The sequence below is a fragment of the Lissotriton vulgaris genome, chromosome 9 (genome assembly GCF_964263255.1).
Source record: "Lissotriton vulgaris chromosome 9, aLisVul1.2, whole genome shotgun sequence".
Lineage (NCBI taxonomy): Eukaryota > Metazoa > Chordata > Amphibia > Caudata > Salamandridae > Lissotriton > Lissotriton vulgaris.
Genome location: NC_141697.1, coordinates 778551502 through 778623590, shown reverse-complemented (window position 1 = coordinate 778623590; position 72089 = coordinate 778551502). Strand labels below are relative to the sequence as shown.

Here is a 72089-nt window from a genome sequence, read left to right as displayed (position 1 = left end):
TGTGTTCCAAAATAAAGAATGTCGTCATCAGCGTAAAGGGTAAGTAATAGAGGACCAGTATTAAATTGAATACCCCTGTGGGAATGTTTGTCTAAAAGGTGTCGGACGAGCGGGTCCATCAAAAGTATAAAAAGGAGAGGGAAAAGGGGACAGCCCTGCCTAGTTCCTCTTGAGAGCTTGAAGAAGGAAGAGTGTGTGCCATTTAACCGTATTCTGGCCGTTGGACATGTGTATAATAATGAAATCACTGAGCTAAACCTTGGTGGAATACAGAGTCGCACCAGGGTGGCTCTAAGAAAAGGCACCACCAGCGAGTCAAAGGCTTTCTCGGCGTCCAGTAAGACTGCCGCAGCTGGAAGAGAAGGATTGATGAGATGGAGAGTGGCGAACAGAGTACACAAATTCAAGGCAGTGGACCGGCACAGGATAAAACCCGCTTGTGAGGGCAAGATCAGGGAGAGCCTGTTAGCTAGTATTTTCGCAAGAATTTTGTAATCAAAATTTAGCATTAAGAGAGGCTTGTAGGATTCACACTGCTGCGGATCTTTACCAGCTTTGGGAAGGACGGTGACAACCGCTTCGCAAAGTGTGGGAGGTAGTTCACCTCGCTCAATGGCCTCTTGAAACAAATCAATGAGGTGCGGGGAAAGGGTCTTTTTGAAGACTTTATAAAAACAACCAGAGAACCCGTCAAGACCAAGCGCTTTTGAGCCATCCATATCTTCGATGGCTTGGAGCACTTTGTCTGACGTGAAGGGTTCAGCTAGGAAGACTGTGTGTGCCTGATCCAGCCAAACCATGGCGATCTCATCAAGGTAAGTGTTACTAACCACCAGGTCAGTGTCAACTCTGGTCTTGTAAAGGTCCTGATAATAAGAGAACGCCCTGTTGGTAACGCCTGTACAGTCAGTGATCAGTTTGCCCTGTAATGCCTGTACAGTCAGTGATCAGTTTGCCCTGAGGGCCGCACAGAGTACAGAAGTTGTGGGTTCATCTGAAACTATTATGCATTTTATTTTCTTTTACTATGTGTACTTCTTACGTGGAAGATAATGGCTGCTTCTGATGTTTATTACACTCAACGTCAAAAGAGTGTTCTCTGGATCTCCTGGACTACACACAATCAGTTTGTTTAGTTTGTGGTTTCCGAATATGCATTCATAGCTTGGCCTAGGTGAATGCTTAGATTAAATTAAAATCCAATGGCAAAGAGTGATTCGTTTAACAACAGAAGACTACTTTAACATTTTGAAATACCATGTGTCTAATCGAACATGTTGTTTACTTGAGTAGCTATACATGATTTCTCTATTAAGGCAGAGAAAAGAGGACCCAAGACCTCCTACAGTGGGTACAAGAGTATATTTAAAGCCATATTTCATTTTGACATCATAATCAGGGTAAAATTAGAATGACGAGTGGTTCGAATATTAAAAGAGAAAAATATCCAAACAAGGTGTTTTTAATTATACACTGAAGTTTGTATCTGATACAAGTATCTTTTTAGTTTATTAGAAATAAGTCAATAGTGGTTTGTCCTTGGTCAATTACATGACCTTGGAGATCCTACACCACTGATCATAACACATCAAGGACCTCCCCAGATCTAAGTTCAACTTCAGTGCCAGGATCACTCAATATGCATACACTATGGTCCCACTCAAGACAACCGGACTACAAACATGTTGGTGCACAGAAGAGCTCAAACTCATAAAGCGCCTCTAAAAGTTGCTAAGGAGCGGACAAAGTCAGTGTGACACCGACAAGAGCAAGTACAGATCAGCCCACCAAGAAATCAGTCGCCAAACACTGCACCCCCACCCAGTGCATCAAATGTAACATCAAAGCACAAAGAAAAACTTTGCCATTGTGAAAGATTTTGTCTCTCTGGCAGCAAGCTCCATTAGTGTCACTCCCTTTTCATCCAGCTGTCCATCTTCTTTAGCATCAAGATCACTAGCATCTATGATTACTTTGAGCCAGACTGGCCCACTCCACCCATGCAGCCACCCTAGCCATCATGTCCAATGCCCAGAGGACAACCCTGTCCACCTGGCCCACCATTACTGTACAAGAGACCACAGTAACCATGTACTCCATAAACGCCGGAGCACCATTGGACCCCTGACCTTTTCAGGTATCCACCAAAGGACTGGACCCCATCAGCTCACCTGGCAGCTCAAATCCCAATAGTCAATATAGCCACCTTCTTGGATACCTTCAAACACAAGACAGTACTCCCTCTTCAAAAGAAACAGACAGCGAATCCTAAAACTCTAATAAGCCACTAGTCCATCTCCCTGCTTCCTTTTCTGGCAAAACTAATGAATAAGATCAAATAGAAACATCTAGCCGCTCACCTCACCAAACAAAAACGTCCTCAAGGCCACACAATCTGGCTTCGGACCTAATTACTACACTGAAACCACCTTTATCGCCGCCATGTACAACATCTGAATGTGCATGAACAGAAGAAACACCGTGATTCCCTCATCCTTGGAATCCTCTGCTTTCAAAACATCTTCCACCCTATCCTAATTCAAAGCCTACACAAAGGCTGCTCTGTATATTATGGTAAGGAGGATGAGGCTGTTTTGCCAACCCTACCACAGGAGAAGGCAATGGCAGGAGACTATTTTCAGAGTCAAGGTGATTTTATTTCACCTTACTGAGGAGGAGAATTACAGCAAGTATAGACTTAGCAGCAGTGCTATTTTAGATGTAATTGCTGAGCCAGACCCTGTGTTGTGTAGGGACCCATACATTCAGGCACTTTGAGGCCTGCAACTTTTAGTCTCAGGAAGCTATCAAGAGGTTGTTGCCACAGCCAGAGGGTTGTTTTGCATTTTTTTGGGCATCACACAGTCATTGTGCCACTGGAACCAGATCGTACCTGGCTGATGAGCCCTAATAAAGGTGAAACAAGTCCTGGGTTGCCTGTGTTCTGGTTCAGGGATGACCTGGTTTGGGGATTTGGGCTGGCTTGTTCTCATTACAGCAGGATCAAAACTAATTTGCATATGGCTGGGTCCAAACTGAGGTGGTGTGATGGCAAAAAAAGTATGGATTGGGATGTGCCCCCTATGATTGCCAGTGGCTGGGATTAATTCAAGCATTTCATCCATCAACTTGTTTTTGCTTCTCAAACTGTAACAGGTATGCCCAGACGTGGGTCCCATGCTCACTCTATCACTGGAACCAAGCTATACCTGGCTGATGAACCCTATTAAGGGGGAACAGGTCCAGATTGCTTGTGTTCTGGTTCAGAGAGGACCTTCGCTTGCAGTTTTGTCTGGACTGTCCTCAATGGAGAATGGCCAAGACTGATGTGCTTATGGCTGGGTCCAAACTGAGGTAGCATGGTGGGTAAAAAAGATGGATTGGGATGTGGCCTGAACGAATATCGGCAACTGAGATAAATTCAAGTACTTCATCCATCACCTTGTTTTTTATGCCATTTTGCGTTTCTTTAGCAATACGTTTAGATGCAGTGCTGCCTATCATTCATATATATGTTTTTTCCCAGCTCACATCATTTTATGCATCGAACCACATTTCATTTGTTGTTGTATGGCACGTTCCCACAGGTCAAAGGCTGTGTTGTTGAGACACATGCCTTAAATCGCCTTCCTAGTGCTATAGAGTTTTTGAACAGGAATCATAAGAGCCAGCCCTCCTTAAACAGTCAAATGCTTTGTGGCTAAATTTCCAGAATCCACCCTTGACTCCTATATTTGGCCCAGTACCCTACAGAACCGTCTTTCAAGAGGAGACTTGGGGAATATTATCTTTTAGGTATTTCCACATTTCACAATTATATATAATAATTCCATACTATATAAGAGTTGATTGAATTGTATTTTTAATTTGTGTTAGGTGACAGTGCTTATGCACTGCACACATGGATTTTGTCCCCATCATCAATTCAAGTACAATTATTAAACACAGTTAATATATTTCCCACAAACGGACAGGGGCAGTTATCGAGTGTACTTTTGGGCTGCTCAAGTCAAGGTTTCACTGCCTTCATGAGAGTGAGGGAAGCTCTTCAGTAGTCATGTTCAGGGGCATACAAGATTGTGCCATTGTGTGCTATGCTGAACAATATAGCATTATGTAAGGGACTTCCAATGCAGCTTGAAAAGAACAGGTCTGATGAAGAGAAAGGCTCCCTCCTCCCACAAAACACTCCCCAAGATGCCAGCAGCTGATGGAAGGGAGGGACACAGTTACATTACCAACAAATTATTTCTAAGGTATGTGTAGTTTATGTAATTGCAATGTATAATGAGTTAGTCACAGTCTGAATGTAAAAAAGAAATTTTTATCTCCATCTTTCTTCACAGGATATATTGAGAATAACAACAAGGACCGGGTTAATCTTTTGTTTTTCACAAAATGTTTTAATGCGCATTACTGTAACAAATTAAATATCTATTTTCAATTTTACCAAACACACATTCAAAGCCTCTTTATTTGTTTTCTGGGAGTGGGTCTCCCTTACTCAGTTGCTAACATATCCACTTCTAAATCAGCTGCCTGACTGTGTGCACTTCTAGGTCTTACAGTATTACAGATAGAGATACTACTGCAGCTAAAAACCTCCTCACTCTCTATGGCGTGGGTAGTTGTACCACTAGAACCTGTTTGGGTAGTTTGTAAAAATTAAAGACAACATGTAATCTGCCCTAAACTTTTAGCTATATCTTTGCAACAGTAAGACATTTTTTGCTGGATATGTATGGTGCAGTGACTGAGTATCCTTGTGGCAGTTTCCAATTTTTCCACACTTTTTCCAAAATGATGCACCTTAAATACAATGTGACAATGTCTTTCTTCTATTTTGTTGCTTTGTCTGATAAACAATACAGCCCCTTAGTGACATCATTTTTTCATTTAACTGTCAATACTATTAATTATTGCAGATCACATCCTACCTTCACACCAGAACTAATGTGCCCCATACCCCATCTTTCTGGTCCAAATCGTACTTTACAAAAGCAGGGGTCCCTCAAGGATCTATTATCTCACCCATGTTTTTAAACATCTACTTAAAGCCATTACCAGCACTGATCAATCAATTTCACCTCATGTGCTATAACTATGCAGATGACATACAAATACTCCTTCAACTGGAATGCCCTAAATACATTAGAAACTCACACATTTTCAGTTGTCTCAGAGCAGTGGATCAATGGATGACATGAAGCCATCTCAAATTAAATGCTTCCAAAACGGAGTGGTGATTGAAAAAATGATCGGCCACTTGCCACATGGCCCGATGATCTGGGAACACATCCCAAAGTATCAAAGGAAGTAAGAAACCTACGACGCCCCAGTGGACAAACTAGCAAGATCAAGCTTTGTTACTATAAAAACACTGGGATGCATTTCCCCACACCTGGGATTTCCACACAAGATCCAGGCTACTATCTCTCTCGTTCTGTTCACACTTGATTACGCCAATAGCCTCTACCAAGGATCACATTTAATAACTATGAAAAGGCTACAACGGATTACGAACTCTACTGCCAGACTACTCTTACATATAAAGTAGAAAGCCCACGTCTCCTCTGCTTTGAAAGCCTATTTCAGAAAACACCGGATTTATCGAGCCGGAAGGAAGACGCTTTGCGATATTTGGGCCCAAATGGAAAGATGTATGGTTGTTTCAAGGCATCTTTGGCTTGATTTTATAAACTAGACAGGTGTTTTCTGAAATAGGGGGAGAGGTTGATTCCCAATAATAATGCATTTGTGTAATTTTTGTTGGTTTAGATATATGGTGATCTTTTGAAGAATCTGGGAACTTAGAAATATTACGATTCAGGCTTATGGCATGAGAAGTGTAAACTGGCATATGAAAGAGGTGAGCATGGAGGTATCCTAATATATATATTTCTTTGTATATATAGAGAAATAAGGGCTTTTATAGTGATGACCATTATTCTTTTGGTTTCCAGCTGAATTTAGAAATATGCCGAGGAGTGTGAGCAGGATGTTGAGCTCACAAGGAATTTGAGCATCTGGGATATGGTGTTTATTTCGGATTTTGAATAAGACTTGACTAAAAGATGAGCTGATGGGGAATAGAGCTGTATATATTTTGATTCTTATACCAATAGAGAAACAAAGGTTTTCAATATAGTGATAATTACTCCTCTTGCATGCAGTTGGATTATCGCATATGTTGAAGATAGACGGCAGAATTTGGTGCTAAGAGGGAATTTGTTCATCTGGGATATGGTAAAAAAACTTTAGGAAAGTGAATAAATAGGGACTAAAAGGTGAGCTAAGGGTTATTCAGGTATATATGTTTGTAATGGGGTCTAAGTAATAGAGCTATGCATATTTATAGCTCTGTAAGCTAATTGGGGACATATGATATTTTTATTGTTTTAACAGATAAATTACTTTTTGTACTGAGCAGTTGCAGTTGAATAAGGTGCAAGATTAGATAATCGACCAAGTGGATTCAAATTGGTTGAAGGTGAGACTTCTTAGCTTTTGGTTCTGGCAGAGCGTCCTTTCACACAGGGTAATGCCTTCTTCATATACACTTATAATGATGAGGTATTGAAATCTGTTCACTTAATATAGGGGAGTGGATAGCTAGAGATACACTAAGACAGAGATCGAATGTTTGGAACCTACCATCCGCTAAAATGAAGGATTTTCGCTATGTGCTTTTTCTATTGTACAAATGTACCTGTGTTAAGTTGTCTAGATCAACGAAATTTTTGGAGATTGTTATATAGGTAGAGTAGAAATTCAATGCTTTAGTTGGAACCATCCGCACTTGTTCAATCATATGTTTGTTATCTGTAATGTATAGTTTGGATGTTTATGGTCGGACTTTGATTTTGTATTCTTTACTTTACAGCCCTGATGATGTCCCGGATGGGGACGAAACGCGTTGGCTGTTAAAAGTATTAACTGTTTTTCAAGTTGGCTGACATTGAAGATTTTACTGAATAAAGAAAAGAACTTGATTTCATACATCTGGAAGATCTTCTTTTGGACTTTTTATATTGAAATGTGATTGCAATTTGTTGTAACACTAAACTCTCCTTCTGGATTAGAGTGATTGTAGTGATTAGTGGTTGGTGACGGTGAACCACAATAAGTTGAGCGTATTCATGGTAAATGAATAGGTTGCAGATAATAAATAAATAGCTTCCCAGTGCACACAGGGTTGGACCCTCATTGTCTTGCTTAGTTTTGAATGTTCCCCAATGTGACCATCATCTTTTTATGTAATGTTGTCTTCTATCTCTGAATATAAAATGTTTTATTAGTGTGATTAATATGCGTGTAATTTTGAATGACTTTAACAGCCTATGTTGCACCGTCAGCCTCTACAGTCTATGATGCACTATTTTGTATTATTTTTAGAAGCCTGATATGTGTTTTATGTTACTGTATTTAGTTACGTAAATATGTAGCTAAATGGTAACACAATATTTAAATTTGTATTCTTTTAAACTGCTAATACCTCTAAGATTCTCATTGAAGTGCAAATTACAGAATGCAATTCATTGAACATGAGGTATGTTAATGGACTGAGCACTTACATGAGCGCAAAACAAATGTTAACATTTTTCATATATTGTAATTACCGATATAATCACTAAATTCAAGGTCCACCATTTGTATTGTGTTAATTAAAAAAAAAGGCAATGTGCCACTGAGAAGGTTCTGAGGTATTAGAATTCAGGGGATTTGATTATGGGGGGTGGGGAGTTTGGTGTGTTATACCCCTAATAATGATGTGATGTGTCTGTCGGATTTCACCATGTATATTGACATACACACAGACAAAATTGAAAGTCTTAAAAAGTGTTGGATAGTTTAAAAAATATGTGGTTCCTCTCACTAAGTACACCTACCAATATGCATTCCTCGCCCTTTCCACTGCCCCTTGAGCCCCCCTCATACGCCCTGCATGTCGTAGAATGCATTTTAACATTACATGCATGTCTGATTGTTGGAAAACCTGAAACGTAACCCCCCCCATGTTACTGACCAAGCAACGGCCCTGTCAATATTAGTGATTCCAGATACAGCCTCCTTAGTGAGGGTGCTTTCGAAGGCTGCTTCTATTGCTGTTGGTGGTGGTTGACTATAAGGTCACCTTCAGTGCCTGCAGCTTCCTGTCTTCTACTGGCCAGTTTCTTCTTTGTTTATGAGTGAATTTCGCTCCACCGCATACAAATTTCAGAAATACTAGGAGTTGTGATGCCCACACTCCAAGCCGGCTCTTTTTTCGGCTTCAGGCTCAGTTAGAGAGGGTTTTTCCAAATAGAAGACTTACAAATCATGGCTTGTGGCATCAGGGTTAAGATGCCTGACTCTCACTGTGAAGGTTGGGTGTTCATAGTCAGGTGTTTCCTTGGCTTATATTAGCAGCAAAAAAATGTGTGTAGGGCCCTTTAAGGGCTGAACGTGGCTTGGGGACTGCAATATTAGCAGGTTAGGTGTGCAAGTCCAGGGGTTCCCATACATAAGCCGCAATAACTGCTGTGGGCCCTTTGGGGGCTGAACGTGGCCAGGGGACGGTTACATTAATCCCCATGAAGCTAGAGATCTGGGCATCTCAGCAAGGACATTGAACACATGTGACGCTGGGCAAAGTATTTAATCTCCCGCGCGACTATGAAGGGTTCCTCATGTAAAGCAACTGGTGTTATGCTAAGCGCTCTCATTTGAAAGCTGTAGTTAAATGTTCCTCAGGTAATGCAACTGGGGTTATGCTAAAGCGCTATCATTTGAAAGCTGTAGTTAAATGTTCCTCAGGTAATGCAACTGGGGTTATGCTAAAGCGCTATCATTTGAAAGCTGTAGTTAAATGTTCCTCAGGTAATGCAACTGGGGTTATGCTAAAGCGCTATCATTTGAAAGCTGTAGTTAAATGTTCCTCAGGTAATGCAACTGGGGTTATGCTAAAGCGCTATCATTTGAAAGTCTGATTTCAATGTTCCCCATGTAATGCAACTGGTGCTATGCTAGGCGCTCTCATTGAAAGTATAAGTTCAAGGTTCCTCATGTAAGGCAACTGGTGCTATGCTAGACTCTCGGAATGGAAAGTCTGATTTCAATGTTCCTTATGTAATGCAACAGGTGCTATGCTAGGCTCTCACAATTGAAAGCCAGATTTCAATGTTCCCCATGTAATGCAACTGGTGCTATGCTAGACTCTCACAATTGAAAGTCAGATTTCAATGTTCCCCATGTAATGCAACTGGTGCTATGCTAGACTCTCACAATTGAAAGTCAGATTTCAATGTTCCCCATGTAATGCAACTGGTGCTATGCTAGGCTCTCACGATTGAAAGTCAGATTTCAATGTTCCCCATGTAATGCAACTGGTGCTATGCTAGACTCTCACAATTGAAAGTCAGATTTCAATGTTCACCATGTAATGCAACTGGTGCTATGCTAGGCTCTCACAATTGAAAGTCAGATTTCAATGTTCTCCATGTAATGCAACTGGTGCTATGCTAGGCTCTCACATTTGAAAGTCTGATTTCAATGTAAGTTTTAAAAGCCCAGTTTCGGGTCAGGCAGCCATCGCAGGCTGAGGACCATTCATGCTTAAAGTGACCTTGGGCTGGTTTACAAGAAACACAAGGTATATATTTGGCATATTACCTGTTACTCTTATTGTTGCTGCACGAACAAATCCTTGCTGAAGCGAACATACCCTTGCTTGCTAAAGATCTATGATAGCCGGGTTAGCTCGCTCTAATTCTCATTCCACATTTTGTGGTCTTACTTACTCGGGGGAGTTACGCTTAGCGTGACAATGTGTCTGGTTAATCAGAGTGCGAAGAACTCAATGTTACACACCCATGGTGGGTTTTAATGTTCACATTTGTAAATGTGCCAGCCTGCCGCCTTTAGTACGAAATGTTTGGCTGTGGCATTTGAAGCCACTGGAATGGGCAAACCATTGATGTTTTTTCAGGTTGAAACATGACTGCCCTACTGTTGACGTCATGAATTACTCTGTTGGCCTCTCATCAAGACATTCCAAGCCGTTATGTCACATTAATATATTCAAAGTCTTTGATTCCAGTCTTGCGAGGCGCTTGCCTCAGTGATGTCACTTAGGTACATTATCAGCACTTATGATTTCACATCAATACGTCCCAGTCCTTTTGGCCACACCTTCGAGAGTACCTATGCATGCTTGTGCTGTAAAAACATATGAATGAGTGGTCTGGGTCAAATAGCATCTATGCACCCATCACAGGTACACATGTGCATTAGAAGCTTGTTATGTCACAAAGGGCCTCTGCGCTTGTGCGTTAGTACACATATTCATTATATGCCTGTGGTTTGTCACACGGTACATATGCACCCTTGTACTCGTACATTTATGCATAATTTTAATGTATTGTGTCACACTGTACCTATGCACCCTTGTGCTTATACAATCAAGCATTATATGCCTGTGGTTTGTCAGGCAGTACCTCTGCATCCTTGTGCCTCAACACTTATACATTTAGATGTCCATGTTGTGTCACACAGTACCTAGGCACTCTTGGGCCTGTACAATTAAGCATTCTATTCCTGCATTGTGTCACACTGTGGGCTTGGGCACAGTTATGCATTAGATGCCTAGGTTGTGTCATACAGTACCTGTGCACCCTGGGCTGTGGGCGTGGGTGGTAAGGGAGTGTACAGTCTCATGATGTAGTCAATAGGGCTGACATGTTAACTGTATCTCTTATCCAAAGGCTAAGAGCACTAATCTTTTGTGTTTTATTTTCTTTATGTATGGCTGGATCCATGACTGTGATACCTGGGAAGTGATCCACACCGCAATGACGGCGAGATACCAGGGAGGTGATCCGCACCGCAATGATGGCATGATGTGGACAAGAAATGAGACCGGAAGATCCGGAACTGGTGTGGCAAGCGGCAGCATCAAGTGTGATGAGCAATCAAGAGAAGGGCTCAGAGGTGCCAGCCTGCATGGGTGAGATGCTGCGGCCCATGCACTGTGGTGGTTGGGTATATGTACAGACAAACACAATTTGCCACCAGCGGGTGTATCTTAGCAGTCCGCTGCGTTACAAAGGTATATGTACACCTTAACACCCCTGTCTTGGAATAGTATCCTGCCTTTAAGTAACAACTTACAGTGCTTGTACACGCAGGTGCCATCTTAGTGGACGCTGCGCAATGCTGGGATGCTCCATAGTAGGGGGAATTTTTCCCACTGAAGGGTCCTGGAAACAAGGAGGCAAGCAAATGGTTAGTAGGGGGAGAGGCTTATTCAGAGCCTATCCCAGAACCTAGTGGCCAGGTATATCTTGTTCGCACATTCCTTGGCTATGTTTATGGGCGATCTTGGGGCCTGTGGGGCACTCCCTGTGTAGTCTTCTGAATTGTTTTACAGTTTCCGGTGTCAGTCGACTATTCCAATATGGCACCAACCATGTTGAGATGGGTGCAGTTACACTAGCAATAAGTCTCATTGTCTGGTGCAACATGTCTATAGGGCGCGTTGTGCTTCTATCATTTGAGTGCACTTAGTGGCTCCCAGATGGTATGTTAATCTCCTCTTAGTGAGCCCAAGTTTAGGGGGATGGGTGCACAGCTGGTACAGAAGTACCTTAACCCCTTCAGCGCGGCGCGGATTTTCGCTCTGTGCTGAAGGTTCTAATGAGCCTATCGGCTCATGACGGAACGGTTCCGTCATGAGCACAGCTCAACCGACGCTCATGACGGAACCGTTCCGTCATGAGCATGGAAGGGGTTAAGGTAGCCTGCCCTGCCAGGAACCTGGCAGTATGCCTGTCACTAGTATTCATTAGAGGCACCCTGAGCAGGTCCTGGAACATGTTTGTTATGGGAGTATCTGCCACCGTGGATAGGGGACGAGAAGAGAGTGGTTTTGGGTTACAAATGTTTTGCAGCACCGGGAATGGTGGTTGGGTTAGGTTTATGCCAAACAAATTTGAGCAAGCCCACCTGCCAGCGATGAAGAGGACTAGTTCTGCATACAGCGAGCCAGCAAAATAAGTGCATAGTTTAAGGCTCACTGGGCCTGGCATCATAAGTAAGGATAGGGTCTAAGGTCCTGCATGGTTTTACCATGGACAGGATCAGGTATGTACACTGCTCTTGCCTGGGTAAGGCAGTATTTCTGAACAACTTTGGAGCAAGGAGCCTAGCATGACCTTCCTAGAAGTAGGAAGGGGGAGGCCAGATAGTCTGTCAACTACACTAGCCTGTGGCGGTAAGGTCATGATTGGTGAGCATAGTTTACGGTCCTTAACCTGGCATAACCATGGTCAAAATAGGGACGCCTGAGGGGGAGACAGAGGGTCTTTCATGGAACTCCAGGGGCAGTTACAGCCGGAAGGCTGGAAGGGGGCGGGGGTAGGGAGGTCACGCTTCCAGTAGGCTGGTTGGCCACCCCACACTCACATGTGCTCAAGGGCGCAAAAACGCATAACTGCAGCAGCCCCTTTTTTGGAGTTGAATCTTTAAGGGCATAGGAGGGCCCGGTGGAGGTATCCATCCGGTAAGCTGGACCCCCTGCGCAAGGTCACCCCGGTCACTCTGGTTGGAGGTTGGGACCTAGCTTGAACTTGACTTTGACCTAGGGCCGCCAGTCATTGACCTTGCCGTAGTCTCTAACAGGGATACACAGAAAGAGAATAAACCCCTAATCCAAAGCAGTGGCAAGTACCAGGCCATATTACCTTTGGCTTGAAAGATGTCGCAGGGCAGGTAAAAAGGAGGAAGTAAGGGAGTGAGGACCAAAAATATAGGGCACGGCCGGAGAACTGTTGGCGCACCCACACAGTGATGCCAGGCTCTGACCACGATTGGTTCATGGGCACAGCAGCAGCGCAAAAAAGACCCTCATTGGAAGAAATTTCAAGAATATCAGAAGCTGGTGTTTTGTGTTTTAATGTAGGCAGGCACCCCCCTAGAATCAGGAAGAGGGCGAGGCAACCCTCTCCTGGAACACGGCAGTGCAGCAAAATGTGCTAGTATTTTCCTGTTTCTAAATATGAATACAGACCAAGGAAAACTTGTTTTCTGTCTGTATTTATAAGTAAAAATCTATTTAACCAGAAGACCAGGAACCCTAAACATAGTACATTTTGTGCAGGGCGACCTCACAATGAGTTTTGCAGTTTAGAACGTGGGAAGGTCACACTCAGTGCTGGCCACATAATGTGGGCAAGCTTTGTAAGTCGCTGTTGCTGAACCTTTGTCCCTGATTAAAGAATAAAATCTTCTGTAATATTTAAAGTCCATTAGATGTGGCTCTAGCTCTACATCAAATATTGCTTGTTGTGCTGTCTTATTTTCTAGCTCAATGAAGCAACAAAACCTACACAAATTCAAATGGCTCTTTGCGGGATCACCCACCTCTGAATCAAGATCTTCTATGGATTCATGATTTTTAAGTCTTTTTGTATTCCTCCAAAGATAATACTATCATTTGAAATTGGGAGATATATCCCAAAATAATAAGCGTCTAATTTAAATTACAATGACATTTATAATTAAGTGATTACATTTTAATTTATTTAACGAAATATACAGCAGTGTATCTAAAAATCTCTTGTAATGTACTGAGTTTTTTTATTGGAACTGTGGGGTTAAAGAAGTAAGAAGGGAACTGCACTGTATATTCATCCAACAGATAAAATAAGCTCACATATATATATATATATACTAGCAGCCCGTCCCGACGTTGTCCGGGTATGAATTGCTGACGGCCAGTAGTATATTGTTTTGTAGGATTTTGTTTTGATAGCATTTCTTATCTGTGACAGGCCTGTGAAACGCTCGGATTCACAGTGCACTGCTGATGCACTTAAGAGTGCGCGTTCAGTAGTGTGTGAACTCGAGTTTCCCTACATTATTTTTCCTTGCAATATTATATAGCATGAACTCGACAACATGGCATGAGCACAATTTACAATACAGAAGAACACATTAATTTGTGGTAGGAACGGGGAGACAATGCGATTTGCCTGGAATCACAGGATGTTGAGCTGAAGCAGAGATTCAAACGTAGCTCCCCAGCTCTAAAGTTCGTAAATCTAGAACTTGTGGCGGGAGGTGTGTCTAAAAGTGTATGTCGGTGCTGGCCATCAATGAGAGAGACCTGTGCATTTTTCAAATGGGTGGCGAAAAAATATGAGTATGTTGCTGGAGATGTGGGCCGCCGTGCCACCAATGTACTTACCGGGGGAGGGTAAACACTCATTATTCCGCAAATTTCTTTCCGCATACCATCACTCCGCATACTTTCATTACGAAAGTACGATGACTCCGCAATGCCTTTCTAACGCAGGGCATTACATTTTATATGCCTTTACCACGCATACATTTACAACGAAATCGTTGTAAATGCATGAATGGTAAAAGCATGTTTTTTTAAAAATGTTTGGATAAGGTAAGTATGGGTATAGGGGTATATGTTTTGGGGTACTGAGGTACATGTTTTGGGGTGTTTGAGTATTTTAAGGGTTCAGATATAGTTTTGGGTTATGGGGTACAGGGTAGTTTTAAGGTTTAGGGATAGGTATGGGTTTTGGGGTACAGGGGTATTTTTAGGGTTCAGGGCTAGGTTTGGGTTTTGGGGTATAGGGGTATTTTTACAGTTATGGGGTAGGTTTGGGTTTTGGGGTACAGGGGTATTTTTAGGGTTCAGGGCTAAGTTTGGGTTTTGGAGTACAGGGGTATTTTAGGGTTCAGGGGTAGGTTTGGGTTTTGATGTACAGGGTTATTTTTAGGGTTCATGGCTAGCTTTGGGTTTCGGGGTACAGGGGTATTTTTAGGGTTATGGGGTAGGTTTGGGTTTTGGGGTACAGTGGTATTTTTAGGGTTCAGGGCTAGGTTTGGGTTTTGGGATACAGGGGTATTTTTAGGGTTCACGGGTTGGTTTGGGTTTTGAGGTACAGGGGTATTTATAGGGTTCAGGGCTAGGTTTGGGTTTAGGAGTACAGGGGTATTTTTAGGGTTTAGGGATAGGTTTGGGTTTTGGGGTACAGGGTATATATATAGGGTTAAGATGGGTTAGGGTTTAAGGGTGTTGGGGTATTTTAAGGAGTAAGGGTGGGTTATGATTATGGGGTGCAGGGGTATTTAAAGGGAGCAGGGTGGGATTAGCACATGATATGAAACATGGCATGAAGGGGAGAACGTACCACACGCCCCCAGCGTTTGTCACGCCCCCAGCACACACCCACAGGACAACGCAGACACGCCCACAAGGGACTACTTTGCTGGCACGGTTCTTTTACCTTTTAAATGTATATGGTGGGCGTCTGCATAGCCTATGTCCTTCTGCTGCAACTGCCCTTTCCAACGCTGTATTGGGTGTTGTGATTGGTGCTGTGGTTCCTGAGATTACCCGCCTCAAATGTTTGGGCTCTCTCTTTATTAAATTAAGTATAGATATACAAACATAAATTTAATTTCAAAAACGAAATGAGCGATGTGGCACTCCAGTGGATAGCACAATGGTTTATTGTGCAAGCAAACAACGCGTTTCGACTAAAAGCCTTTGTCAAGTGGTACAATGTACTCTACTGCTTGAAGAAATGGTTGGTTGGTTGATTGCTTTATTTCGATATGCATATATCATAAAAGCGATACAAAAGATTAAAACAGCATGTCGAAAAAAGTATGACTGTACAATAAGTAGAAAACATTAAAACACATTAGAACATCATAAATTAGTTAAAAGGAGATTAAATTGATATGGACAGTCTTCTAAGTCTAATCAACCAGGCCCATTTTTAAAAACTTGGCAACGGCACAAACAATCGGGGGGGGCTGTGTTAGTTAATAGAATCCGAAGGGCGACAGAGTGCTGGCGAGTACCCAATTCTCTGCAGATAGGACCAAGCCAACGTGATCTTGGTCGGCCGTAATCAGGGCATTCAAAAAGAAAATGTGGCACAGTCTCTGGTTTGTCGGGACAGAGAGCACAGTATCGTGAAGAAGGCTGGGATTTATTCCACCTGGAACAAAGGTCAGCCAAGGGTAGCAACCCCAGCCGGAATTTAATGTACAGGGACCGGTCCATGGCAATTGTTATTAGGTCCATGTATGGCTCGTAGGCAACGACATCTTTTATCAGCAGAAAAGCTGCGGTGGTTTTGCAGTGCTGCTGATTACTGATGCGCTTCACGCGGACCCATTCCCAGAACAGTTTTTTTAGGGTCACCTTCGGGGGGGCGGAGTGACTATGCCAACAAGAGTCCAGGCCTAGGTCCCCTAGAAGGTGTTTGATGTTCTTCAGCCATTTGATACTGTGCCAACCGTCGGAGTGCATCACCTCAGCAAGGCCGTCAGCGTAGGGTTTTAGCTCCGGTACCCTCCACAGACGGGCCCAGAGCAAGAGGGGTCGCAGACGAGCCTGGTCCCCTATTGCTTTGCAGCCAGCATCCATGAGTACTGGGATAGTCGGGCTACTCGATGGTATGGCAAGGAGATCTTTAATGAATTTATTTTCCGCCTTGCACAGTAGATCCACTTTGTCCAGACCCCACAATTCAGCTCCATACAGTGACCCAGGGACCGCACGAGCTTTATATATATCAAGTAGGGGGGCAACACAGTGTTTAGTTGAGTTGTTAAACTCTTTGAGGAGAGCCCCCCCCACCCTTTTGTGGGTCATTACCATTTTGTTGATATGGGCGGTCCAGTTCATCGCGTCGTTGAGTCGGATTCCCAAGTAGTCGAATTCTGCCACTCTTTCTAGGGGTATAGAATTCAAAATAGGGGGGCGGCCAAGTTTGCGGGGCGGGTGCAAAACTAGGTACTTGGTCTTTTCCACATTGATGACAAGGCCCCTGGAGGTGCAAAAGTCCTGGAAGCGATTTAGTAATGTCTGGAGACCTTGGGGGGTTTTAGAGATGAGGAGGGTGTCGTCGGCGAACAGCAAGGTTGGAATTTTTACGCCTCCCAGGGTGGGAGCGTCTGCTGGTTCGCCGAGTAGATGGTCTACCACCCCATTGATATAGAGGGAAAATAAGGTGGGGGCCAGAACACAGCCCTGCCTTACTCCCCTCTCGACCCTGATCTTATCGGTCTTTTCCCCGTTCAACCCCCATCTAACCTGGGCATAGGTGTTTTTGTGCAGTTTGATGAGGAGGTTTAGTAAATACGGGGGCATCCCTAGATCGTGTAGCACCCTCCAGAGTTCCTCCCTGGGAACCAGGTCAAAGGCAGTCTTTAGGTCAATAAAGGCCAAATAGAGACTGCCTTTGCCTAGCTCCACCACCTTGAAGAAATACACTTCTAAGTTCGTAGGCACTGACAAAATACTAACCAATTTTGGTAATCATGAAAAATTACCATTTGTACAGCAACCACAAGATTCCATAAAGATCGATTGATGGCATTTCTCTGAATGTAAATACATTCCCTCACAATAAGTCATTTAATTATGATAGAATTAATTGCGTTTGTGAAAACGATCCATTGACAATCAATAACGTTTTTAATGTTCAAAATCAACAGCATTATTTATATTTCTAAATTGAATCGGCAGCAACATATGAACGGAAGTCATTAATGTTACCACATTAGTGCAATTTAATGCTATAGAGAAATAGGGAAAAATAGTGAAGGAATTGCATAATACCCACAATCAACTGTATTAGTCAAAAGTCACTCAATAATTCATTTGAGTCGACTGATGCGAGCTTGCCAAGTCGTACTGTCTTGTATCTATAAATAATGTGTAAGATAGGTAGACAAGCTCCACAGACAATAAAATACTTGTAATTAGATATTGATATTTGCAAGAATCCTCTGAGTTGGAGTAAAAACCTCATATTGGGCCAATGCCCTGGTAAACTGCAAGAGCATTTCTAATAATAAGCATCTATATGGCTGATATCGAGCAAGAGCTCATGATAATGGTCGACAAGCTCTACAGGCAAAAAAAAAAGGTGTGATGTTTGCAGATAAATATCAATATTTGCAAGAGGCCTCTAAATTAGAATGGACCATCATTTTGGGCAAGTGTCTGCATGATAAACTTCTAAAACATTCCTAATAATAAGCATCCATACAGCTGATAGCGAGCAAATGCTCATGGTAACGGAGAATAGGAACCCCTTTCTGTTACTTCTAAATATTAGTACCTCAGGATAATGTGATTCCTTCATATTAAAAGTGCTACTGCATGAACTAAAATAATGTGAAAAATGATAATGTAAAACATGTGCCTATAAGAAAAGGGGTGCGTGAATGGGAAACAGTTTGAACTGAATCAATGTATGGTCCATCAAGACCCAGTGAGTGTAGCTAATTCCTCTCCACTGTTCATGCCATTGGGGATCCTAGTATTTAGATCAATTATGTGTCTTGATTTAGTGTGAAAAGTTGTTTCTCTCTGCCACCACCCCTAGATTTTCCATGATTCTATCAATGGCAAAGAATGGTATCAAATTTCAATTGCTGGTATGTTTGTCATAAATGTGTCTGGCCACAGAATACCTAAAAACCTAGTTAGTTATCAATCGGAAATGTTAAAGCACTCTCGTTTTTAATAGTAGCTTAGTGCTACCTACGCATCTTAAGCCACAAGGACATTCCAAGATTTATACAACATAATCTGTGGTACATGTAATGAATTTGCAAATTTGTTTAGTCTTTCCATTGTAAGCGACATAGCTATTGCGACTTCTGCTGTTTTTACATGCCTTTACAAGAATTGCATTTTAAAAAACCCTTTTGCACTCATAGCCAGGAAGTGGTAGTGGGCTTTTCTTGATAGCTATGGGCTAAACAAATTAGAAAATTCATTTTATGTACCACAGATTTTGTTGTATCACAATAGCAGTAAGGTAAGCATATATTTACTATTCATAACAACACATCTGCGTACCTTGACAATATACAACTAGATCTAGAATTTAAGAATAGTAAACCTATACTTACCAATATACCTGCCTTCATGATATTGTGGTTGACAATATTTTGGATACAGTATTATTACAGCAATAGTCTTTGTCCCTTGATAATGTGACATCCATCCAAAATTCCTGCTCTTTTTTTTTCACGGCCCAGTGGCCAGACTTATTCATGAAAAATACTAAATTGTCATGGAAAATTCTAAATTATCAAATACAAAATGGAAGCTATGGTAGAGAATAATTTATTTCACATATTTAAAATAGTGCAATTTGCAACACACGGACGGTGCCATCGAAGTAGAAAAGCAATCAAATAAAGTGCTACAGATAAATAAATACTGCATGATAATCTATATACAATGCTATGAAACCTTTTTTCCATTTTCTCCTCAATCTTGTATTCTGCATCCTCTAAATTAAGAATCAGTTAGGAAAAAAACAAAGGAAAGGGACATTTTTTACAGTTCATCTCAGAGTTTAGGGTCATCCACAGCAAATGGTAAAGCTTTCCTGACAGATGTCTCAGCTTCAAGTGTAGTGGACACACCTCCTCCATATCTGCCGATATTTGTGGAAAGCATAACCAGTGTTTCTCCCCCAGGAAAGAGTCCTCTTTGATGCAGTAGCTACCTTTGAGGAAATGTGTGGGGACAATTCCCTCAAAGCCAGGTTGAATTACTTAGACCTCAAATGGATCATGACCATACACCTACAAAATGGGGGTACATTTCCAATCTTAAGTGTCGTAAAAACAGTTTTATCTCAGCACATGGGACACACTTGTATGCTGATCCTCGCCAGGGTGCGATTGATGGACTTGAATGGAGTAGGTGTCATCGAATATGGTTTCTGATTAATAAGAGTACGTTTTTTTGGGACTGGGATTAGTCCTTAGTAAGTCAATTAAGAGGCTGGTCTTGAGCAGCTTTCCATGCTGTAGTTGGTTGCCTCCTCCTTTGATTCCAAGCTAGAGTTTGCAGTTGAGTCTTGGAGCTGCTGGAGATGCACCCATTGTTAGTTTTCAGTGGGTTGTTGTGAGCAGGTGCACATCTTAGTTACTGGCTTGAGGAGGCAAGAGTGAGTTTGCCACTTCCATAGAGCAGTTTCTAAGCAGGCAGGTCTTTGCAGTTCATGTATGGGAGTTTGAGCAAAGTTTTGGGATAGTGCTGCTTGGGTAGCAGGGTAAGAATATGCCTGGAACTTTTGTTTTTTAACTAAACACCATTACTGTGTGGAGTTTTGAAGAAAGTCCAAAATAGATTAGAACATGAAACCTATTAGCAGACCCAAAAGGACTGAAAGGAGCAGGCTGTGCTGTAGATTTAGACTGACATTGGGAATTGCTAGATTAGTGCTGGTGCGGACAGTTGATGCAGTATTGGTGCTACTCGCTGTAGCTGAGGTTACTTTATTGCTGGTGACTGTGCTGCTAGCTGTAGATACAGTTGCATTATGGCTGCTGGCGGCGTTGATAGCTGTTGATAACGTTATATCATGGCCAGTGACAGTGCTGCTAGCTGCAGATACAGTTTTGATGTTGCTGATGGCTGTGCTGCTAGCTGTTGATAACACTATATTTTGGCTGGTGAATGTGTTGACAGATGTAGATAGGGTTGCATTTAAGTGGGTGTCCACGCTACCAGCTGTTGATGCTGTTCTGTTGTGGCTGGTATCTACACTGCTAGAAGTAAATGAGGTCTCATTGTGATTGGGGACTGCTGTAAATAAGGATACATTATGGTGGGTGACAGTGTTGCTAGATGTAGGTGAAGGAACACTAGGGGGCATGCCAGGGCTTCTATCTGTAGATAAAGTTGCATTTAGGTAGGTTCCAGTGTTGCTGGCTATAGATAAGGTTATATTAGGGTTGACAAGAGTGCTGCTTGCTGCAGCTAAAGTAACATTAGGGGGGAGGGGAGTGCTGCTAGCTGTAGTGAGAGTTATGTTAGGGTTGTTGACAGTACTGCTAGCTGTAGTTTTAGTTACGTTAGGGTTGTTGACAGTACTGCTAGCTGTAGTTTTAGTTACGTTAGGGTTGTTGACAGTGCTACTAGTTATAGATAGAGTTATGTTAGGGTTGGTGAAAGTGCTGCTTGCTGTCGTTAGAGTTAAGTTCAGATTGCTGACAGAGCTGCTAGCTGTAGTTTTAGTTACGTTAGGGTTGTTAATAGTACTGCTAGAAGTACTCAGAGTTACGTTAGGGTTGTTGACAGCGGTACTAGCTGTAGTTCGAGCTATGCCAGGGTTGTTGACAGTGCTGCTAGCTGTAGTTAGAGTCATGTTGGGGTTGTTGACAGTATTGTTAGATGATGTTAAAGTTATGTCAGTGTTGGGATTGGTGACAGTACTGGCAGCTGTAGATGAGTTTGCATTAGCGTTGGTGACGGTGATGCTAGCTGTAGCTGAAGTTAAATTTGGGTAATTGACAATGTTGCTAGCTGTAGTTAGAGTAACGTTAGTGTTGTTGACAGTGCTGCTTGCTATAGTTTTAGTTATGTTATGGTTGTTGACAGTACTGCTAGCAGTACTCAGAGTTACGTTAGGGTTGTTGACAGAGCTGCTAGCTGTAGTTAGAGTTATGTTAGGGTTATTGATAGAACTGCTAGCTGTAGTTCGAGTTATGTTAGAGTTGTTGACAGAGCTGCTAGCTGTAGTTTTAGTTACGTTAGGGTTGTTGGTAGTACTGCTAGCAGAACTCAGAGTTACATTAGGGTTGTTGACAGCACTGCTAGCTGTAGTTAGAGTTATGTTAGTGTTGTTGATAGAGGTGCTAGCTGTAGTTAGAGTTATGTTTGAGTTGTTGACAGTGCTGCTACCTGTAGTTTTAGTTATGTTAGGGTTGTTGACAGTACTGCTAGTAGTACTCACAGTTACATTAGGAGTGTTGACAGTGCTACTGGCTGTAGTTAGAGTTATGTTAGGGTTATTGACAGAGCTGCTAGCTGTAGTTAGAGTTATGTTAGAGTTGTTGACAGTGCTGTTAGCTGTAGTTTTAGTTACATTAGGGTTGTTGATAGTACTGCTAGCAGTACTCACAGTTACGTTAGGGTTGCTGACAGTGCTTCTAGCTGTAGTCAGAGTTACATTGGGGTTGTTGACAGTATTGTTAGATGATGTTAAAGTTATGTTAGGGTTGGAATTGGTGACAGTACTGCCAGCTGTAGAGGAGGTTTCATTAGTGTTGGTGATGGTGATGCTAGCATTAGCTGAAGTTAAATGTGGGTTATTGACAGTGTTTCTAGCTGTAGTTAGAGTAACGTTAGGGTTGTTGGCAGGGCTGCTTGCTGTAGTTTTAGTTATGTTAAGGTTGTTGGCAGTACTGCTGGCAGTACTCAGAGTTATGTTAGGGTTGTTGACAGCACTGCTGGTTGTAGTTAGAGTTATGTTAGGGTTGTTGACAGAGCTGCTAGCTGTAGTTAGAGTTATGTTAGAGTTGTTGACAGTGCTGTTAGCTGTAGTTTTAGTTACATTAAGGTTGTTGACAGTACTGCTAGCAGTACTCACAGTTACGTTAGGGTTGCTGACAGTGCTTCTAGCTGTAGTCAGAGTTACATTAGGGTTGTTGACAACATTGTTAGATGATGTTAAAGTTATGTTAGGGTTGGAATTGGTGACAGTACTGCCAGCTGTAGAGGAGGTTTCATTAGTGTTGGTGATGGTGATGCTAGCATTAGCTGAAGTTAAATTTGGGTTGTTGACAGTGTTGCTAGCTGTAGTTAGAGTAACGTTAGGGTTGTGTGCAGGGCTGCTTGCTGTAGTTTTAGTTATGTTAAGGTTGTTGACAGTACTGCTAGCAGTACTCAGAGTTACGTTAGGGTTGTTGATATAGCTGCTAGCAGTAGTTTGAGTTATGTTAGGGTTGTTGACAGAGCTGCTAGCTGTAGTTCGGGTTATGTTAGAGTTGTTGACAGAGCTGCTAGCTGTACTTTTAGTTATGTTGGGGTTGTTGACAGTACTGCTAGCAGTACTCAGAGTTATGTTAGGGTTGCTGACAGCACTGCTGGCTGTAGTTAGAATTATGTTAGGGTTGTTGACAGAGCTGCTAGCTGTAGTTAGAGTTATGTTAGAGTTGTTGACGGTGCTGTTAGCTGTAGTTTTAGTTACATTAAGGCTGTTGACAGTACTGCTAGCAGTACTCACAGTTACATTAGGATTGCTGACAGTGCTTCTAGCTGTAGTCAGAGTTACATTGGGGTTGTTGACAGTATTGTTAGATGATATTAAAGTTATGTTAGGGTTGGGATTGGTGACAGTACTGCCAGCTGTAGATGTGGTTGTTTTATTGTTGGTGGCGGTGATGCTAGCTGTAGCTGAAGTTAAATTTGGGTTATTGACAGTGTTGCTAGCTGTAGTTAAAGTAACGTTAGTGTTGTTGACAGCGCTGCTTGCTGCTGTAGTTTTAGTTATGTTAAGGTTGTTGACAGTACTGCTAGCTGTACTCAGAGTTATGTTAGGTTTGTTGATAGAGCTGCTAGCAGTAGTTAGAGTTATGTTAGGGTTGTTGACAGAGCTGCTAGCTGTGGTTCGAGTTATGTTAGAGTTGTTGACAGAGCTGCTAGCTGTACTTTTAGTTATGTTAGGGTTGTTGACTGTACTGCTAGCAGTACTCAGAGTTATGTTAGGGCTGTTGATAGAGCTGCTAGCAGTAGTTAAATTTATGTTAGGGTTGTTGACAGAGCTGCTAGCTGTAGTTCGAGTTATGTTAGAGTTGTTGACAGAGCTGCTAGCTGTACTTTTAGTTACGTTAGGGTTGTTGACAGTACTGCTAGCAGTACTCAGAGTTATGTTAGGGTGGTTGACAGCACTGCTGGCTGTAGGTACAATTATGCTAGGGTTGTTTACAGAGCTGCTAGCTGTAGTTAGAGTTATGTTAGAGTTGTTGGCAGTGCTGTTAGCTGTAGTTTTAGTTACATTAACGTTGTTGACAGTACTTCTAGCAGTACTCACAGTTACGTTAGGGTTGCTGACAGTGCTTCTAGCTATAGTCAGAGTTACAGTGGGGCTGTTGACAGTATTGTTAGATGATGTTAAAGTTATGTTAGGGTTTGAATTGGTGACAGTACTGCCAGCTGGAGATGTGGTTGCGTTATTGTTGGTGGCGGTGATGCTAGCTGTAGATGAAGTAAAGTTTGGGTTATTGAGAGTGTTGCTAACTGTAGTTAAGGTAATGTTAGGGTTATTGACAGCGCTGCTTCCTGTTGTAGTTTTAGTTATGTTAAGGTTGTTGATAGTACTTGTAGCAGTACTCAGAGTTACATTAGGGTTATTGACAGAGCTGCTAGGAGTAGTTAGAGTTATGTTGAGGTTGTTGACAGAGGTGCTAGCTGTACTCAGAGTTATGTTAGGGTTGTTGACAGTGCTGCTAGCTGTAGTTAAAGGTACACTGGGTTTGTTGACAGTGTTGTTAGATGATGTTATAGTTATGTTAGTGTTGGAATTGGTGACAGTACTGCTAGATGTAGATGAGGTTGCATTAGCGTTGGTGCTAAGGCTGCCAGCTGTAGGAATGGTAGCATTGGGGTTGTTGGGTGTGCTGCTAGCTGTACTTAAGGTCATGTTAGGGCTGCTGCTGGGTCTGCTAGTTGTAGATAGTGTTGCATTAGAATTTCTAGGAGTGCTGACAGAGGATGAGACGCCAGGGCTACTAGCAGTAGATATGATTACAGTGGGGTTGGTGGTAGATATAGACATTGATACGTAAGCACTTGTAGCACTGGTGGGCACAGCTGTGGATACTGGCGGCTTTGGGATGCCACTGCTGCACTGAAACCTGTTCACTTTTACAGAAGCATCTGGGTAAAGCGCCTCGACTCCAGCTCTGCAGGTACTCTGAGTGGCACATCCTCTGAAAGCGGTCTGGAAAGACCCAGAATCTGCACAAAAGGAGAAATTGAGAAAACCTAGATTTAAATATTTTCAGAGCAGAGTTTTTACCACATCACCTTTGGCCTTGAGAATAATAGTGAGGTCTCACAACCCTTACATCTCCTAAAGACATTCTAAGGCTCGTCAGTGAGCTAGGAGTGTGTGGATCACACACAGATATACCCTGCACCAGTTCTATCTGCAAAATAATAGGAAGACACACCAAACCTCAAGGGGCTCAAGTGATTCCCATGGATTAACTGGTGCAATTTGAGGTTCCCAGCTTGACGCACGGGACCATCTAAATATATCTTTGCTGACACCACTTAGCCTGGAAGCATCTGCCCACCCCAAACCAGACATGAGCCAAGAGCATTACCGCTGATTGATTGCTTGCACATTCACACTGAGCGTCCCTATGTCTTTTGTACTACTATAGTTTACTAACACATGCACATTCACACATTTATACTACATTGCAAATGCCACATTCTGTTGTATGATCACAGTACAGTTAAACTGGCATGAGAAAAACGTAGTTGCTGACTGACCGTGTATATGGACTTTACACGGGGAAAACAACTCTCTTACTAGTCACACAGGCAATTCACTGTAAATTTACCTTACCGTATAAATGTTCACTGTGATTTTACTTTACTGTAAAAATGTAACTATTTACATTCTGGTTTGGCTTCAATAACTTTTTTAAAGTGATATATATATGGAAAAATGCCTTGAGAGTTATGGTTTTATGATGATGTCAGCGATCTAATGTTACATCATTCATCGGATGGCTCCTTAAATCCCCAGCATAGCTGCATGAGATACCCTTGGGCATCCATTTTGTGTAGCATACCACATTGGAAAATGGCCACAACGAGTTTGTCAATTGTTCAATAATCCCTCTAGCAAGTGTTCACGCCACCTATTATCTTTATGGCATCAATCTGAAGCAATTACCTGTTTTTACAATCCCAGCAAAGCGAATACATCTGTTCTCTCCTCCTCTGCAGTCGACGGTTGTGTTGGCCTTGCACGAGGCTGCCTTACGCGCATAGCAGGAAGGGCACTGGAAGCCGTTGACGGTGGTGTTCGTGGGAGGCACTGCAAATCAGTCAGAACACAGAAGGTCAAGTAATGATTTTAACCTACATCTCAGAGTGGATGGAGTCCATTAGTGAAGCACCTTGCTTTTTGGACAGTAATGGGTATAGCTTAGCGCCATTTTGTTTTTGAAAGAACATAACTGGAAGAATGTTGGCTATTTGCTTAATTAGTGCAGTGTTCATTTGAGTCCTGTTGTTTCCTGGCATCAAGGGGCAAGGAATTAGGTCACTAAACAAAATGTAATATTGGGAAGTTCTTACATTTTAAAGTAATATCAAGGGCATGTCTTTTTTTTGCAACCCTTCTTAGCCTTGAACCCTTTCTCCTAAGGAATCTTCAGAGTTCTCCACAAGAGATGGGTACCATAATGGAGGTCAAAACTGAGCAGCAAGTTGCTGCTGCACCTACCTTGATTACTGTCAATCAATTCGGAATAAGACCAAGTTGGATTGTCAACTTAGCATGGATTTGGAAAAATGTATGGTCTCATCAGCCACGCCTATAATTTTACAGACAGCTGAGAAACACCTATCCATAGCTGTTGGGTGTAATACTACAATGAACACATCTTTTCTTCATCCTATGGTACTGAAACTTTTTAGCATTTGATTACAGGAGCTGATGTTACACTGGACAACTTCACAGGTTGACCACTTAGACAGGGTACGCAAACATAAAACACGCCTTCTAGATAGGTGGCTGTTGCTTAAGGTACTTACAGTTTAAGGAGCCGGTATTGCACACGTTTTGCCTGCAGCACTTAGAGTAGCTCGTCACACTGAAGTTCCCGGCGGTCACGCTGTATAGTGTATTGCATGTACCAGGCCCTTTAAAACACGTCCTCACAAAAGATGGTGTGCTCACCTTGTCTGTGGTGAGAAAAAAACAGTCAAAGGTGAGAAGATGTCTCCTTTTCCTACCATAATCAAAGAGACGCCGCTATGGCTTCATACAGGATCAAGTAGATTCAGCAAACAGCATGTGCCACAAAGCACTTTATTCGATGAGAATCATATTCTGGGCCACTGGAATTTCGCGAAAAAGAAGCGCCACCTGATGCAGCAGGGTTGACTAAATTATGCAGCAAGAAAAGGCAAATTATGCAGCATATTCCGTGGCAGTAATGTTTCATTGTTCTGTCACTTTAGCACAAATTAATACATTATGAGCAAAAGTGTCACCTCATTGGTACCAAATTAACAACTGAATACTGCAATCGGTAATTAAAAGGGGATCATATTACCTTGCAAAGGGTCTCTCACTGTGATGTGATTCACCACATGGAACACCTTTTGCAAGTAACTTTCAATCAATTTGAGTTAGATGCAAATGTTTTTTGTTGAAATCTGCAAGTTTTGCAGCAGATAATATTATTAATAATTATAATAATAATAATTCCTATTTGTGAAGCGCAAACATATCACCCCTTAAGGGTTTCAAGGCTCTGGGAGCCGTCAGTGAGATTAAGTGAGCTATTGTCCAGAGTCACATGATGCTGGGCTGAGCTGCCCTTGGCAGTAGCACCGTGAGCCCCGCACTCCGGAGTCAGGCGCCCTCGCCGCTGCGCCACACCTCTCCCTCAATGCAGATGACAAGTAAGGATATCCTGAAATGATGCCGAAATTGATGCGGCCGGATATCTGCCATTTTTTCTGCCTCCCTTTCACTAGCCCATACTCCCCGCATCTACGGGAGCAGAAGTGGAGGATGCTCCTTCACACACATTACAGCAAAGACCTGGAGCAGCCTCCCAACGCACCTCCGGACCATCACCATCACCTCAATTCTGGAATTCCGAATGGTCCTCAAGATCTGGATTTTGATTAAGCCTCCGGGATCTGCAGGCGCCTGGATATCCTATTGGGTGATTAGCCGCGCTTTATAGAGCCTGATTGATTCATTGATTTATTTACATAATTCCAGCAGCTCTAACCAATGTTGGACCAGAGCTTTGGGCAATCTAGCACTGCCAGTTGGGCCAGCTTGAAAGGGCCAGTGTGTAGACCATTTATTTCAGTCCTGTTGGTTGTGATAGGATAAAAACAAACCACCTCATGCCCTTGTCTCTCAAAACCGACTCATCTAATCAACTTGAACAATGACTGGCTGAAAGCATACAAATAAGGATAAGCCTTTAAGAGTAAACTATAGGAGTGGTGAAAGTGTGTCAAGTGATAACACGTAATCTACCCAGTGTTCTCACATCATACATGCATGAGCTACGGCTTCTATAACATGCCCTGTTAAATCAGACAGAGAACTGATAAAACATTAATGTGCTCACTGGGGTAATTTTACCAAATTCTTGAAGTAGCAAGAGTGAGATCACACAATCTTTGACACCAAGATGTCAGGAAACAGAGGAAGCACCATTTTCTGACCTTTGACCTTTAATACATTCCAAGAATTGAAGTTTGAGCAGCCTTAATCCTCAAGAAAAGAAAGGAAACCGATGCAAAAATCCTGGAGTCATTGTAAACTAGTTCGTAATAATCACAATTTTCACAGAAGAAGATGATGGCAGGGAGGAAGACATAATGAGGGTAGAGGAGTCACAGTAGTAAGCCCTTGTCCTCTCTAAAGGCCTTCAGTGCCTGCTGGCATGGTCATCACTTCCTGACAGAGACCAAGATGTGCAAACAAAAGACCCCTTGGCGTCGTCCTTGTGATGCTCAGGTTTCACCAGCTGCATTAAAACGTTTGAAACCTTGGGAGTAGAGTCATTTTCTGGTAGGTAGGGGGTGCATCCAGCCATATGCTTAGCCTTGAAAGCCCCACGTTTCCCTTCTGCTTGACTCTGTGAGATTTTAGAGTAGTTAACTTACTATGTTTATTAAATTTCTTTAGTGTCGCAACATTTATTTATGTCATGCAATTGCTAGGATGCGGGGGCATGGGGCCTGTGAATGTTGTCAGTGAGAAAGTGCTGGTAATTCTCTTTCTGTAGTTGTTTGATACTCAGCTTTCAGGGGCGAGGGTGATCTGACAGTTTCTGGAGCACATGGGTTGCCCAATGATGTCCACACTGTGTGTACCCACAGACGACCTCTTATAGGGCCAGATGTAGGTAGGCTAATACCGGTCGGTAACGGCCGAAATCGTCCGTTACCGACCGGTAATAGACTTTTCCTATGTAGGGGGAACATTTACCGATTCAGTAAATAACAAATCGGTATTTACCGATTCGGTATTTACCGAATCATCATTTGCCGATTCGGTATTTACTGAATCATCATTTGCCGATTCGGTATTTACCGAATCATCATTTACCGGATCGGTAAATGAAATGTAGGTAGCACTTCAAACAGTGCTTCTGGGCTAAAAGGATTCGTTATTTACCACCAACTATTAGTTGGTGGTAAATAACAAATTCCTCTGTAAATGCAAATATGTGCATTTACACCTGTGCCATATGACAGACATACATGCCCTTAGGGCATGTGTGTGTGCCACAATGTGCACACCACCACTAATCAGGGGTGCAACAGGGTGTCAAAGTGACACTCTGCCACCCTTGACTTTTTCCCTATTTTACCAAATCGGTATTTACCGATTCGGTAATTGACATTCATTCCTATGGGCCTCCAGGCCCATAGGAATGAATGGCAATTACCGAATCTGTAAATACCGATTCGGTAATTACCGAATCTTAACGATTCGGTCATTTTTACCGAATTTTTATCTACATTGCAATTACAGTTTCGAAAATACCGAATCGATAAAATTTGGTATTTTCAAATCGGTAATTTACAATTACCTACATCTAGCCCAAAGTTCGGTGTAGATGCTCTTGTAAAATCGTGCTGCCTATTGTGACATTGCTAATGCCCTGATTAAGACACTGGGAGTAAATTCTGATTCATCTGCAAAGATCAGAAATCTGAATTCTGTGTCAGGCAATAAAGCCCACCGGCAGTAGTTACCAGGCGCTGTAATTCCTCAAGCCCTGCAATTTTCCTCTGACAAATTCTGTCTGGTCAAACCTACTAAAATGTATTAGCTACAAATGCCTGGAAAAGAGCCTAAACTTGCATGATTTTGGCCAAAACTCAGAACAGGAGACCCCAACTGACTCTATAAATGTATCGCCCTGCGATATTGGTATTTATGGGGTATGGTACACCTTACTCTAACAGGGCCCAACCTGTTTACTTTCACGATACTGTATGTGCACAATCTGGATACACAGAAAGGCAACTGCAGTTCCATGTTTCCAGGCTGTGCTGTCTGTTACACTCGCTCCCACCCATAGCAGAATTGATTTATACTGGTCTACAGTATCCCAGGTACGGATGTTAGCTTTTCGGTTGCACTAGCTTACTATATTTATGCTTAAATTAATTCTCACCATTATTTATTTATTTTGTGCAGGTCTGATTTTTTGATGGTCTTCGTGCCCACACCTGGACTCATCAGATGGGTGTTCCTTTTGAAAAATGTACAACTTGTTGAAATCTTACATGCTTCCCCTGTGCAAGAGCGCAAACTGACCTACACAGTTTGCCTATCTGAAATGTGTTTACACCAGTGAATGAATTTTGACACATTTCTGAATTTTCGCAGGTGCGACCTTTTCCCAAGGCAGGCTGGTCCGTGAGGGAAATGCCTTACAGGAGATATTTCCTTCTGGAACCAGTCTCCAGAAACTATTTTGGGTATGCTCTTGAAAGCAGTTCCACACAAGATGCTGACAAGTGAGTTTTGCAAAATGTCTGCATAATTTTTACAAAGTGTCACTAAAAATGTGTTTCCACCTCTTATCTATGCCTCCTATGCCTACTATAAAGTAGGAGAACTCTACATAAGTTGTGTAGGTGCATAGAGAAGTTGAGGAGGGATGGATTTACTGATAGGGATCGCAAAGAACACGAAGCTGTTGTTAATTGATGTATTCAGGTGTTAAGCTGGTATATGCATGGAGAAGTGCTTGCTCCGACAGTGTTGATGTGTTAAGATTGTACAACACCATAACAGTACTGCCACTGAATATGCAGCATTATAGAGAAAGTTAAAATGAACTTTTATGTTGCTGCATAATTCAGTCAGCCCTGATGTATAATTTAGTCCTTTATTACAGAAAAATGCTATCATGATTTTCTATATGGCTCGCCATTCAGTCTATGGGCATAAACATCCTTGCATTACAAAGGGATGCATTCTGACATCCCTTTGTCTTTTAGAAGCTGTCCTTATGCATTATTTCTCGTCACCCCCAGCTGTAATTAGTTTCACTCTGGAGGCTGTGGCATCTTCACTCCTGAAGAGAGTGGGAACTCTTCCACGCACTCTACATTCATTCTCTGCCAGCCTTTCAAAGAGCTCTGAACACTTGGCTCTTAAGCAGGGCTTAATTAAAAAACAAAAGTGCGGTAGCCCACAGTTTTTCTTAGAAGCCCGCTGCTGGGGCTTCCGAATGCTGGGGCTTTGGACTAACGAGGCGGCTTGATCTTCATTCCATCTCATGCCTCTCTTTTTCACCACCCTCCACTTCTCGTCTCTTTATCTCACTCTTGCAGGTTAGAGTTGATTCCTGCTGGCTTCCTTCATCACTGCCTTTTTTAATGTTTCTCTTCATCCTTCTTTCTTGTCTGTCTCAAAGTCTGATGATGCAAAATAGGTCTTGGTCGCCCTGATTGAGTGCGGGTGCCCACCACCGGTGCAAACTGAGCTCTCCTTTTTGGAGGCAACTGTTACTCGTCTTTCTTGATTTACGCCTAAGTCTGCGTCAAAACCCTGTCTGTGGATGCTCGCTCAAACAAAAAGCTGATTAACATAAATTGACGTAGCATTAGTTTACGATGAGCCAAATAGTTTGTTCAGCGAGTGGTATCCACCATTGAAAGTCAGACGTGTTTAGAAAAAGACGTGGAAGGACTGCTGACGTCAACGCAGAAGAAGGGCTTCCTGTGGTCAACTTCCCCTGTCCAGGACCCGTGTACGTCGGATGCATTGATTGGCTGTGTTCTGTGTGCATGTACGTATGTACGTATATATGGCATTTCTATAGTGCAAACCTAGCCAAAAGGCAGCAGGTCCTCGTACAAGGTCAGACATAAGTCATCAAGTGAGAGAACCTGGAGCTAGGCTGAGGATAGTTAATGCTTTTCTCCTCAGGGTTCTGAGAGGTATTACAGCGGCGGCAGGTGCAGGTAAGCGTGACAGGGCAGAGGAAGTCGACAGATGACGCAATAGGGAAAATTACAGTGGCGGCCCGTGGAGGGAGTGCTGTGGGGAGGCTGGGCGGGGGAGGAGCAGGGTGGGGGGTAGTAAACTATGGAATACGGCCCAACAGAGGTAAGTAAACAAATAAATAAATAAAACGAAGTTCATTGCTCGTGCTGCATTGCGAAATCCTATTCCGTCGTCTGTTGATTTCCCCCCGCCCGCTTACCTGCATGGGCCACGACAGTGTTATTAATGAGAACTCAAGCTTCGCTCTCAATGTCTAGTTGATGTCCTTCAGAACTCTTCCGTGTAGACGGCCCCTCACACACCGGGCTCATATGCCACCAAACCTACACACTATGCCCCTGCTTGGAGCCTGTCTTTACTGAAACATAGTCACTAAACACCTCCTCACACTGTGACCCAGCTCTTGACACTGAACCCGTGAACTGTCCCTGTTTTTACTTTTCTGATTTTTCAGACCACTACTTGTATTCATTCTACAATATTTCACTCTCTAATTGTCCATTTTATAATATTCTATTGAATGTTTATTAACTGCTAACTTTTATGGTTTCCTTATTTTTTAAAATTACAATCTGACTTATTTTCTTTTTAACTGTTTTAAATCTTTGTTGTAACCTTTTATGATCCATAGTGATCGAAATAAAGATTGTAAATGAAAAATGAACAATATTTCAATCATTTTAATTAATAATGCTGCAGGGACAAAGCTGTGCTAAAAGGTTCCACGGCCCATCCTACTGAGGAATGGAGAAAATTATTTATATGAACTGTCTCTTATTGAAGAAAATAGATATTAAACATGAAGCAATGAAAAGTATGCTCCTTTAGTTGATTAAAAAAAAATACATGAAGACGTTATTGGCGAATACTAACTTTACTATAACAGTATTAACATGTTTTACATAACACTTATGCAGTTTGTAAATGTTTGAAAACAACATCTATTAATATGACTCATTTTAATGGTTCTCAGTTTATCCACCTCATTGGAATGTAAGTCTGAGTTTGCCACAGTAGCGTTTAACCCCTTCGATGCTGATGACGAGCTCAGCTTGTCATCAGCCACGGGGGGCGTGTGCGGATGATGAGCTGAGCTCGTCATCTAACGCGGCTTTTAGAAAAAAGCTGCGTAGCGTGAAAATAACCGCCGCAGCGATGCGGTTAAACTCGTGGCGTGCAAATCACAGTAGGCGTCAGTATCGACGTTTCACTCACTGAGTCATCTTGTTTTCTCCTTTTCAATTTGTGGAGGCAACGTCATGATAAATTTAATATATTGATTAACAATTATTAGTGAATCGTCATTGAGTGATCTTTCGCCTTGGTAATCTCTTTTTAGACTCTCACCGAAACAGTCGTGAGAAAGCTTGCTTTTCGTTTAGGGATTAAGATTTAAAAATATTCGCCTATCGAGAATGATCCATGTTGGCATGTTTTTAGAGTTGAATGCCCCCTTATAATGCTGGGAGGATAAAGGATGCTTCGGTAACCGGGGCAACCAGGCCATGTTGGAGCCTGGAGAATGGGCGGTTTGGAAAAGTGTTTGTTATACGAAAACTATAGATGCTGAGCTAAAAGGTTCAGCAGTGCAAATTTCGGAGAAAAAAAAAATCAAACAAATAAACAAAAAAACACATCCCAAAAAATGAAATTAATTTCTCATTAATGTGGAAGAGACTAGGCAGAAGTAAGTTTTAATTTGTTTTTAAATATAAATCAGTAAATCACTATTATTTTCAAGCTTTATATGTTAGTCTTAAAATATTGTGAATGCAGGCTGAGGCAAAATTGCTACATTAAAAAGAAATTCAGATGGCTTTACTGAAATGATTATTCAGACGCCAACTGTGAGCACCTGCAGAATCTCAAAACATGAACAAATGTCTGCTATTTTCAGCTGGAAAGGTGGCTGCTCAAAAAGGGAGAGGAAGCAGGCATGAATGCCCACCCCAAACAGGCCGGGTTTTTATTCTGTGAGTTTTAAGTACCACTGCTTCATTTGGAGGTTGCAGTGCTGGGCTCCAATACACATTTTTGGGAAACAGGGTTTATTTCTGTTCATTATAATATGAGCCAAAACAAGAGTGAAAGGCTGAAATGGACATAGAAAGAGGAAATGTCAGTGTGGATAACAGTGCCAAAGGGAGAAAGTGGAGATGAAAAACAATCTGCAAGTACGAGATTTGGGGCCCGATGTAGGTGGCCAATACCGGTCGGGAACGGCCGAATTCGGCCGTTTCCGACCGGTATTTGGCCTTTTGAGATGTAGGGGACCTTTTTTTGTACGATTCGGTATTTTACCAATTCGGTAAAATTACCGAATTTGAAAAATACCGAATCGGTAAGTTTACCGAGTTTTAAAATTCGGGATGTAGGTGGGACTACTTTCAGTCCAACAGGCCCTTCAGATTCGGTATTTTAACACCCAATCCAATTGGGTGTTAAAATACCGAATCCAGGTGTGCATGCACATGTGTGCATGCACACCTATGCCATGTGACAGACAGACATGCCCTTAGGGCATGTCTGTGTGCCACATGGCACACAAGCCAGTATTGGGGGTGCTAGAGGGTGTCAAAGTGACACCCCCTGCACCCTTGCAGAAATCGGTAATTACCGAATCGGTAAATACCGATTCGGTAATGCACATTGATTCCTATGGGCTTCAAGGCCCATAGGAATCAATGGGGGATACCGATTCGGTATTTACAGAATCGGTAAATACCGAATCTTACAGATTCGGTATTTACCGATTCTGAAATACCCACATCCCCCCCCCCCCTCCAATTTACCACTTCTTAAATACCGAATCGGTATGATTCGGTATTTAAGAAGTGGTAAATTGGAGTTTACCTACATCGGGCCCAAAGAGACAAGAAGTGTAGATGGTGGAAGAAAGAGGCATAAAGATGAAACAAGACCATGCAGCGTCAGAATTTGGCAACCCAGACATTTGGCAGTGTTGGGATCACTAGAAAAAGTTTAGACTCCCGCCTTTATCTTTTTATTTCTTAACACACTAAGCAAAGTTAATTACCTTCTTTAAAAGAGTTGGAACTCTCTAATTAGATGTAGACTCTCCAACGGTCGAGTTCTGGAGCAATCTGTCTGGGCCCAAGGAGCGACCCAGGGCTGGATTGAGCAAAGCAGCAAACGCCTGCAACTGGAAAGCATAGCTGCCAACTTACATGGTGCCACCGTGTGACACACGATATCGGCTCCCTTCAAACGGTCTCCCGATGAAGAGCCAATATCACACGGTAGAAGGGAAAATGAGCTAAAAACCACTGCAAACTGTTTTTCCAGCTCGTGTTCCGATGCTTTGAACTGCCGACGTCCGTTAAAGGGTGTGAAAACAACCCACATCATCGGCACCAGCCTCAGCAAGCTTTTTTATTTTTTGTAGGAGGGTGCTTGGGGGCAGGTGGGGTTCAGAATCCCTCCTAGGTACTTATCAGATCGAGACCCCGCCCCTCTACAAGGCCTCACCTCCTTCTCTCACTGATGAGACTGTTCTTCAAGTCGGCAGGTATGGGAAAGACATTCACCTTTACAAAAACAGCCCTCAGAGCTTTAAGTGGAATAAAAAAACTAAGGGGTCTCTCAAAGGGGCATGGTGATGTAATTAAGGGTGGGGTTTAAAAATATACAAGGAAAAAATCTGTGCTTAGCATAGCGTGATGCCTGACTGTAGCCACGGCCGGCAGTGGGAGTACCTGCTGGGCGGTGACGTGGGGAGGGGGAGGGGCAGGGTGGGGGGTAGTAATGTATGGATTACAGAGTTTTACAGGTAAGTACCGGCCCAGAGGGGATCAGGTCACTTGGTTATGGAACTCCCCCCCCCCGAACTTTTAGGGCAACCCTCACTTGCTCTGTTTCGCAAAGCATTAAAAACCTGGCTCTTCTCTAAAGTATACCTGTAATAGCATACACCAGTGGATTACATATTGGACGACCTGCTTGGCACCTTGATGCCCTCGAGCTAAGTTGCGCGGTAAAAGACTCCCTTCATTCATTCATTCGAGTAAACATTTAAATAAATAAAACAAATTTCATTGCACGCACTGCATCGCATTTGGGGATGCAGTGCACTCAACGAAATTCGTTTTATTTATTTAAATGTTTACTAACCTGGAGAGCTCCGTAATCCATACATTACTACCCCTCACCCTGCCCCTCCCCACGTCACCGCCCTGCAGGTACTCCCACTGCCGGCCGCGGCTGCCTGACTGGTATTTTGCTGCTTCTGTCATTGCATAGAGATATACACTGAAACAAGTAACAATACATCCGCAACAAGTCAGGGCTATTGGCTTTGCCAATGGTTGGTGGTTGTGTAAGATAAATAAGCAACAACTATGGCTTCGTTGTATAGAATATTGAAAATTCTTCAGTTCTGAAATGAATTGACTGTGAATGAAATATGACGAGTCTCTTTCACATTACCTCAAAGGCAGTGAATGGTGATCCTGTTGCAGAGTTAAGGTTTTTTTTTCATCCTGAGGATGAGGGCAAAAATGGAGAGCCCGATAGAGACCAGTCTCAGCACCTGCTTTTTAGAACTGCCGGTGATGAGCACCGGCAAGACCCGACCCACTTAAAGCCCTAAAAATGAGGGCTCCCAGCCACGCTTCTCGGTAAGATATTTTCTGACTTCATGGATTTTCCCACTTGTGCGTGCCTTTACTACTGAATAAACATATTAACTCCCACCTAAACTCGTGTGTACTCACAAATCAAGGTATCATCACCCCAAAGGTGAAGGTGTCGATTGCACCGTTTAATTAAAAGACGAGGGCGAGGCTAAGTTCAGGAAATAAGAAAAACACCTCATCTCCACACCCTCCAAACAAAAAAGAAAAGACTGTAAATGAACGAGAAAAAATATGGTATAAAAGCAGCAACAGCTGCACTGCATAACCACATTCAGACTGTGACACCCAAAAAATATAAAATGTGATGGAAAGCATGTTTAACTAACCCGCCCAAACAGAAACAAACACTCATAAAGCGATTCACAGTGAAAAGGGGAGTAGAGACACAGAAACGAGCGAATAACAGTATTTACTCGAGCCAAACAAGCACGAAAAATACAAGGGACTCGGGAATATTGCCAACGAATGACCGCCCAAATCAAAGAGCAGTGCACGGTTAAATGAAAACCTCCTGGAACATTACTTCCATTGCTATTGAAGCAACATGTTGATGTACACCTGCACACGAACTGCATAAAAGCACAGATGCCAGCCATCGTCACCAACCCACGCCCTGAGGCTTGCACGAAGGAGAGAGCTGTGCATAGGTCCAGGGCAGACAACCTGCCAAGACAGCTCAACCTCACTGACAAACAACTGAAACTGCACACAGAAGACATCAGGAAGAGAAGGGGCGAAGACACAGGGGGGGGGGGGGGGCTCATTTAAAGGTCAACAGTGTGACTGCATGACCATGAGGGTCCACAGAGGTTACAAAGGGGTTTGCGAAATTCACCTTAATTTCATGTGACAAATTTACACCAAACAGCGCAAAATTATGCAAAACTGGCATTTTGTGCTATATTTTAGTGCAACATTTATCCTTGGGTCCCTTTTAGACGCAAGAATGCGTATTGAGCTCAAAAGAAGTGAAAAAAAGTGATGTGCACAGCAACCTCTCGAATTTGCTTATTCGAATTTGTTCATTCGCCTTTTCCCCATGATCCATAAATAGGATGTTACAAGGCCTCGGGAGAAATTTCCGTTAGGCTGGCGCAATCCGGTGTAATTTCTGCCATTTCATGTTCTTGTTTCTCAAAATTCAGGAAATTAAACCATTATGCCACATTGCGTAATTTCAAGTCAGTTCGATTCGAGCCAGTAGCTTAGCTAAACCTTTTGTTGCCCGTGGCAGTCCCTGTGCTTGCCACCCCGCGGCAGGTCCCGTGCTTGCCACCCCGCGGCAGCTCCATGTAAGAGAGCCACAGGTAAGAGCTGGAGGGGAGGCCGCCGCCCCCACAACTCGTGCCGCCCACCCCCCCTTGCTATGCCACTAGTTTCAGCCCCTTTATCTCACTCTTGCAGATTTCTGCTTTCTCCCATGTGATGATTTGAAGTCTTTCTCCTCCACCATCTTTCCGGTTGCTGCGTTTTTCTTCCTCTTGCACTAGGTAAATATCTGATGCGAATAAATAAGTGCCAGCCCCCAAAAATATGTGCTAGGGGTCCCCACTGTCAGTGACCAGCTCAAATTAAGCAATTGCTCAGTGGCGTAGCAGGGAGAAGGGGGGCAGGAGCCAAACGCAGGAACAGTATTACTGTTCTAAGTTAATTCTTTCTGTGTTTTTTTTACCTTTGCATTTCTGACTGTTTTCTGCTTTTCTTTGCTATGTTCCTTTTGCTTCTTCTTGTTTTTTATTCCTTTTGTTTTGTTATTATAATAAGGGAGATGTGTTGTATCTTCTCCTTTAATGGTGTACATTCCTTGCTAAGAATGCAACTAGGTCGTTGGGTTGGAATGTGATGTGGGGGAGTTGGATGAGTTGTAACTTGGTCATGGACTGAACGACTTGCCTCCCTGTTGGGTGTTAATAAACTACTTAATACTCTTTTATTGAGTGTTCATCTTTACATTAAGTTGCCACCCCTCTTACCTGTGGCCGTCACAGGGTGGCAAAGCTCTGACCGCCACAGGCGGTCAAAGGTCTAACCAAGCCATTGCGACTGCCCACATCAGTCCACATAAAAACACATCACAAGTCAGGCTAGGTGAAGCTGCTATGGGCACTGAGATACGCTGGCACTGGCCCCCCCAAAGAGAACAACAGAAAAGTAAATGGGCATAGTGCAACCATCTGTCTCTAAGGCACTATGGCAAGTCACATGATGCAGCTGTTGTCACCACCTTTAGTGTGTGCACCCATACAAAGTTCCACGTACAGGAAATATGTCCTACTCTAGTTGTGTTCACAGACACACACAACCAGCTCCTCTGTAGACTTCTGTAACCACTGATGACTCCCCCACTACCTCTGCCAAGGAGTGTGACTCAATTTAAATAGGATGAATGTTAATGCAGGACGGTGATCACTTCCAAAGATTTTAGTGTGATGATTGTAGTGGAATAATAACACTAAAATTGGTAACTTTTTCAAGGTTTTTTAGGTGGAAATCTATAATTTAATCTGTGATTTATGAGAAGCAGGATTTTGTTGGATGGCTCATGCAAGTGCGACTCTATCATTTTGTGTAAAAATGCTGAATGTTCCTGTGCATATTTTAATAATGTGAATCAGTATTACAGCCTTAAAAAAGCAACACAGAAAGCCTCAGCAGGCATATGGCCTGTTCAGCTGTTGCGATGAAGATGTCTATGGATTATTGTGAAACAAATGAAAAGTTTGAAGAAAACAAGAAAGTGATACTTGGACTGTTCAGCCATGGTATTGATGCCTCAAAATTTTGTTTTCAGCATTCAGGTACACTTGTGTCTCCGCCCTGATCTTGGTGTTGTTGCTGGTGTAACTTCACGCTGTCTGAAACTCATGCCGTTGTACACACCCCGGTTGCATTCTGCTCCCTGTTGACTTGCATTGATCATGCAAATCGTGGTGCCGGCATGCAACTGCACTCTATGTATGCACGTATGTAAATGCTACTTCTATAGTGCGTACCTTGTCAAATGTCAGCCGAGTGCTGGACGGGGTCGCTATCATCGATATCTCTTTTTGTGTGACAAGAGGCAACTTGTGTCTAGCCCAATCACCGGTCTCGCTTTGGCATGCCTGTTGGCCATCGCTCTCTGGTTTGTGGTGTTGTGGCATCACCCGGCACATCAAATCTCTTAGCAAGAATATCACTTATACGTGAATTAGTAGTGCCCGTGACATTAAAGCCTGTCCCTTGACCTCTGCCATCTCCATCGCCCACAATGCCATTATTCACCTCGTGCATGATATCCTGCTCCCACGCCTGCAGTCAATCAGCTCGAAATTTGCTAATTCTAGGTCTCAGTATCAGATTTGCTTAGTTCTAAGCCAGTTTGTATGCTTTTTCCTCTGCCGTTTGGTGGCCATAAAGAATTTGTAAGCTTGACTTCTTGCGGGAACCTCGAATGATCTACTTGGATCCTGGTCCCAGGTACATTCTGCTTTTGGGATCGGATGGAACTCATGGACGAAGATGCACATCTGGGTCAGCGAAGATGATAAAAATATAACGGCGTGGCAACATGCAATAAACAAATAAATTATGAAATGGTCCAGGGTAGAGTTGCCGAGATGCATTCTAATAACTGAAGTCAGTCATAGTCGGCTTCACTTTGTGAGCTTGACGTGACGTGTGGCAGGACGTAGGAGGCAGCTCTGGAAAAAAAAGCTTACGCCTTCTTCTCGACTAGCTCCATGCTGTTGAATTGTCGCTGTCACTGGAGGACGTGTCTGCAAGCGGATGAGCAAAGCGTGCCAGATTTTTCTCTCTTGCATTGCTGTTCCATCATCCCACTCAGGCTGGAAGTCCCATGCATCTGCCCCCCCCCCCAGGACACATTTCATTCAAAATGTGTTCACTATGCCCACATACAATGTCCAGATGTCCTACCTTCAGGTTTCACTCTGAGAGCCTAGGTCGTTCTTCCCCACAGTCAGCATCTATTGATTAAATAATACTAAGAAACATGACGTTTGCTTTTCCGATTGGGCGCTTCTTGCATGTGCTGCGCTGCAAGGAATTAGCGAGAACCTATACCAGTACCGTGGTGAAGCCCTCAACCCAACCCTCCGCACCCTTGCCCTCAGATGTTATGCTGGGAACAGTATTACACATTTCAGTCAAATCCATCAGAGTCTGGGCACCCTGGCTGCAGGTGAGGGCACTCTGTAAGGCCACAGTAGGAGGAGAAGCGGGGAGTTAAGTGATGTCATTTTATTTTACCTTCTTTACACTGCTGAAAAGCAATGGGGTGACACACCTCCGACTCAGCAGATGAGCCGCCACTGCAGCCCTGCCAATTCCTATACTCGCACAAACTCGCTCTTTCCATCCATCCATTCTCCTACTCTACATCTCTCCTGTCTTTCTTCTCCCTCTCTGATCACTTTCCGTCTGTCTTCCCCTTCCTCTGTCTCATGAAGCCTCCCATGCCTGCTGCAATTAACCTCAGGGGGCCTGGGGCAAGTGACAGAGCCACGAGGAGTGGCACTGGGCATTCAAAACAGGTATCCAGGGCCTCCAGCCCACCAGGGAAATACCCGGTGGAATAAAAGGCCACTCCGGCCCTGACTTAGGGTAAGGGCCCACATGCAAACTGGATTCTTAGACCCCCCTCAACAAAACTCCCTGAGATACGCCTGTCACTGTATTGTAGCATTTATACAGTGCCTCATATCCCATTGTGGGCCGCCGAAGAGCAACAGCAGACGGATAGCAATTAGCAAGCAGTAGTGTGGGGTAACTGAATGCATAGTTGACTGACTGTCGTACATCATGGCAACAACACAACTTTTATCATTATCAGTGAACTATTTCGCTACTTTAGTAGTCATCATCTTGTCTTCAACACGTTTGATTTTGTTGTACATATTTCGTCATAACTTAAATTCCTTAAAATGTATTTACCTAGGGTGGTCCTGGTGCGAAAGATGGCGCAGCTCTTCTCCGAAGGCTGACAGACGCTTTTCACACCGACACATCCGTTGTAACCAGAACACGCCTTACACTGAAGAGTGCTCCCTGCAGAAGTTCAAAAGAAAGAAATCGTTAACATCTACAAATAGAATCTGTGAAGTAGAAAGCTTTTCGGCAGCTCTGCACGTGGGTCCATGAAGCCCACTGCTGAGCAAGAACACGTGCTGTCACTTACTGCCGCCAAACAGTACAAGTAGGTGCCCAACGCTGATGTACCGTCCATCACACTGAGACAACAGACCCTTAACCCCTTCGGTGCTGATGACGGCCCCCAGCCATCATGCATTACGGTGCTCGTGTGCTGATGCCGGCTGGGGGCCGTCATGAACCCGCCCACTTTGAAAAAAGCCGCACAGGCGCAGAATCGCGGCCGCACCCAAGGGGTTAAAATAGCTGATCTACCTGACCATTTGAGAGTCCCTCCGCCTGTTGATGGAGTTTTCCAAACCACCTTGTATGTGGAAATGAGGCCCTTCAAAGCGACCTGGAGGTACGCACTTCAAGTTTTTTTTTTTTATTGCAGATTTATATAGCGCAAATTCGCCCCGAAGGTATTGGAGCGTATTACATACGCACCGGTTACCTTACACAAGCACACATTCAGGCACAGGGAGATTAAGTGATTTACCCAGAATCATAGGATGTGGACGCAACCCGAGGCTCGAACCTTGGTTTCCAGCACCAAAGTCAGCATTCTAGCCGACGGACCACATCCTCTTCCATGTATGTGGAGGTGGGCACTTTCAAGAAACCTGTACCTGCAGATGCGGCACTTCTAACCTCCCTGTACCCGGAGGTGGGGCACTTCAAGCCTCCATGTGCGTGGAAGTGAGGTCCTTCAAAGCGACCTGGAGGTGGGCACTTCAAGCTTCCATGTATGAGGAGGTGGGCACTTTCAAGAAACCTGTACCTGCAGATGCGGCACTTCTAACCTCCCTGTACCTGGAGGTGGGGCACTTCAAGCCTTCATGCACGTGGAAGTGAAGCCCTGCAAAGCGACCTGGAGGTGGGCACTTCAAGCTTCCATGTATGAGGAGGTGGGCACTTTCAAGAAACCTGTACCTGCAGATGCGGCACTTCTAACCTCCCTGTACCTGGAGGTGAGGCACTTCAAGCCTCCATGCGCGTGGAAGTGAGGTCATTCAGAGCGACCTGGAGGTGGGCACTTCAAACCTCCATGCAACTGGAGGTAAAACCCTTCTAACAACAAGCATCTGGAGGTGGGGCACTTCGAGCCTGTCTGCATGTGGAGGTGAGGGACTTCAAGCCTCCATGTATGTGGAAGTGAGGCCCTTCAAAGCGACCTGGAGGTGGGCACTTCAAGCTTCCATGTATGAGGAGGTGGGCACTTTCAAGAAACCTGTACGTGCAGATGCGGCACTTCTAACCTCCCTGTACCTGGAGGTGGGGCACTTCAAGCCTTTATGCACGTGGAAGTGAAGCCCTGCAAAGCGACCTGGAGGTGGGCACTTCAAGCTTCCATGTATGAGGAGGTGGGCACTTTCAAGAAACCTGTACCTGCAGATGCGGCACTTCTAACCTCCCTGTACCTGGAGGTGAGGCACTTCAAGCCTCCATGCGCGTGGAAGTGAGGTCATTCAGAGCGACCTGGAGGTGGGCACTTCAAACCTCCATGCAACTGGAGGTAAAACCCTTCTAACAACAAGCATCTGGAGGTGGGGCACTTCGAGCCTGTCTGCTTGTGGAGGTGAGGGACTTCAAGCCTCCATGTATGTGGAGGTGGAAACTTTAAAGCAACCTGCACCTGCAGATGGTACACTTTAAACCTCCCTGCGCATGGAGGTAAAACCCTTCAAACAACAAGCATCTGGAGGTGGGGCACTTTGAGCCTCTCTGCATGTGGAGGTGAGGCACTTCATAGCAACTTGCACCTGCAGGTGGTACACTTCAAACCTCCCTGCACCTAGAGATAAAACCCTTCAAACAACATGCACCTGGATGTGGGGCACCTCAACCTGCATGTGGAGGTGAGGCACTTCAAGCCTCCATGTATGTGGCAGTGGGGTACTTCAAAGCAACCTGAAATTTAAGCAGAGGCTTCAAAACCCCTTCCCGGTGAGGTGGGGCATTTCCAACCTCACTGCATGTTGAGATGGGGCCCTTCAAAGCGCATGCACCTCGAGGGGGCCCACTTCCAAACCTTGCAGCGCCTGCAGGTGAGGCTCTACAAACCTCTGTGCCTGGAGGTGGGACCCTTCCAACCCTTCTGCACCGATAGGTGGGTCCCTTTGAAACCTCAGGTGAAACCTTCAAACCTTCCTGTACCTTGTGGTGGTGACCTTAAACCCTTTCTGCACCAGGAGGTGAGGCATTCATACCTTTCTGCACCTGGAGATGGGGCCCCTATACCCTCTGCACCTGGCGGTGGGACCCATCAAAGCAACATGCGCCTTGAGATGGTCTCCTTCGAATGCTTGCTTCACCTGGAGGTGGGGCCCTACTAACCTTCATACATGTGGATAAGGGTCCCTTTGACTCGCTCACCCGCTAATAGTAAGATGCATGTCAATTCCCTCACCCCGAGGTAGGGTCCTTTCAATTTCCATTCAGCCAGATCTGGACACTTTAAATCCTTTTCCATCAAGTGGCAAGACCCTTAGAATCCCTAATCACATGTCGGTGAGACCTTTGCATTCTGGTGGAGGACACTGAAAATCTTGATAGTTATGTATCCAACTGGATCTGAATGGGCTTGGGTGACATTTTGATTATAATAGCATAATTCGTGGAATTCTGTGTTATGCTTGTTATGTGAAATGCCTGAAATTAAGCTATTGCACCACATTTTTAAGCTACATTCATATTAAAATTGTAGCGCCAGAGATCAGAAATTAAGTGAATGGCCAGATCCCACCTGTCACCCATGTTACTTGTGTTTTTTAGCAATTTAGTTTAGCACAAAATGCATCCTCGTGCCTCAAAAGCAAATTCCGCAAATGTCCTGCACTCCAATCTCTTATATGTCTGCATCTGCATATATACCCCCCAGAAGTGAGCGAGCCTGGTCAAAAACCAACCACCCACTTGCAACAGAGTTCCAACCATGCACAGAAAATGGCTGTCATTTCACAAGCGCACGTGTCAAGACTTTCTTAATTACTGATATACCCTCAGGTTACAATTGAGGACTTCAGAAGCCCTGAGCCTTATAGAAGCAGGTTTAAAAAGGTTAAAAATAGTTCCTCAAAACCTGGGCCCATCTTCCGAGCTAAAGTGGTGAGGATGCTGCGGTTATTTTTCTACTTTCCTTTTATAGGACTGTACACGTCAAACGTGAAAGCAAGCGCAGGGCGACATTCCCAAATATAGTACCAAGAGCTGGGTTAATTATGTCTGCGAGCACATCTGCTCGTGTTAACACCTCTGATGTGTGCTCACTAGAAGCCGCGCGCGTTCTCACTGAATAAAGCGTGCAGCTGGCGAAGACGCGCTCGAAGAAACGTTGACGCAGTTAATTCTGTCTCGACCTGGAAACCACAAGCTTTAAGGTCGAACGGTGTCGGGCTGTATATGTCAAGGAACCGACGGGCTGTATATGTCAAGGAACCGACTATAAACTCACAAGCTTAGGGCCTGAAGTCCAAACTCAGAGGCCAAGGCCTGGCTTAGTTTGTACTGCTTGTTGCAGGGAGTGTGCACCTGCAGCCATTTTGGACAAGCACGTCCTCTTTCATAACGCGACAGACAGTAAAATAGAGAGATATACACACAAATATGTAAATATATATAAAATGTAAGTCCTGTAAGGAAATCACTCTTATTGCCTTGTTTTTCCCCCAAAAAATATTTGGTGTCACATACAAAGGAGGCACCTGGAAATGTTGGAGCAAGGTAAACCCTTGTCACAGTAATCACCTCCTTCAGAGACTGGGATTTTGAGATAAGTGAGTTTTGGGGATTCAGGGAGAACTCTTCCAAGGATGCCAAAGTACAGGCCAAGCACTCTCTTTGCCCAGGCTGTGCCAAGGTAAGTGGTCTCCAGCTCTTCACTTTAACCATATGGCATTGTACCATATTGGTTATTTTCGTGCACCACAAGTGCCAGTTGTGCAGCTTCTAGGCGCAGTTATGTAAGTGAGGTTGGAAATAGGTAGAATTGAAGATAAGCACACTGTAACATCGATAGATAATGACATTGACATTAATGATAAAAAGTGAACAGCTTAGCACCTAAAACGGCAAAAAGGTATTCTCTCTGAGTAGCAAGGGAGTTACATTTGAATTAGAGGGGGAAAAGATAAGTGTAAAAATTCAAAGAAAAAGCCACAGGTGGAACGGCAGAGAAGTATATTGATTTGTTCATGTTTGTCGCTTGAGCAGGAGTTACTTCAGGTTTTTTGGTCAGTCTATGATCCTAGTTTGAAAATTCCTGGTAACCAGGTTCAGTTGGGGCGCTCTACTGAGTTTGGGGTATTATCAAAGCAACTGACTAAAATAACGAGAGTGCTTCCAAGGGAGAGGGAAGGGGTGGTTACCAGACAGCCCCAATAGTCCACAAAAGATGAGGACCCTATAAAGTCACATTTTTGGTCCTCCCTGAGCACCTATATTATAAATTGAAAGTCAAAATTGTGTCATAAGTAAACACTATTCAATAATCCATGATAGATACAGACACATGAAACATTGTTCAATTTGTAATCTTAATCAACACAACAAACACTTGATTTCAATATATCCTTAAATAATTGATTATATGCTATAGTCCATTCTTCATGTCCATTAGTTTTGCAATCAGTGATCCAAAGTCAAAACAGATTTTCTTTAAATCAGTAAAAGACCCAAACGCAGCCAGTATTCCAAAAGTAGATCTTCTTTAATTCCATGAAAAGCAAAGCGCAGCCAAACACAGCCAACATGTGTTTCGTCAAGCACTTGTATGTGCTTATTGACTTCCTCAGGGCTGCAACCCAAGACATCAAAAGACATATATCAATCAAAGTTATAGAAAAACAATATTTCTATGTATCATAAACATCTCCATGAGAGGCTTTATAAATCTAAGAAAATCATAGGAGATGTAAGAAAAAGCCATCCGAAAAACGTGATTATAGTATAAAGAGAAAAATGGACCAGAAAGTAAAGTACGACGCCAAGATGTTAAGGTCACCATTGTGCACAACTCCAACCAAAAGGAAAAAAAGGTTTTGAGTAATAAGCTGTATTCACCTGTTAATATAATCACTATATTTTGAAAGTCAGCAATATATCTATTCACAGTATTTGTCTCTATAAAACATAAGAAACATCCAAAAGGTTATTCCACAACAGAGTATAGTAGCTATACACTTCATTATAAATCAACTCACTTCTAATGGGGTCTAGGATTTGGATATATTATTAGATAAGTTATATCCATTGTATCTATCACTAGTATAACCATAATATTAAATGACTTGAATATAAGGGAACCTCCAACATTGATTATTTCAAGGTTAATCAAATGTTTGAACAAATACTAGAGTCATTGTACCCACAAAGGTAAAGTTCCTAATATAACTTTGACCTCTCACCACTATTTTAGTCAATGGACAGTGTCAAATATGCAAGCTCCTATTCTTCGTGCTACACATAAATTCGGCAACCTCAAATAATATCTGCATTAAAAAAACATGGTAAATAAATAGGATTGTGGTTTAGAGTCTCCAATGAACCACGAGCTTCCGAATAAGAGTCTCTCACCTTGAATATGATATGAACACAATAACACGATATTCCGTTTTCCTATTCTCCAAATCAAAATAAGGCTCAAGTCCTCACAAATTTCTATCTAATATAAGAAAATAGACAAATAATCAAGGATCATTATCGTCATTCAAGAACTTACGAATAATAGTCAAACAAGCTATTCTCCATATCTCACCTCAAGTGTCACAATCTCTACATATCCAAGAGTGCGTGATCTAAAAAGTTAAAATTATACCATAAATACATGTTAGCGTACGTGGATTTAAAGTCTAACTTTCATAGAATATCGTTCCCGTATGCGTCCTCACCTTGATCAGTCACTCGTCCCATTCGAACCCGTAGCTCGCGTACACCGCGGTCGCCATCTTAGCACTCGTTTAAATGAGTAAACTTAGCAGGCGCCATCTTGGAATGGCTTGTAACCTTGAAAAATACTATCCATAATCAGTAATAGGGGATAGTTAAATAATATATCCCGAAATTATCATCGTAAAACTTGACACTACTAATTTTATCAAATTGAAAAAATATACATATCAGTTGAACCTGCCATCCATAAAGACGCTAACGATCGAAGTCCCCTCTCTATATCTATATACCATATTAAAGATATCTAATATCCTGTGTAGTTAGAACAGTAATCAGTGTAATTGTTAGAAATAAGCAGAGCACTTAGGTTATAAGAAAACTGCCTGTAGTGCAAAGTCTCGATGAATGAAGAAAAAAGAAGGAAAAAACAACAATTAAAATAAATTAAGACCACGTATCTGAGCACCCTATTCAAACCAATGGGGGGTCTCTAACTCCCGACCTACAGCATCCCGAAGCATCACTAATACTGTGAGCTATAGTTCAGCTCCTAACAGCAGTCCTAACTAGGTAAGGTACAATGTACCATATTAACATATCCTGATCAAATAGAGCAAATCCCCTGTGCAATTACCAAACTATGACCCCAGTCGAAGAGTAGTAGATCGTTTCAAAAGGTAACAAAGAAGGTCTGTCCAAATATAAATAATTAGTAAGAAGAGGAAAAACAAAAGGGAAAGTGAGAAAGACACACATCAATAAGTTTTCAGAGTCCCAACAACTGATATCTACTATAAGTAAAACAAAAGCAAAATCTATAATGCAATTATGTAAACTGAATATTCACATTAGTGAACAGTTCATTAATAGAGACTACATATTGTCTATAACTACAGATACAGAAATGAGCTTATCATATGATTTAGTATGAGGCTGAGTAACACATTTAACAATTTAAATACATACCCACGTATTTTTCACATGATTACAGTGAAAGACATCAACATAACATATAGGTGACTATTGTCCCAAATAATACTGCAATTCTGAATCCAAGTTCAAACCCTGTTCTACTGCCCTCAATCTCATAATCCACATACATTCCCTACGTCTTAATTGTAGGGTTCTGTTACTACACCTCTTATCAAGTTTCACACAATCAATACCATGATATCTAAATTTATGAATATGTGAGTCTTCTCGGGTTTGTATCAATTGAGCTGCAATGGGATTTCTGGTATCGCCATTCTCAAGTGCATGACAATGCTCCACCCTTCTGTCTTTTAGTCTGCGGATAGTACTTCCCACATTAATTTTGGAGCAGGAACAGATAATTACATACACAACAAAAGTCGTATCACAGTTAATAAATGTGTTGATCTTGTAATCCCCCATATTGTTGTAATTGAATTCACTTATTCTCCTCACTGCCCATCTACAGGAGCTACAATTTCCACAACAAAAAAATCCATGCGGTTGTTTACTCAACCAATTTGTCTTAACTGCCCCTTTGGGATAACTAGGGCTTACTATATTCGATAAGGTAGTCCCTTTCCTAAATGAGATACTTGGTTTCTCCTTCAGAAACAGAGAGATATCTACATCACTTTTCAATAAGTGCCAATATTTATTTAGTATCCCAAAAAATCTCTGATTACCTTAACCATAATTGGTGAACAATCTCACGATTTTCTTTGTCTCATCAATACGATGAGAACTCGACTTTGGTTTGAGGGTATCTTCCCTCCGTAGTTTTCTCTGGCATCATTTATGACCCTCTCAGAATACCCCCAGGCCTTAAACCTCATTGTGATGTCAAACAGATTCTCCTCAAAATCTCGTTGTTCAGAACAATTTCTGCGTGCTCTTAGCATTTCCCCGTAGGAAATAGCATTAATCTAACTCATCGGGTGACAGCTCTTTGCATATAGTAATGCATTACAACTATTTTTTTTACGATACATCCTACTAGAGAGTCTACCTTCTTCAATAAATAATTCAACATCCAGAAATACAAGACGTTCCTTACTGACCTCAGTGGTAAATCTCATGTTCACCTGATTAGTATTCAAGTAGTCAAAAAACTCCTTTAATTCCACAACAGTACCTCTCCAAATAAGGAGGCAATCATCGATGAAACGTCCCCAATAATATAGGTGATCAATCCATCTACTCTTTGGCATCTAGGCATGAAACTCCACTACAGCTGCCAATCGTGGCTAAGGGGGTTTAAAAATGCGGCACTTGCTTCCCGTTATTTAAATAAAAAATAGGACAAATTACATGAATTTTTTTGTTTGTTTTATAAAGCATGAACTTTACTAGACCCGAAGGTATCAGAGCGCTTTACATGAGCACCAGTTACGTCACACAAGAACAAATTCATTTTTGGTAGGCAAGGGGAGATTAAATGATTTGCCCAGAATCACAGGATGTTGAGCATCCATGCCCAGGATGGAATGTGATGCCCCACCTCCGAGGTTGAACGCTCTAGCCGTTAGGTCACACCTGCTCCTCTGAAATTGGCATGTTCTATTTTTTTAAACTGAGAACTGAAGAATCTAAAAAAATTAGGCTTATTTTTTTTTAACATTTTAACTCCCCCCCACTCCCCTCCCCTCCCCCCCCTTCCTCCCCTCCCCCCCCCCTTCCTCCCCTCCCCTCCCCTCCCCACCCCTCCCCTCCAATTCGATAGCAGAGCTGCTAGTGCTATGCAGCCTGGGCATTTGGCACCCCAAAATTCGATAGGCTAGATGTGAGCTTCTGAACTAAATTTTGGACTCAGACACTTATTCTTTCACAAATTAAGCACTGTAAAAATTGGATCTACACAAGAATTGTAATTTAACAGAATTGCAATGTCTGTAATCTGACAGAAAGCTCCGCTGACTAAGATGATAAACGGTGTAGGAAGGACAGCTATGCTGCTGCCTGAGACGTACATTTTTAATATCTCTCTATCAAGAGGAATATCTTTGCTGTCAGTTTTGTTTATTAAACCGCAATGCTGCCTCAAGCCCGAGACCGTAAACTAGATTTTAACTTTTCAATGGTAAAATTCATATTATTGTAGTTTTGTAATGTTTCAACTTCAGTTGTCGCGCACGTATTTACTATAATAGTGTAATAATGGCAAGCAATCAAACAAAAGAGCTATGTGCTAGTGTAAACTATATTAACCGAGGGATAACTCTGCTTTCTGGGCCTGAGACTGCACATCATCAGGTCTGAGGGGTAGCCCTGCTTGCTAATTATTCTTGTGCGTGCAGGTGGTGGAGGTAGATGGGTTGTAGGGGAGAGGCTACTTCAGAGGGACGAACTTTCGAGACGTTTTGAGAGCTCTTGAGTTGGAATCCTGGCAAGGCTGATGCAGCCATTCATCCTAAAAGGGTGGGTAAACTGACTAACCGAAAGGGCTGTGCTTTTATTTTAAGGGTTGTTGGCTCCTTGCCAATCATGCACGTAGTTAAAAAAAACCACAGGAAACACATTTAAAGTTTAAAGGAAGAGTGCGCAATTACCAAATACACCAGACGGAGAAGAGAAGAAAAAACAAATAAAATAAAACCGCAAACGAATAATCGGCGAATAAATGAAGGATACATGTGAGGGTTTACATAATAGTTCATATGCCCAATAATATAATCCAATTATAGGCTATTATTAATATCTGCCTATGATAACGCGTAGAAGCGGCGGAATTAAGCGCCATATAAAAATGAGCTTCTGTTATTGCAGCTTCATGGCCCCGCATAAGACAGTGCAGGAGCAGTGGCGAGACTTACCTCCGGACACCAGCGAGGAGATGAGGCAGAGGTAGATGAAAGTCCTCATGGCGGCGGCAGGTGCGGTGCAACACACGCTTTGTCAGGTGCCTCCGGATTCCAACCGTTTTATTTAAAGAAGGTGGGTCCAGGAATAGAGGTTTCCCTCGGAGGGTGGAGTTCTTTGGGTGCCGCTGTTACGTTCAACATGACTACACCCGCCTGGGGCCTAATCTCCGACCCTTTGTAATCCTGGCTTCCAATAATTGTTTCCTCGATGTGTCGTCTGTAAATAGAACTGAAACAGGTTTTGAGACAGTCACGCCAGGCCCCATAAAGTGACGTCTCAGACCATCCCTACTGGGGTTGACATCTGACTTGACGTCCGCAGATGTTCGCATCTGGAGGGGTGTGGCGAGGCAGGTGTGTAGGTAGTGACGTAACTGAAATGTTGAGAAAGCGACTTCAAGGTGCACAGACGGGACTATTCGATCCCCCTGAAATGCCTTTTGAGAGACATATAGATTCAGTCGGACTGAGACCGGAAATAGGCCCAGGTACCAAAAGGACTGGAACGGAAATAGGACCAGGTACCAAACAGACTGGGCCCGTAAATAGCCTCGGGTACCCCAAAAAAAGAGGTCCCCATTGGCGAATGACGGCCTCACGTGAAAGAAAGGCACAGACTAGTTTGTCCCTGGTGGAATTCGAGCCTTAAACAGGACATGGGTGGGGATAGGTTGTTTAGAGGGGAAGGGGTGGGACAGCGATTTTACATATAAGGGTCCGGCGAGGCGTAAACGGCCTCTTCCGGACCTGTGCATCACCAGTTTAGGGGGTAGAGAGGTAAAGAGTTAATTTGTCCACCCACCGACCCTACTGGATGAGAGGTTTGAAGGAGTGGGAGAATTACATAAGGTTGCAGTTTTTCATATGCCAATATTAGGATGGGTTGCAGGCTTGGCAGGAGGGGCGGAAGTCTTGGGGGTGAAAGAACACATGCAGGCTCTTACTTACACAGGGGGGTGGGGGAACAGGGCGCAGGAGGAAAAACCGGGGGTGGTACCTTGTCGGATAAGGATGGAATGAGAAAGGATGTTTGGTTGTTGAAAGTGATGTGAGAAGTGATTGGATGTGGGATGTTAGGGTATCGTTGTCTTAGGTTATAAGTTGACTTTAATGATTACTATAGTTATTGATATGCAACCATGTCCTAATAAATTGGCCTTTCACACTAGTCATGGGCCATGGAGTGTTTATTGAAGCACGATCAGAGAGCTAAAAAAGTGCCCCACATTTGAAAATCGGAGCAGTTTTGAACTTGTAAAAGGCGCGCTGTAGGTGTTTTGCGAGGTATGGGGCCCGGTTCCAGGATTTGGGATCTGGGAGGGCCATGAAAAAGCACGGGTGGGCCATAACCAGGGCTTTAAGTGGGATGAAAAAACTGGGGGGTCTCTCAAAGGGGCGTGGCCAGTGTAATTAGGGGCATGGCTTTAAAACACTTGCGCTAAAAATCTGTGTTTAGCATAGTGTGCCGCCCGACTTGTATTTTGCTGTTTCTGTCATTGCATCCAGATATGTGATACAACAAGTATATCATACCTACAACAAGTAAGGACTATTGGCTTTGTCAATGGGTATTAGTTGCATAAGATAAATAAACTGCAACTATGGCTTGTTAAATATAATATTAAAAAAGCTTCAACTTAAAGGCCCGGTGGTCTCTATCTGGCTGTTTTGCGCCGGGCACTTTTTTCCAGACTGCAGTGACAGCAAACTGCTGTCACTGCAGTCCGGGAAAAAAACGGACCGTCTGTGGCAGGGCTCAAAACAGAGCCCAATAGAGACCCGTTTCGAGGCCCCCTTAAAAAAACTGCTGGTGCTCAGACCCCTTGAGACCCGGCCCACTTAAAGCCCTGGCCATAACGATGAATTGGGTTATCCAGAGACTCCCAGGTGTCTGAGAGCTGGGTCTATACGTGCTGGATGGTCTTGAACGGATGATCTGCCCACCATTATTATTGCCAGGTTCTGTCTGCTGGTTTAAACTGTGCATTACTAGCGGTTTAAACCTTTGGGCTTGATATTTTTGCTCTCCACCTCACCCTCCTTTCCCTCTATCTCACCTTCCTCTCTCCTGAATTCCTCCTCCTTTGTCTTCACTTCACCCTGCTGTCCCACTCACCACACCCTTAACTTCCTTCTACCTCACTCTCTGCACATCATTCTACTGTCTCTCCACCTTATCCACCTGTTCCCGTGCTGTGCCCTTCTCTTTCTCCACTTTACTCATATTTCTCTTACCTCACCCTCCTCTCTTTCCCCTTATCCTACTGTCTCTCCTGGCCTCACCATCCTCTCACTGTGCATTATCTTACTCTTAGTACACTTTCCCCTTTTCCACTGCATCCTTCTCTCTCCATCTCACCCTTCTCTCTGCCTCCCCTTCGCTTTCTTCCTCCCCCTCTTCTCCGTCCCTCCCCCTCCTCTCACCCTTGCCCACCCTCCTCTGTCTCTCCAGCTCGCTCTCCTTCTCTACTTCTCACGCCCTCCTTCTTTGCTCACTCTCCTCCCTTCTGCCTACTCCCTCTCGCCCTTATGTCTGTCTGCTTCACACTTCCCTCTCTCCACCTCACCCTTCTCTCTATCAGTTTAGGGCCAGAGAGGTATATACACCAAGCACAGGGGTTTGAGGCTATAGGATATTGCACCTATCCACTAGTGTCACAGTAGTATTCTTAATTTTTAGGTGCTATGGACAGGAGATCCAGACCCCTAGGTCTCCCTGGGACTAAAAAGTCTCAAACATACAAAATTCAACACAATGTCCAGCACTCTACGAAAGTGTAAAGGATCTATTTCTATACAGTATAATAAACAAGAAAAAACAATGTTCTTTATGAAAACTGCATCATATAGTCACAGCATTATATTCAGGCAATCCAGGTGAATCAAGAGTCTTCAGTGGTAGAGTAATGAATTCTTTATTCGGATCAAAAAGTGCATGGATTCTATCCTCGTAAAAACAATGTTGTAGCCGGTGCCTACGCGTTTCGTCCAAAAGGACTTCTTCAGGGCTACAAGTAATACATATATACAAATTAATTACCATTTTTACATATATACATACAATGATTACACAATCAACTTTTGCTATCAAACACATTTTTTTAAAAAAGAAGAAACAATTTTTATATCTACACTATTTACACATATTACATTTATTCTACTTATTAAGGTCAAAAACAACTCCACTGAAGATCGTTTTTCTTTTGATATTTCTCAATGGTTCTCATGGTTTTCATTTGGGACTAAGAGCGTTTCTTACACATGTTCTATCCATATGAACATTGACATTTATCACGGATTTTTTGAAATGGTGGGAGAAACAAAAATTGTTGTCAGGGCTAGAGTAAGCAAAGAGAACAGCATTTGGGCAAGGATTGTACTAGAATAGCTGCAAAAAGACACAATTTCAGTAAGTATTATTTCTTCTGGGCAGGCACACACCTTTAAATAAGTGTCGTGTCTCCCCAGAAGAAAAAGCACAAAGTATTTTTTTATTATTTTCTTTCTCTCGGGTCTTCAAAAAAATTTTCAGCATGCTATGTCTCTGTGAGTATCTTATTTTCCATACATTTGGAACATACCTAGAATTTCTATTTCTAGCAAATGGAGGAAATGTCTATAGTCAGTCTTACCAGGTAAGTCACTGTCTTTATTCAATCTGCCGTATCATCTAGGTTGTTATCAGCGAGTTGTTTTCTCAGCAGGCTTACACAAGCATTGTGTTAAGTGTCTAAGAGAGATATATTTACAATTTATTAAAAGAAGTCCCTCATTGAATAAGAGAGGGTGATACACACATAAGTGAAAGATTCTCATTCACTGTTTATTATTACATATATAGTCATCACCTGTCACACTGCATATAGGCCTACCTTGTAAAAAAGTATTATCTTTTGGTTGGGAATCCCTTGTCTTTTAGAAGCGTCTCGTGATGTCTTTGGTAAAGATCACAGCTGAGCCGGGTTATAGTAGGTCCAACTCACTATTTAAAAATAAAGTGACATTTACTTTATTTGGTTTAATTTTGTAAATCATAAGTTGTGAGCCACAGTATTACTTGCAGTGTCCCTACAGATGTATATTGGTAGAGCCACCATTTTTGATTTGCAGGGTTTCTATTAATTTATTTAAGAGAGAGCCATGTATACTGTATTTAAGGTTAAACAAAAGGCCAATTAAATCCCCAGAATTATCACTTGCTAAAAGGTTTTTTTTAAGTGAATATATATAAAAATAAATAAGAAGGATCAAGGTTGTAAATCCTTTCTCATATCTTGAATATCTCTCTAATTAAGGTCATCCAATACTAAGAACGACCAGAAGCGTGTTTCCCTTACACTTACTTGGTAGAGAGTGAAGATCCCAACGTCCATGGCATCGTAACCGCATCCGCTTGCAAATGAGTCTAGTTTTCGCTCAGTTTAAATAGCCCGCTCTAATCAATTGATTGCGCACAGCTGGCCGAGTTCTAGGAAAAGCGGCATGCCGCATGTAAAAACCTAGTCGCCATCTTGTAATGTAGCTTGCTGCCCGAAAAGGCGGTGAAAAAGTAAAGTTGCCTTGTCGGGAAGCCTTCACCCGCAGATAATGGAACAGACATGTTGTATATTTTCTTAACAAATTTATATGTCTGATGATCCAGACATATAAACGCTAAGATAGTTATATTCGAATTGAGAAAATGCGACGAGAACCGCCATTTTAAGACGGTCTCGTTACATTCACGAAAAAGTGGCGAAGCCTCTCATATAGCGAGGGCAAGACTTTTAATCCTTAAGCAGTCGCCATATTATAATTTGTATTACCGCTCTGTTACTGGCGGTTCCAGATAATAAGTCAACCTAGAAGAATAAATTTATCACTAAAAGGTGGTTTTATTTAGGTATTTTTATCTGGGCTTTATTTTGGGGTATTTAAACGTGCATTCTAGAGCCGAAACGGTCACATTTATTCGAAGTATGAGAAAATCGAGCGCCATTTTGGAATGGGCTCGTTCCGTCCATCGAGTTGAGGCAAGACCTCACTTGTAATTATATATATTTTTTTAAATATATTTTTTTAGAGAGCCATGAAGGTGGAGAAATTACAGTTCACTCAAGATGCCATCTAATGGTGTTTGGAATAGTATCAACCAATTTTTATTAAATGGTAGATCGATAATACACAAACTTGTCAGGCATTTGCTAGTGTACAAGCCGAGGTAAATGGGCGCCATCTTAAAAGGGTTTATGTGAAGGTATCCGCAATATCCACCTGTGCCTATTTTATGTGTCTTTCATAATAGGTGATGGATTTATTATCTAGAGTTATATTATAAGGTCTTTTGTAAAAAACATTATCCTGGTCACTAGATATATTTGCTATTTTATTTACGAAGACATTATTCCTGAGCTTAGTATTTTTTTTTTTTTTTATATATAATTGGTAATAAGGTGTTACATAGCATAAGTAAATTTGCGTTTTCTAATAGGTACTTATAGAAAAACTCCTCCCAACCTGTTAGCTGGTGATTCAGTGTGATTACAGGTATAAGGCGGTGGAGTATCTGTAGTACCTAAATATGCTGATCTGGATCGCATATTTTGATTATCTACTTTTAAGAAAAAGGAAGTATTTTTTTCACTATATATAAATTTGTTAAGAAAATATACAACAAGTCTGTTCCATTATCTGCGGGTGAAGGCTTCCCGACAAGGCAACTTTACATTTTCACCGCCTTTTCGGGCAGCAAGCTACATTACAAGATGGCGACTAGGTTTTTACATGCGGCATGCCGCTTTTCCTAGAACTCGGCCAGCTGTGCGCAATCAATTGATTAGAGCGGGCTATTTAAACTAAGCGAAAACTAGACTCATTTGCAAGCGGATGCGGTTACGATGCCATGGACGTTGGGATCTTCACTCTCTACCAAGTAAGTGTAAGGGAAACACGCTTCTGGTCGTTCTTAGTATTGGATGACCTCAATTAGAGAGATATTCAAGATATGAGAAAGGATTTACAACCTTGATCCTTCTTATTTATTTTTATATATATTCACTTAAAAAAAACCTTTTAGCAAGTGATAATTCTGGGGATTTAATTGGCCTTTTGTTTAACCTTAAATACAGTATACATGGCTCTCTCTTAAATAAATTAATAGAAACCCTGCAAATCAAAAATGGTGGCTCTACCAATATACATCTGTAGGGACACTGCAAGTAATACTGTGGCTTACAACTTATGATTTACAAAATTAAACCAAATAAAGTAAATGTCACTTTTTTTTTTAAATAGTGAGCTGGACCTACTATAACCCGGCTCAGCTGTGATCTTTACCAAAGACATCACGAGACGCTTCTAAAAGACAAGGGATTCCCAACCAAAAGATAATACTTTTTTACAAGGTAGGCCTATATGCAGTGTGACAGGTGATGACTATATATGTAATAATAAACAGTGTATGAGAATCTTTCACTTATGCGTGTATCACCCTCTCTTATTCAATGAGGGACTTCTTTTAATAAATTGTAAATATATCTCTCTTAGACACTTAACACAATGCTTGTGTAAGCCTGCTGAGAAAACAACTCGCTGATAACAACCTAGATGATACGGCAGATTGAATGAAGACAGTGACTTACCTGGTAAGACTGACTATAGACATTTCCTCCATTTGCTAGAAATAGAAATTCTAGGTATGTTCCAAATGTATGGAAAATAAGATACTCACAGAGACATAGCATGCTGAAAAAATTTTTTGAAGACCTGAGAGAAAGAAAATAATAAAAAAATACTTTGTGCTTTTTCTTCTGGGGAGACACGACACTTATTTAAAGGTGTGTGCCTGCCCAGAAGAAATAATACTTACTGAAATTGTGTCTTTTTGCAGCTATTCTAGTACAATCCTTGCCCAAATGCTGTTCTCTTTGCTTACTCTAGCCCTGACAACAATTTTTGTTTCTCCCACCATTTCAAAAAATCCGTGATAAATGTCAATGTTCATATGGATAGAACATGTGTAAGAAACGCTCTTAGTCCCAAATGAAAACCATGAGAACCATTGAGAAATAACAAAAGAAAAACGATCTTCAGTGGAGTTGTTTTTGACCTTAATAAGTAGAATAAATGTAATATGTGTAAATAGTGTAGATATAAAAATTGTTTCTTCTTTTTAAAAAAAATGTGTTTGATAGCAAAAGTTGATTGTGTAATCATTGTATGTATATATGTAAAAATGGTAATTAATTTGTATATATGTATTACTTGTAGCCCTGAAGAAGTCCTTTTGGACGAAAGCGTAGGCACCGGCTACAACATTGTTTTTACGAGGATAGAATCCATGCACTTTTTGATCCGAATAAAGAATTCATTACTCTACCACTGAAGACTCTTGATTCACCTGGATTGCCTGAATATAATGCTGTGACTATATGATGCAGTTTTCATAAAGAACATTGTTTTTTCTTGTTTATTATACTGTATAGAAATAGATCCTTTACACTTTCGTAGAGTGCTGGACATTGTGTTGAATTTAGGGCCAGAGAGGTAATAACAGCACTGTAATGAGGGCCACTAGAATTATGCAACACGGAAGGACCAAATTATGCAGCAGAGCTGACTACATTTTGCAGCCTAATGAGAGGTAGTATTGATGGAGCAAGGATTTGCACGTGAAGCGCCTTGCCCCGTGCAAGAACCTCGCCAAATGTATAACATTACTAAAATTCATTATTGTCGTTTATTACACGTTTTTCCAAACACGCGGGTGTCCCCGGATGCTTGCCTGTATGTCTTTTTCCATATTAACGAAGCTTGCGCTAAGGAAAATGGCTGCTTCGCTGAAATTCAGTCTGCGCATGCGTCGGTCATACCCATGTGATGTGACGCACTCGCATTCTGGAGGGAGTTCTGTGCACATGCGCATTGTTGCTAATATGGCCGCTTGACTCTCACCACGCTCTCTGCTATTGCTGCTGCTTCAGCCTATCTATCGTTTCGCACTAAAACCCTTAATGCTATAGTCATTATAAAGTAAGGGTGGGATAAGATTTTTTCATGGTATACAGTGTGATCATTTTATATGTGATTTTAATTTGTTTTCGCTTACTTTTCATGTACCGCGTCTTTGTGGGCTGGGGCATACATGAGCGACGCCATGCTGAGGCTCCTCTGAACCCCGTCACGTGACTGGGAAAAATCCAAACTGCGCAGAAGCTGAACAAAGCCAGCTGGCTCCTGAAGCAAAATGCGCCTGGGAATCCAGCACCCAGTGTGGACAATCACCTTGAATTTGACAAACTTGTTGCAACTGTCTTATGCGCTCACATTTTCTGTTGTACTCTATGGATGGGAACGTGAACCCGGGGGGCGGGTGTATAAAATTGCATATTAAGTATGAGAAAGTGGAATTCTAGGAGGTGGTAATGATCGCACCACCTCTCCTGACCAATCAAAATATGGGAAACTGTCACTTGCAACATTAGTGGGTGGTCTGAGGGTCCCCAGAACTGTATAATTACTCTAGTTTAGCTTATGGAAATTGTCCGACTTGTCCGAGTAGCAGACCTGTCACTGACCCTACGATCTCAATAGGTGTCCAATCTGAAAGTGCTGCGGAGCACTTTGTCCATATTTTCCACAAGCTCCTAAGGGGTGGAAATTCCTAAGTGCTGGCGAAGCACTTTGCTGGGAGATTCGAAAATCCAATCGGGGTTTCTGGCGGATTACTTGCAGAAAGGGGTAACGCAGGCGTTGCTGTCTGAAGCTGTGGGTGTTGGTCGTTTCCCTAGGAGGCCCAGTCCTTTGACCCGAACCTGAGGGGTATCCTGTCCTGATCTGCCCGTGGGTTGTACCTGTTCGTATTCTGGTGTTCCTTTTTCGAGGGTCCTTGTCCCCGTCTTCCCATCTGACCCGTGGCCAGGGTTAGACTTCGAATCTGAATTAGGTAAATATTACTTGTGGGTTTGCGTATTTTCTGTAGCCTGTTTTCTCTCTCTCTTCTCTCTTTCGTATGATCTATTAAAGCACTATTACCTGTGATATTTTCTCTATTGCCGTTGCTGATTTAGTTTGGTTCCTTCTCTCTCCCCCTTTCCTTTAGGAGCTCATTGATTTTATCATAAATAATAGTATGTTCCCGTTTTTCCCTTTCCTTTAGTTGATTGCAGTGAACTTAGAAAGAATAGTTTAAGGATTAAGTACATGTTTAGGTCCCAACCTTATACCTCGTGTCCTAGTATAACGTTGCAGTGATTAGTTCTGATTCAAACCCTACCTCTAGTTTTTCCCATATATCTTAATGGTCGTGATTTTCTTTGTGCAAAGTTACCTTTTGATGTTGATATTAATGTTTGACATAGTGTTCTGCATATCGCTTATTGTCTTGGCATCTTCTTTTTGACTTTTCACATAAAGTGTCAAAACTTCATCAGGTGTCTGTGGTCATTTTACAGAAGGTGGATAAAATATATGGACGTAAAGAAATGTTTTGAGGTCCTGTCTACTATTTTCCCTTTTAGCTCTAGGTCCATCGAAAGTTTGTGCCTGTGGTAAGTCAGGTGCATGGTAAGCAGAGGTAATTCTGAACCATTGATTACTCATAGTAGCGTGCCAGAATCTCACCCGGTTCACGAGAATCACTGATCGAAACTAAATGCACGCCGGGGCCCAGTGCGTGTAAGAAATTGGTGACCCGGGTGAACTGCGCGCTCTATCAGTAATTTTCTGGCAGCCAGAGGATGGTTTGGACTAGTTAGATTAGGTAGACAGGGAACAAACCGTGAAAATTAATGCGCTGCTGACTTTTACTATATTGTTTGAAATTTTTGAAATGTTTTAAATTTTTATATGTAAATGTATATGATTTTACATTGCTGCTATAAATGTTGAATTAACCCAGAATTGTTTGTGAATGTTCAGTGTAGTCCGAATCCCCGGGGAAGTATTTTAGCTAACGGTGAGCAGAATCCGGTTAGCTGTTGAAGTCACTAGGGTCTGAAACATTAGTGCAGGGTTAAATGAATAACTGGAAGCACTAATTAGGATCTTTGTTATATCTGAATAATTGATAGCTACGAGTCCGGTATAAAACTTTCATTGCGATATCACCTAGTAAGGGTCGCATACGGAAGGAGTAGTAGGGTCTCCGAGGCTTGTCTGGTAAGTAAAATAGTTCACTGGTGAAATCCCGGCTCAGTACATATCCCTGACGACAGTGGATGAGTCGGAAGAATAACGGGTTCTATATTACTCGAGTGTGAGGATAGGCAAAGAAGTCTACCCGGAGTGAATGAGAAGTAGACAGAAGTGGTTTACTTGCAGTGAGAGGAAGTTTTTCTATCTTTTTAGAACACTCAGACATAGTGGCAGACGTTGTGTGTTGGTAACTAAGTTTTTCAATCGCACTTTAGGAAAAGTTAAAAGTTTCCGTTACCTTGTAAAGGAGGGAGTCAGTCGGAGAGCTGCTCTGACGTCACTCCGTGCCGCGCTGGTATTGGTCAAGACAGCGGGCGTGTAGTGAAGCCGAATTTGTGAAGGAGGGGTGAGTGCCGCAGAGTGAGACTCTGTCTCGCGAAAAGGCCGCGCACCCATTGGCTAAGAGTTTTGTATTCTCTAACCTGATTGGGTAGTGAGAAATAGAAGTCGCGCTAGCATTGGAAGCACAAAGGTAAACAAAATTAATCAAGCCGAGTTCGAAGAGAGTCCCGAAGATTATATGTGGTATCCAGATTTTATACCGAATCCAAAGTACCTAGGATTTTATAAGGATCAGCTTATGCGAGGTAGACCACACATGATGTACGGAATAAAGAGGAAATTGTCTTTTTCTGACAAAATAAAGAATTTTTTCAAAGCCGACAAGCCCATTAGAACGAGGGAGGGTGTGCTCATTCCCCCACCAAATACCCCTGCTTCTTTCATGATGTTTGATAAAGGGTATCACACTTGTGTTTGGTTAGAAAATTGGGCAAATTATACAGTAGATGACGGAGTTCTAGCATTCCCTGTTGAAGGTACTTTTAATGGTCGGATCCTGTTTAACCTAAGGACCCGCATGAATGAATTGCACCCTAGACCTAGGTTGACCCAGTACGAAGCTCTGGAGGAATGGGAGATTGAGGCTGCAGAGCGAGATAAACCCAGGATGGATAAGGGAGTGAGTAAATGGTATCCTAAGATTCCAACGCCAACTAAAGAGCAGAAAATGAAACAGTGGAGGCAGTCTATGATAACTGAAGGGCTGTTCCCGATGATGGGGGTGGTTGAGGAAAGGAAAGGAAAATGCAAAGAAAAGACCCATCACCTAGCTCCTATGGGGGACTTGGATGATGACCACTTGGAAGATTTACTGATGAAAAATCCACCTCCCTATGATGCAGACTCAGAACCTGTGCCCTCTCGAAATACCTTTGCAAAGTATCACAGATGTAGGAGAGATAGTGATACAGATGGAACCGGGACAGACAGTAAAACCAGTGAAAGGGACGGGTTTTGCAGACCCAAACCTACAGTTCCGAATTATCAGCCGTTCGGAGAAGATCCTCCGCGACTGGTCACTCCGACCGCTCCAAATATTTATCCGTCCCTAGTACCCCAGGTATTGCATGACAAATCTACTGGAAAGGTATTGGGAGAAAAAGAGAGAGAGGTCCTGACTAAACAGCGAGATGAATTAATTCGAACCATTACCCAAATGCAGCCCCATCCTGATTCCTTGACTATTCCAGTAACCATTGGTCCAGCTATTCCTCTGTATAAAAATGACATGACCGGTACCCAGCCTCCTGTTTTCCCCTCGATGCTGCCTACTTCTAGCATTTTGACTTCGAAAAAGGAGATATTCATAGATGAAGATCAAGAGAGTGAGTGTGAATGGGGGAGTTTGATGGATCTGCCCATAAGGGAATCAAGGGCCAGCATAATAGGGACTAGAAGTCAACCCAGACCAAAGGAGGTGGGAATTGAAAGTGCAACGGGAATTAGGAGTGCTACTTTAGTTTCCCCTGAAGAACTAGATAGATGGACAAAGGAGCTAGAGAAGGAGGCCACTCCCCAACCTAAAGCATTGGAAATATATAAATTGAGAATAGAAATAGAAGAAATGATGGCTGGAAACGTAGGAGTTGAGCGCCTAAGATCGTATAACGAAGAAGAGTTGCTGTTTATCAGTAAATATCTGACCCGGAACGCTAGGTCGCTCCATGAAAAGATAATGGATACAGCAGAAGAAATGGGAATAGATGTTAGTCGCTCCAAAATCCTTCAGAAACCTTACAGAGTGGATTTTTCAGACAAAGATTTAGAAAGCCTGAATGTAATGGGAAAACAGATCCAAGTAAAAGAATTGTTGAAACTCCTGCAGAAATGGGGCGAAGTGGGGAAGTGGAGAACCAGGTGGGCAAAGAAAAAGGAAAGCAGCAGGGCTGGGTCAGTGACTTCGGAACTGTTATTAAAGGAAGTAACACCAGCCGAAAAATTGTGCCCCATGAGGGAGGTCCCGGGAGGAAAATATGTTCATGTCCCTTGGTCCCGACAGGACATTGTGTCATTTACAAATGACTTCCCGAAATTACGGGAGAAACCTGTTGATTGGTACAGGCAGGTAGAGCGCTTCATAAAAGTTCAGAAATGTCTGCTGAAAGACTTGGATGGGTTTTTCGACATTGTGGTCCCTGTAGATCTGTGGACCGACTGTAAAATTGAAATTGATTGGCCCAGTGAGGAATTTCCCAGAGATGAGAAAACAGGTGCGCCTGCACCTGAAGTAATGAGGAAGTATGATCAAGTCATACAATATCTCAAGAAAAAGGTTCCCGCAAAGGAAACAGACTGGACCAGAATAGATAGAACCAACCCAAGAACGTGATGAAAGTGTTCACTCCTACTATGAAAGGTTACTGCAAGTGTTTAAAACATACAGCGGTATCGACAATGTGGACCTGAAAGACATGACCAATTTCAGTTACAGGTTTGTGCTAGGATTAAGGCCTGAAATTTCCCAATGGATTAGGGACAATAAAATAAGTTGGCAGGGAGAACCAATAGATGCTGTCCTGAAATATGCAAAATATTGTGAAGATGAAATCGAAAACAAAAGGAAGGCCCTCAAAGAGAAAGTTATGTGGGCACAGGTGAAATTAGCCGAACAGCAAGAAAAGCAGTTAAGTAGATTAACTTCTGATAATAATGCTCAGAATGCCACTGCTGGGGGAGGAGGGAAGCCCCGCACTAAGATGAGTAGAGAAGAAGCTATGAAGAAATTCCCGTGCCATGGGTGCGGCCAGATAGGGCATTGGAGAGACGAGTGTCCACACCTGCAGGCCGGTAATGCCCCTGTAAATGGTTTGAATCCACAGGTGCCGAAAGAGGGGACGAGAAAGAACCAGCAACAGGTAAAGCTACCCCCAGTGCCTCGCGCTCCTAGACAGAATTTTAAGAATCAGGGTCAGCAGAATGAAAGGGCGGAAGTATGGGAAGTCGAGAGTGAAAGAAACGCAGTCATTCCACAGTATTTGCTAAATGATACATTCCTTTGTGAAGGTCAAGATTGACGGGGCCTGAGAGGGGAGGATGAGGAGTGTGTGCTTGGCGCCTCCTTACCGGTAGACCAGACTGGACCATACATTGAAGGAAAGGTTGAAGGAAAAGATGTCACCTTTCTGTTGGACACTGGTGCTACCAGATCTACTGTGAGAACAGTGGATGTTCCTAACCTACCCCTCTCGGGAGAAGCAATCCAAGTAGTGGGAGTCTCAAATCAAATAATAAGTACTCCAGTAACTGAACCCATGGAAATTTCTATAGGGAATTTCAAGGAAATGCACAGATTTGTGGTCTGTGATTCCAGTCCTGTAAACCTGCTAGGACGTGATTTGTTGTGCAAGATGCGTTGTACCATCTATTGCACTCCAAATGGTGTCGAAATTCAGACCCCCGATGAAGATGGCCTATACAAACTGATGTTAGTTAGACAAGATGGTGATATAAAGACATTGACCATTGAAGATTTACCTGAAGAGCTCCAATTAAGAGTAGTGCCAGAAGTGTGGGATTTCACAGGAAAAGATGTAGGCCTGATGGCAAATGTGGACCCAGTTAAAATAGCAATAAAAACGAATGCTATATACCCCAAAACCAGACAGTATAAGATGAGTGCAGAAGTGAAAGCAGGAGTGGCGACTGAAATTACCCGGCTGCTCGAAGCCGAAATAATAGAAGAAGTGATGAGCAGCCCCTGTAACTCGCCTATCATTGGGATCAAAAAGCCTAGTGGGAAGTACAGGGTAGTGCAAGATCTGCGCAAGGTAAACCAAATTGTCGTACCTTGCTGTCCTATTGTACCCAACCCTGCAGTCATTCTCTACCAGATTCCCTGGAATGCAGAATGGTTCACTGTCATTGATCTGTGCCACGCATTCTTTTCTATCGCATTGCATCCAGAAAGGAAATTCCTTTTCAGTTTTGAATTCGACAGCCATATCTATGTCTGGAATCGTGTCCCTCAGGGGTACACCGAGAGTCCCTCGATTTTCAACCAGATACTGAAAAAGTGCCTTGAATCCCTAGTGCTACCAAGAGAGTCTGTTCTGGTGCAGTACATAGATGACCTGTTAGTGGCATCTAAAACCCAAACTGACTGTGTCACTGACACCATTGCCTTGCTGAATCACCTAGGAAAGGGAGGACATAAAGTGTCGCCTGACAAATTGCAATTTTGTAAAAACTCAGTGAAGTATCTGGGGCACCAGATAGAAAAAGGAATGAGGAAAGTAACTACTGAAAGAATCAAAATAATTAGAGCAATGGAACTGCCCAAAACTCAGAAAGAAGTGAGAATGTTTCTAGGAGTTGTGGGTTACTGTAGACAATGGATTGTAGGATTTGCTGCACTGGCCAGGCCCCTGATAAACATGACCAAGAAAGGAGTAGAAGACCCCGTCAGCTGGGACAGTGAAAGCATGAATGCGTGGGTAACATTGAGAAATTGCCTATGTACCGCTCCTGCATTAGGTATGCCGGACTACTCTAAATCTTTTGAACTGTTCTGTGACACCAGAGAAAATTGTGCTCTTTCAGTTCTGACTCAGGAGCACGGTTTAGTTAGACGCCCAGTGGCCTACTTTTCGGCCACCCTAGATCCAGTGGCTGCTGGACTACCGGGGTGTCTGAAGGCAGTTGCTGCTACTTGTGTCAGCCTGGAACAGAGTGAGAACATTGTCATGGGACATCACGTCACTGTATATGTTCCTCATTCTGTTGTAATCCTGCTAACTAGAACCAAGACCCAGTACCTCACACCTAGTCGGCTGACTAAGTATGAAAGAATCCTGATTGGTGCTGAAAACGTCACCATCTCCCGGTGCAATGTCCTAAACCAAGCGACACTGTTACCTGTCCCCCTGGATGTAGAATGAGAAGAAGAAGGGGACCATAATTGCGTTGATCTGACTGAGTTCAGTACAAAGCCCCGTCCAGACATTCGTGAAATAGCATTGCCTGATGGGGATGTGACAATGTTCGTGGATGGCTCATGTTTAAGACATGAGAATGGGGGCCTGAGTGCTGCCTATGCTGTGGTTACATTGACAAAGACCATAGAGGCATCATACCTAAGCGCGGTGAAATCTGCACAGGTGGCAGAGCTCATCGCGTTAACTAGAGCCTGTAAGAGGGGGAAGAACAAAAGAATAACTGTATACACCGACAGCCAGTATTGTTACGGGGTTGTTCATGACTTCGGCCAGTTGTGGTTGCAAAGAGAATTCATGACTTCCTCCGGCACCCCTATCAGAAATGGAAAAGTGGTGCATAACTTACTGGAAGCTATCCAATTGCCCAAAGAATTGGCTGTGGTCAAGTGTGCGGCTCACAGATCAGGAAATGATGATGTGACCGCCGGTAATAGATACGCTGACCAAATGGCACAGTTTTGTGCTCGACATCACATGTCTCTCCAAATTGCATTGTGGAGTGGAAACAGCTGCCAACTTATGTTGTTTGAGAATGTGTCTACGTGGGAGGAACTAAAGGAATTGCAACAGGCTACAGACAGGCAAGAAAAAGGAAGGTGGGCAGCAAATGAATGCGAGTTGAGAGAGGATGGTGTGGTGGTAAATTCGGCTGGGGTGCCTGTACTGCCTGATAGCTTGGTGGACCCCATGGTCAGAATGATACATGAACCAACACATATGGGAAGAGACGCTATGTGTCGGGTGTTTGAACAGGTGTTCTGTAACTCAAGGTTCAGGAACCAGGCGGAAAGGTTTTGCCAGAGGTGCCTAGTGTGTCAGCAATTTAATGGAGGAAAGAAGACTGTAGTAAAACAGAGTACCATTGGGAAGGCAGTAGGTCCCTTTGTAAGAATGCAGGCAGACTTTGTAACTATGCCAAATTGCAAGGGATATAGATATATCCTAGTCATAGTTTGTCTGTTCTCCAGGTGGGTGGAGGCTTACCCAGCATAGAAAATTGATGCCTTAACTACAGCTAAGCTATTGCTTAGGGAATTGATACCTAGGTATGGAATCCCAGAGACTATCGAAACGGACCAAGGTGGGCATTTTGCCAACGATGTGCTAGAAGAACTTTGTAAAGCATTCAAAATGAAGAAAAGAATACATTGTGCCTACCATCCAGAGGCTTCTGGAGTAGTGGAACAAATAAACGGCACCCTGAAGTCCAGGTTGGGAAAAATGTGTGATTCCACAAAAATGAACTGGATAGAGGCTTTACCCCTTGTGCTGATGAGTTTGAGAAGTATCCCGAACCGAAAGACTGGCCTGAGTCCCCATGAAGTGTTGATGGGAAGAGTGATGCGGCAGGCATGGGTACCCGGACACAAACTGCTAAGCATTTCTGATGATATGGTGCTAGAATACTGCAAGCAGCTGGGTGACCAAGTGCGTTCTCTCTCTCAGCAGATTGGAGAGACAGAAGACGAGTGGCCAAAGACTCCAGCACACAACTTGCGACCAGGAGATTGGGTGGCGTTAAAGAAACACACCCGGAGCAGTTGCCTGAAACCCAGGTGGGGAAAGCCACGACAAGTGATCCTCGTCACTACCACTGCTGTAAAGTGTGCTGGTGTACCGAAGTGGATCCACGCCAGCCACACGAAGCGGGTAGCTGGAGAAGACGCGACTGTAGCTGAAGGCAGCTCAGCTGAGGAGGCTTCCGAAGAGGAGAGTCCAGAACTAGCTGACATCGAACTGCCGAGCACCAGTCGAGACGTTGAATGGTATCCCGCCGACGACCCGGTTCATGATCCAATACGAACCAGGAAGTATTCCTACTTAGAGAGTGAGTGGGATAGTCCAGGTGAGCTAGAAATAGACGAAGCAGATCAGGTCCACGAGAATCACATCACACCTGATCAGGAAGTAGGCCAAGTAGGGTCAGATCAAGGCATCGAGACTCCTCCTGGAACTCCGGAGTCTGGAAAGGGACAAATAGTAATTAGAGCTGACGTTCATGCAGAAGAAAACGAAGAGATCGAAGCGCATGAACAGGAACAGATAGAAATAGATCAATGTGCTCAGACATCTGAAATAAAACCAACTAAACAGAAAAAGAAAGTGCGGTTTGAATCTGAGCAGGGTCAGACTAGGGACCAGGCAGAAGAGATAGATGAAAGACCTGGAACTAGCCAGTCAGGTAGGGAAACAGAAGTGCCACAACAAAAAGTAAAAAGAGTGCACGAAGAAGGGCAAGTTTCCTCAACTACTGGGAGGAAAGGAGGCAGAAGTGCACCTCGATACGTAAAAAGACTGAGGCTCAGACTAAAGACAGCCGCAGACAACGACAAAGACCGAAAAAGGGCTCAAAGTGAAAGAAGGACAGCCCAAGGAAAATCGCTGAGAAAGAGCGACAGAATAAAGAAACAGAGCAAACAGTATCGAAGCCCTGAGTGGACTTACTATGTGTTGGAAGAAATAGACGAACCACACCACAGTGGCAACAGTGAAGACGAGTCCATTGCTGATCGGAGCTCTGACGAAGACCCCCCTTGAGAGAGCCCGGAAGTGAACCTCTGGTACAAGGAAACAAAGAGGGGTAGCGAAAGCCACCTGTAAGCTAAAATGTCTGATCCGAGTGTCTCTGGGAGATCCAGATGTGGGTGTCTAAAAACTTGCTGTAAAGTATGCTTATGTAGTGTAGCTGTGCTAATAGTAATATGGATAGGACTAACAATCTTCTTACCATTTATGATAAGTAAGAATCCTAACCTTTCCCCTACTGAACCTGAGGCAGTAGATGTAGGGGCTGACCCGACTGCAGAAACACCACGAAGCTTAGAAAGACGCGACAAGCTAGCAGGCTTGACACACACACGACCTAAATTAGAAGCATCAGATGAGGATGGACTACATTTTCACAAAATGAGAAACAGGACACATCTAAATGTCTTTGCTAACTTGTTAGTGCATTATGTAGAAGCTATGGAAATAGAGGACTGCTATGTCTGCATGAAGCTGCCTACCTCAGTAGCTGAAGGTGTGACATATCATCACCTACCGTTAACCTATGGAATTTCCTGTAGTATTTTAGCTAGCTTGTTCTATAGAAGCACCTTGCAATATTATTATTCAAATGATGACGTAGTTTTTTCTGAACTTCCTGTTAGAAAACACTTGAACGGTGTACATACTACAAGTGACGTGACCCGTTATATGGGAGAATATTTTCTGACTATAGGTAATATAGATTTAAATGAAGCAAGAGAATCTAATCTGACCTGTTCTCTGCAAGAGCAGGAAAAGATGTTCATAAAGATGGCAGACAGAAGGAGAGAAAAGTTTCAAAAGAAAGCAAATGACGAGAAAGATAGAGTCCCTAGGTGGGCTGAACACATGGATAACACCTCGCAAGGCGAAGCTAATCCTGCCTTGTTGCTGGATTTTGAACGAAAAGGGAAACTTTGTATCCATAGGGAAAAGAGAGAGTACTATAACAATGAATTCATCGGTTCCAGCGAGTGTGAACATAATTACAAGGTAATCGGAGGTTGGGGTTTCAAAAATGGGTCAGAACCTGTGTTTCCCGGAATATATTATATATGTGGGAACAAGGCGTATTTCAAATTGCCGGATCACTGGTATGGAAGCTGCTACTTTGGCATTGTTTTCCCGAAAATATACCATGTGAATAATGCAGCTGGAAGCGATGAAGAAACTAATGGCTTAGTGCGTAGTAAGCGCGAGAGTGTAGGTGAAGTTATAGGTGATATTTTCAGTGCACTGATACCTGGAATGGGGGTAGTTCTGAACACCCATAGAATCTGCAAATTGTCTACAGTAGTGGACCGGTTATCAACGGACACTGCTGCTGGATTTCTGCTGGTCAATACTGAAATGGTTGCGATCAGATCAATGGTTTTACAAAACCGTCTTGCCCTTGACACCCTATTAGCAAAAGAGGGCGGAGTCTGTAGAATGCTGAAAGCGCAACATTGTTGCACTTACATTCCTGACAAAAGTATCGAATTAAAGCAATATGTGAAGAACATAACTAATTTGGAAAAGGAACTCAAACCATTGGAGGTTGACAGTGCCTGGACAAGACTGACTGGAGGTCTCTCCTCTATAGGTAGTTGGTTTGCTAACCTAGGTAGAAACCTGTTGTGGAAAATAGTGATGCCAATAATTGTGATAGGTGTAATTATATTGATTATTTTTATCTGCTGCAAATGTCAGAAGTGCAAAAGGAAATACAAAGTAAATCAGAGAGGGGTGAAAAGAAATATTGATGAACTGGAATTAGAAGAGGTGAAGAATACCATCTATAAAAAGGCGAAAAATCACCACTCTCATAGAGAAGCTGAAAGAAAACTGAACAATAAATTTATTGAAATTGAAATGAGTGATGTGGATGAATGAGAAAAAGTTGGCATCTGTTTCCATTATGTAGTGATGATAGTAAATATCATCAAAGAGGGGATTGATGGAGCAAGGATTTGCACGTGAAGCGCCTTGCCCCGTGCAAGAACCTCGCCAAATGTATAACATTACTAAAATTCATTATTGTCGTTTATTACACGTTTTTCCAAACACGCGGGTGTCCCCGGATGCTTGCCTGTATGTCTTTTTCCATATTAACGAAGCTTGCGCTAAGGAAAATGGCTGCTTCGCTGAAATTCAGTCTGCGCATGCGTCGGTCATACCCATGTGATGTGACGCACTCGCATTCTGGAGGGAGTTCTGTGCACATGCGCATTGTTGCTAATATGGCCGCTTGACTCTCACCACGCTCTCTGCTATTGCTGCTGCTTCAGCCTATCTATCGTTTCGCACTAAAACCCTTAATGCTATAGTCATTATAAAGTAAGGGTGGGATAAGATTTTTTCATGGTATACAGTGTGATCATTTTATATGTGATTTTAATTTGTTTTCGCTTACTTTTCATGTACCGCGTCTTTGTGGGCTGGGGCATACATGAGCGACGCCATGCTGAGGCTCCTCTGATCCCCGTCACGTGACTGGGAAAAATCCAAACTGCGCAGAAGCTGAACAAAGCCAGCTGGCTC

General features: G+C 42.9%; 1 protein-coding gene across 1 annotated transcript; it reads right to left on the bottom strand.

The window, feature by feature from the left end:
• Window positions 1-19198: 19198 nt before the first annotated feature.
• Window positions 19199-51604, bottom strand: LOC147692237 (uncharacterized). Its single transcript, XM_086938499.1, has 5 exons — window positions 51541-51604; window positions 41669-41782; window positions 26606-26755; window positions 25740-25883; window positions 19199-24787 (listed from the first exon to the last, which is right to left on the bottom strand). The coding sequence occupies exons 1-5, from the start codon at window positions 51587-51589 to the stop codon at window positions 20175-20177; spliced, it is 5070 nt and encodes a 1689-aa protein (XP_086794625.1). The 5' UTR covers window positions 51590-51604; the 3' UTR covers window positions 19199-20174.
• Between the last annotated feature and the right edge of the window lie 20485 nt (window positions 51605-72089).

What these genes read in the sequence shown, in the direction of transcription:
- LOC147692237 (XM_086938499.1), bottom strand. Translation starts at nt 51,589, where the DNA reads ATGAGGACTTTCATCTACCTCTGCCTCATCTCCTCGCTGGTGTCCGGA. An exon ending in TCGCACCAGGACCACCCTAG is followed by an intron (nt 26,756 to 41,668) that starts GTAAATACATTT and finishes TTCTCACCACAG; the next exon opens with ACAAGGTGAGCACACCATCT. An exon ending in TGCTGGGATTGTAAAAACAG is followed by an intron (nt 24,788 to 25,739) that starts GTAATTGCTTCA and finishes CCTTTTGTGCAG; the next exon opens with ATTCTGGGTCTTTCCAGACC.